Below are 72089 nucleotides of genomic sequence, written 5' to 3' on the forward strand. Positions count from 1 at the left end.
CTCTAAGTAATCTTTCAGGACAATCAAATAAGGGATATAATGCGTGCACGCACTGTTTTGATGACATTAAAGGTATATTCTTGAAAAAATGTTGAAAGGTCATGTACCTTGGCCATCGTCGATTTCTTCCTGCGAATCACCCCCTAAGAAAGAAAGGCAAGCATTTTAAAGGTAAGGCAGACCACCAGACCAAGCCGGGCCACCGAACTAGTGAGGATGTACTCAATATGGTCAAGGATGTGAAAGTAGTATTTGGAAAAGCACATGGCAGTGAACCTATTCCGAACGACGCCGACGGTCATGAACCTATGTGGAAGAAGAAGTCCATATTTTCAGAGCTACCCTATTGGCAAGTCCTAGAGGTCCGTAGCGCGATCGACATGATGCACTTGACAAAGAATCTTTATGTGAACCTACTAGGCTTCATGGGTGTGTATGGAAAGCCTAAGGACACACTTGAAGCACGACAGGACCTATGGTGTTTGAAAGAACGAGACAACCTGCATCCAGAGAAGACAGATGATGGACGCCATTACTTAAGTCCTGCCAGCTACACTCTTAGCAAAGAAGAGAAGGAAAGCATGTTTGAATGCCTAGCAAGCATCAAGGTACCATCTGGATTCTCCTCGAATATAAAGGGTATAATAAATGTGCCAGAGAAGAAATTCCTAAACTTAAAGTCCCATGACTGCCACGTGCTCATGACACAATTGCTTCTTGTTGCATTAAGAGGAATTCTACCTTCAAATGTACGTCTAGCCACCGTGAAGCTATGTGCATTCCTAAATGTAATTTCTCATAAGGCAATTGATCCAATGGATCTAGCTAAACTACAGAATAATGTGGTTCAATGCCTTGTCAGCTTTGAGTTGGTGTTCCCTCCTTCCTTCTTTAATATCATGACACACCTCCTAGTTTACCTGGTCAAGGAGATTAGCATTCTCGGTCCTATGTTCCTACACAACATATTCCCCTTTGAGAGGTTCATGGAAGTCCTAAAGAAATAAGTTCACAACCGTGCTCAACCAGAAGAAAGCATCGCCAAGGGCTATGGAACAGAGGAGATCATTGAGTTTTGTGTTGACTTTATTCCCGACCTTGACCCGATTGGTGTTCTGAATCACGGCACGAGGGGAGACTAAGTGGAAAGGGGACACTAGGGAAGAAACCATATATTGGTATATAGGACAATTATTTTAATAAAGCACACTACATAGTTCTGCAAAACTCCTCTTTGGTGGATCCGTATATCGAGACACATAAAGAGTTGCTCCGATCTAGGTTTCAAGGGAAGTCTGAAGCTTGGATTACGCGTCAGCACATGGAAACTTTCAGCGACTGGTTGTGAAAAGAATGTCAGGGTGATGAGAGTATTGATGAGCAACTTTATTTGTTGGCTAGGCAGCCATCGTGGCATATCCTCACATACAAAGGGTACGAGATAAATGGGAATATATTTTACACAGTAGCCCAAAATAAAAGGAGCACCAACCAAAATAGTGGTGTCCGCATAGATGCCACCGACCCTAATGGAAATAAGCAAACATATTATGGCCGCATAGAGGAGATATGGGAACTAAACTATGCACCTACTTTTAAGGTACCTTTGTTCAAGTGCCAATGGGTAAAGGCGACTAGAGGTGGGGTAGCAGTCAACAACTAGTATGGAATGACAACCGTGGACCTCAACAATATTGGGTACAAAGACAAACCGTTCGTTCTTGCCAAGGATGTGAATCAGGTGTTCTATGTCAAGGACATGGCTACAAAACCGAAGAGAGGGAAAAACAACAACGACCCAATCAATGAGCCAAAGCGCCATATAGTTCTATCAGGGAGAAGAAACATCATCGGAATTGAAGACAAGTCAGACATATTAGAAGATTATGAAAAAGATGACCGAATTCCACCCTTCACAGTGAACAAAGACCCAAGCATCCAGCTAAATGATGAGGACAGTCTATGGTTACGGCGCGATCATAACCAAGGGATATATGTTAAGAAGAAGTTCACTACTGTGCCCGCTTGATATATATAGTGATGTATTAGACCTATTATGTAATAATTGTGACTTCAGATTTTATTGTCATGTTTTCATATTTTCTACGGTTTAAATGAATTTTCTGCTAGACGGTGGACTTCCCGTGGATAATGTGTGATGAAAAACCAAATGATGAACGTTAATAAGATGTGAAAACTAATTTCCTGTCGAAAAACAATAGTTTTAATGATTTTAATTAAGTAGTATATTTTTGCATGGTGTAAATTGTAATTATTATTTACACTATTTCAAATATTTATACAGTAAAACAAAAGAGTTTAGTTTACAAATTTTTGTTGCGTATAATAATGCAAAACCAAGTCCAAGATTTTTTTTTATAATTTTTTGGATAATATTTTATTTATTAGGCAATTAATAACTCTCTGCATATTTATATAAAAGAAATATATAAAAAAAAACTTATGGTAATTAGAGAAAGCCAACTGCAGCTCCCCCTTTACTCCCGGGTGGATCAACCACCCGGGACTAATGGTGGAGCTTTAGTCCCGGGTGTATCCACTAGCCGGGATAGATCCCCCTATACTCCTGGGTGGATCAACCACCTAGGACTAAAGGTGGAGCTGCAGTTTTCACGGCCCGCCCAAATACCCTTTACTCCCGGGTCTTGGGTACATCCGGGACTAAAGCTCAGACCTTTAGTCTCGGTTCTAATAATAGTCTGGGACTAAATATTCTTTAGTCCCAGTTGGTATCACCAACCGGGACTAAAGGTATCCCTTTATAAACCACACCCTAGTTCTCTTCCTCTCTATCTCCGCCACGCCGTCGCCTCATCTTCTCCACTAGATCGATCCAGCAGTGCCGCTGCTCCCAGGCAACCACCCTAGCCTCACCTCGTCAGCGCGCCTCTTCTCCAGTCGGCCAGCGCGCTTCTTCTCCGGTCGGCCAGCATGCCTCGCTCGTCCTCGCTGGAGCACGCGCCGTCCTCGTCCCCGGCCCCCACCTCGCTCGTGCTCACCGGAGCACGCCGAGGCTTCACTGCGCTGCCTCACCGGAGGGCGGCCGAGCCTTCCCCGCGCTGCCTCACCGGAGCTCGCCTGAGCCTTCCCCGCGCGCACTACCTCACCGGAGCGCGGCCGAGCTCCCTTGTAATTTGTTTCTCTTATATGTGCCTGTCAGTAGCATTGTATGATTGAGCGTGTTTGAGTTTCTGTAAAACACGACGTGCGGGACGGCGGAGAACTCGTGCTACCGACTCCACGCGGCTGCGGTGCCCAGCGGTGCGGCTCGTTTCGTCGCTCATCGTTCGGCTCTGCCGGTCATGGTTTTGCGGTTGCGTTGCTCGTTTCCATCGGCTGCGGTGCTGGTCATGGTTCAGCTCTTTGTTCGTAGAATCGGAGCCCAAACAGTTGCATTAGTTCGTGTTGTTTTTTAAAGATCGGTATAAACGCAGACAACTATATGTATGTAACTACACACGTCCGATGAATAAGTACATAGAAACCATGACCGGTTGAACTATAACATGTTTCACCACAAAGATTCTGACCAATTGAACAGGCTAGTACAGCTGAGCGACTCACTGCCCGCGCTGCTCAGCAAAGCCACGCGCCCACGCCGCCGCCGCGGCTGTTTTTGCCGGTTTGGGCCCTGGTTAGTCCCCTTCCATCCGCGAGAATCAAAATTCAAAAGCGAAAACCAGCTGTGGCCCACCGGCAGGAGCCCAAATTCGTAGAGCTTTCCTTAGGCCTTTGGCGCCCCTCGCTCCCTCCCTCCCGCTCGGAGCAGTTTCGTTTCGTTTGGTCAGTTCTGCCCGAGCTCGCTCACATGGGCTCCCTCCATCACTGGGCACTGGCGCTGCCGCCGCCGCTGCAGCGCGTGATTACATATGCATGCACGCGCACATGACGGATTGGTTCGGCACCTGCTTGTCTTTTGGATATCCTAATGTATGTTGAACTATAACTATATGTATGTTTCACCACAAAGATTCTTGACCTAGTATTTTTTAGCCTGAGTGATAGGTTGTTCCTAAAGCCTAATATTTGTCTTGTATAACACCATACAATTCTAATTTATAATATGAAGCAAATATAGAACACATATTTGAGCATGATTTCATAAATTCATAGAATTTATGCATAAATTGATATTGTTTAACAATTAACATAAATAAGTGTCAATAATTCAACATATCAAAGTGGCAACATCCGTATTAGTTGAATTTGCGAACTGTGTTCATCTTGGCGAGCATGTTCTCTGTCGAGTGGTAACGGACGTCAAGGAGGAGCTTTGATTATACGAGGGAGAGCGGCAATGGTCGTGGAAGACCGTGTTCCCTTCCTCGTAGAATCGGAGCTCTTCCTTGGCCTAGTACGGTGCCATCTGGTGGAGAAATGCTCGCCGAGATGATCACGTAAGCAAGGTCAACTAGTACGGATGGTTATTTATTGAAACATGTTTTATTTTTTTATAGATATATCTAGTGGAGTCAAAGCTAGATGGCTGCCCCGAGAGACAACATGGATGAAGAAATGATGAATATTATCAACATCGACACTCAATTTGCCGATGGTGATCAGCAGGATGTAGATGATGGGAGTCAATACCTGGCTCTTGAAGAAAACCAAGAAAATATTGTGCAAGAAAATACTGGCGAGGTATATATATTTATATATATATTTGAATATTGTATATATATATTTGAATGTCTATCATCTATTATGTGTACACATGATATTTATTTATTCTTTTTTTATACGTAGCCCTCTGGATCGACGACCACAACGGCGAAAAGCAAAAATATTCGAGGCCCAAAAAAACTATTGGAGGGGCGCTACATAATATCGGAATTCAATATCGAGACAGACGAACCACTTGGTCCACATGCAAGGAAATTCATGCAACACTGTAGGTACCTTATAAGGGACAGACTTCCAATCAGTGCCCATGAATGGAAGCAAAAGATCAACGAGCCTCATGTTAGTTTTATCTCAGATCTTGATAAGAATTTAATTTGGGATGATATCCTTCAACATTTCACGTTGCAAGCGGATGATTATGATGATATCAACGATAATGAATTGAAGGAGCTAGTTCGAAAGTGGGCTATGAAGAAGATGGCCACACAATTCCATACTTGGAAGAAATCCCTATACACGAAATACATCAAGAAGAACCTAACGCCGAATTTCAATACTAGTGGTCCGCTCCCGAAGTTAAGGCCCTACTGGAATGATTTTGTACAGTACAAGACATCGAAAGAGGGTGAGGAACGGGTGAAAAGGAACCAAGAGAATGCCCGACAGAAGGTATACCACCATGGCATGGGATCAGGTGGCTACGCGACTGCCATTCCCAAGTGGGAAAAAATGGAAGCGGACATTCTTGCCAAGGGTATCACACCATAATCACTCAATTGGCCCAAACGCGTGAAGAATTGGTTTTTTGCTCATAGAGGAAGACTGGATCTAGAGACCGGAAAGTTGGTTCATGACCCAAAACTCGAAAGAGCAACACAAAGATTATCTTATGCTCTACAAGCTAAAGCTATTGGTGCGTTCAGGCCCAATAGAGAGAAGGATGAACTGACATATGCCATCGGGACTGCTGAACACAGTGACCGAACAAGAGGTTTAGGACGGAACATTTCTTGAGAGCATGGTTTCCCTAACGACAGAGATACCTATAGAAGCCGACAGAGAAGGAAGGATGAGGAAACAGCGCGGATCAGCAGGTTGGAGGAATATGTTTGTGAGTCACGGATGGCATTGCTTCAAGCACAAGAATGCGAAAAAAAAACATGCAAGCTAGAATGCAAGACGAAATCATAAAGCAAGTGCAAATAGCAATGAGTGCCCAAATGCAGGCATCAGATGTAGGAATCAACATTAATATTAGCCCCCCTGATCAGTTGAAAAGCAGCTATGCTTCCACGAAGTTGCCAAATTAAGATGACGTAATGCTATGTTTTCCTGTGAATGACATCACTGCACCGTTTATATCATGTGAGCTACATATTCCAAAAGAGAATGCCACAATCATGGTGGCTCTCGGTGTTTTTTCTCCTCCAGATCCTACCAAGACACCAAGAATCTACGGGGCAATAATACCACCTGGATATGTTAGCGTCTCACTGGATAGAGTTAACAAAGGTTTTAGTGATCTGGCTCTTGACATTCCAGGAGGTGATGGGGAAGACTCTAGGAGAAGCAGAGAACACATTCATACTATGGCGCAAGCGCTACATCATATTCCCGGGGTCTCTAGTCTAGCACCGCTTCCTCAATTGCCAGACAATAGGTGCGAACAAAAGTGAACAAAAAAATTTTCACTAATTTTCTATTGACATGCATGATTAAAAATAATAATTTCTTATACCTAATTATTCTTTTTTGTACTCACATAGCAGGGTCTCCACCAACCTAAGTCCAATTATCCAATCTCCAGATCATCATAGTGCTCCGGGAAATCAGGTGGCAACGCTGCCACCGCTGCCACCTCCAAGGAGGTCTCCAACGCCTCCAAGGAGGTCTCCAACACCTCCAAAGAGGTCTCCAACGCCTTTCCCGCCTCCCTTGATGACTAAGAAGATGCCAGCTCCTAAGAGGTCTGCCCCGCAAACAAAGTCATTGGCCCACCAGCTGGCAAAGAAGAAAGCCACATCTAATCCAGTTATTCCCCAAAAACTGTCTTATGAAAAAAGTGAAAAGGAATTAAATGCTGCAGTACAAAAAGATATGGACAGTTTCTTCGAAAAAGTAAAAAAGCAACGAGAAGCGGGGGAGAACCCGGAGAAACCGTACTTCTACCTACCTCCAGATCTTCTAAGAAAGAAGGTGGACCAGAAAAAGCGGGAATCTAAAAAGACCCTACCAAAATCGGACTACGACCGCTCTCTCACCAAGTCATTTGAGGTGGCGCAGAAAAAGACTAGACCAGGAAAAGGTGTTGCACAACTCGGACAACAATCGCAACAATCAGTCCCTCCTCTTGTCATTCGTAATGAATATGGTTCGAACTTAGACTTAGATGTCGATTTTAAGGAGCTAACTCGGTTTTACGAGGAAACTGGTTTGGACCTTGCCTAAGTGCTCACTGAAGGACTATCTGCTCCGAAAGTGGATCCTTGGAAAAATTGAACATGAAAAGAGTCTATACAACCCTGAGGCCTTAGGTGAACTAGGTACGCAAATGTACCTGCTAAACAAGTGGTAACTGGCGGCGTGTGAACGGGAAGAGGCCTTTGTTCCTGTCAGAGTTAGAAACCAACATTACTTCCGTGGCGATGATGTTATATATGTCTAGTTTGTAGAATTACACCAACTATGCCACCTGGACTCTCTCGACAAAAGTCTCATTAGCTGCTATTGTCTGTAAGTGTGATTATTTTCTACTATTAAAGTATATATATAAAGCTATATGTATATATATATAAATTATATATCCTCACACTATATTTTTATATATGCAGATATGAGATGACAGAACTCAGAAAGAGAAATGATAATGATGTTGGTTTCATTGATCCAAATGTCGTATTCAAACACCCTACCCCCTCCCCCGCCTCAATGGAAAGCTGAACTCGAAAAAAATCTCATGAGGTTCTTAGTGAACCAACAAAACAAGAACATACTCTTTCCCTACAACTTCAAGTGAGTGTTAAATAATTAATGTCGATCATATGGATATTTATTCAATTATTTGCTTACTAGCTAAGCTATATATATTGACTCTAGTTAATGTCGATCATATTTGTGTATAAAAACATATGCAGCAATCACTGGATATTGATGGTCATCGATATGGCCAATAGTCGGTTGAGCATCTTAGACTCGTTAAGAAAAGAGCAAACAGAGTACCAAGACATGATAGATATTATCCAAGGGTAATTTGGTCTCTCTAGCAACAATATATACCCCGATCTCTTAACTGCAATAATTATTAAAGGCCAAATTAATTTTTTATTTTATTAGGCACAGTGTTTGGAAAAGTTTCATTGGGGAACACCACATGAAACATTACAAAGCGCCACTAGATGTAATCGCACACAAAGTAAGTACTAGCTATATATATAATTCAATTAACACCATGCATGCTTTCAATTCACCGGATCTTTTTTCTCATAAAAGTGGGTTCTGAGGCAAGAACAGGGGAACAACTACTGCGGATACTATGTTTGTGAGTTCATCATGGCGTACGCAAAAAGAACTCCTGAAGAGATCCTCAAATTACGTTATATAAATATATGTATATATTCACAATTTCTTTTGTTGCTCATATATATATATAAGTAATCACGTGACCAATACACACATATATATATATATTAATACTTTTCCTTTAACTTTTATTAAAGACTCTATGGTTGAAGGAAAAAGTCATACGACGCGACCAACTGAAAGCAATTCAAGAGACCATAATAGGATTTCTTAATGACCAGGTCCTCAACCCCGCCGGCGAGTTCTATAATGACGTCAACGAAACATGAAAGCCAAACCAGATGGAGTGAATTTGTTATCCCAAGGATATAATAGAATATACAATGTAAGCTTTATTTTATATATATATATATATATTATATGTATATAAAACAACGTACAATATATGTATATGCATGTAATATATACGTTAGTTTCATACTTTAGTTTGTACAAAATGTTCGAACATTATAAACGTGTAGAATACGTATATTACTAGCAGCGTAGAATGCGTATTCGAAAACCTATTCGAAAACCAAAACGAATCATCAATTGAAAATAAAAATAAAAAAAGAAAAAAAAAGAAACATTTAGTCCCGGTTAGTAATACCAACCGGGACTAAAGGGCCACCCCGCGTGGCCAGACCGGGAGGCCTCTTTAGTCCCGGTTGGTCTTACCAACCGGGACTAAAGGTAAAGAAGGGACCTTTTAGTCCCGGATTCATGCTCCCGATTAGAAAATCAGGACTAAAGAATTTTTCAACCGAGAGTAAACCCCGTTTCTGTACTATATGTACATAGCTAGAAGAACTTAATTTATTTTGAGACGAACCCGAGTATAGTTTATTGTTTGACCAACTCCTGTCACGTTCTCACCGTGTGGTGTGGTGTGGTGTGGTGTAGTCGTATCGAGTAAATTATACATTTCTAAAATCTGGTGGACAAGCAAAGTTTCCCATTCCCATTCCCAACTCCCAACTTCCCCAGCTGCCAGAGCCTCCCTGTTGGCAACAAAAGTAGGTAGCCGAGGTCCTAAATGCAAATGTATCGCCGGCACTATAAAAGCAGAACCCTATATGCTAACATGCTACTACAGGCAAGCAGTGCCGCACACCCACGCTGGCACTTGAGGTTCAGTCACCATATAGGCAGGCCGTACGTGACAATGGACGACCTGCTCTCCCCGCCCTCGCCGCCATCCTTCTTCTCCCACGCCGGCCTCCACCCAGTCATCGAGTTCGCCTCCTGTGAGGTCCCCGAGCAATGGCTGCTCGACGACGTCGTCGTGGCCAAGAACGAGGGCTACGACGACGTGGACGACCTGTGGCCCGTGGGGAGCTCGCTCTCCCCAGACTCTGAGCTCACCGAGCAGCCGCTTCCTCGCCAGCCACCGCCGCCGCCGCAGCAAGCGGAGCTGAGCGTCGTCAAGGCTCCGGCGCAGCCGCGCCCCGGGAAGCGGCGGGGGCGGAAGCCCGGGCCCCGCCCGGACGGCCCCACCGTCAGCCACGTGGAGGCCGAGCGCCAGCGCCGGGAGAAGCTGAACCGGCGGTTCTGCGACCTCCGCGCCGCCGTCCCCACCGTATCGCGCATGGACAAGGCCTCCCTCCTCGCGGACGCCGCCGCCTACATCGCGGAGCTGCGCGCCCGCATCGCGAGGCTCGAGGCCGAGTCCAGGCGGGCCGCCGCGGCGAGGTGGGAGCCCGCCGCCGTAGCCGCCGCCGCCGCCTGCAGAGTTCATGAGGGACCGGGAGCCGGCGGCGGCGCCGACGAGGCGGTGGAGGTGCGGATGCTGGGGCCGGACGCTGCCGCGGTGCGCGCGACGAGCGCGGCCCCGCACGCGCCCGCACGGCTGATGAGCGCGCTCCGGTCTCTGGAGCTGCACGTGCAGCACGCCTGCGTGACCCGCGTGAACGGCATGACCGTGCAGGACGTCGTGGTTGACGTGGCTACCCCGATGCAGGACGACGACGACGGCCTCCGCGCCGCGCTGCTCCAGATGATGCAGGACAGCGCGGCTACCTAGCTAGCTAGTGCTGGCCACTAGCCAGATCGTAGAGCTAGCTCGCCGGCCGATCTCAACCAGTCGTCATCTCACTCTCCGTACGTAACGTAACATCACTCGCGTCACGTACAAGCAGTGCGAAAATGTCGCGGGTCAGGTCAGGGTAAGTAGATGCTAATGTTGATTTAGAGGCTAAAACGACCACGATGGACGATCGTGACGTACTAATATCCATTGCATTGTGTGCGCTCTGGAATCTCGATGTTGTCTCTGCCTGTCCATGGAATAAAGTGTATGTTAGCTATGTAGCTACTATTGAAGAGGGCTTGGATCCTGTCTGAACATCATCACATCTCATGATTCATTCAAATAACCAAATAGGTTACCCAATAATGATTGGCCATGGTGTGCGTATATATACACGTACTGTTTTGTTTGGATGTAGTCGAATTCGTATCAATCTATATGTGTTGGGATGAATTTAAGTTTAACTTTTACAACTCAACACATATGAATCGATATGAATCCAATAGCATCCAAACAAGTTGAACATGTCAACGACATGTGTAGTAGACTGAATTAATTAATTTTATTGTTGTACGGTTTGTTAAAATTATTATAGCGTGTATACTACTACGGATAGAAAGACGTATCTGTTTTGCTGCCCATGTCAGCTTCATATACACAAACGTGCTGGGAGCTTCTTCATTTCTTCAATCAGAGCGGGATCTAGCCTTGATCCATTCATTGATAAAGTAGTCTTCAGGTGCAGTTTAATTACTTATACCTTTGGAATCGACGGTAGATTTGTTCTTGCTTTATCAATTTGCAGCTGTACAGTAGTAGATCCGGTTTATTATCTGGGCCAAATTAAAAAGAAGCGTGTGTAGCCATTGTATATATCTACTATGCTATACTCTCCTTCATCATTCAAATATACATTTACTACGTCAGAGTGGAACCTGACTTTAGCCAATTGAGCTTAGCAGAATGTTCACCTAACTACCTAGATTCAAGTCCTCGAGTTAACATAGGTGTTCACATTTTGCTAGATTTATTCTAGGATTTAGATACATATTCCTTTTAGTCGTAGACAATGTGCCCATGTAGGTGTGGGTGTCGACGTCTGCGCTGTGTCATTCACAAAAGAAAACAAGTTACCTGACGGTTCTGTAAAGACGACCGTACTCAACAATTGTATTTTCAGGCGCGGTTGTCTATGGCAGAACCGCCCCTAGAAATGGATACGTTTTTAGGGGTGGTCTTTCTTAAGTGAACTGCCTCTGAAAATTGATTTCCAGCAACGGTTATGAAACTACATTGCCTCTCACCAAGGTTAGACGCAGTGTCCTAAGTCATCCGTCTCTGTTCGAAAAGAGAGACGTCTGTAAAAATCATTTATGTACTAGTGTTAGAAGCCGTCATTGCCTTATTTCCTTTTTCAGACCTTCTCTTGCTTTTTGTCGTGCATTTTCTTTTGTAGACAGATAAGTGAATCTACAACCTTAGCTTTTTTTCTCTTCTGTGAGTGCTTAGTACTAACAATAAAAATTTTAAGTTAGGCATTCCCAGCCCACCGACAAAGAAAAGCCTGTGGTTTTGGATCTTGGTCATACTATGAGTTTATGTATCGGGTTAATAGACCCGGGGTCCCTCGCGGACCAGCTTCTCCGCAAAGGCTCAGCCCAAGCAGACAGCGCGCAACTCATGGGCCGGCCTAAGTGTCTAAAACAACAGGCCAGGAGGGCGGTCCAGTGACCGACCGGAAGGTCAGGCCGAGGAGGAACAGCGCCCGCTTGTCGACTCCGGCCCACCTCTCCGACCGGAGCGCTCACTTCGGTCTCCAGCGCCTCCGGACGGTCTCTTCGACCGGAAGGCCTGGCAAAGCACTACCTCCGACTCCGACCCCACATCTCCGACCAGGGTATGCAAAGACCCTGCTCACTACTCTTCTCCGACTGGCGCAACCAGAGCCGACTGGGACCAACCGACCGGGGACGCCCGCCCGGAAGGGACCAGAGAACAAACGGAGAAAGCAAGACAAGGCGCTCAAGTCAAACCATGATACTAGGGACCATACCCTATCACCTACAGGAACAATACTCTGTAACCGCCCTGACACAAATAATATTGTAGGCGCCGACATTTTCCTCTACAGTTGTGGGCGCCATTAACTCCCATACAGTAAGGCCCCCACATGCCTCTGGGCATCGACACTATTGCGGGCGTCAGGATTTACCGTACCAAGTGAACATGGTGAGACTCCTCACAAGCCTCTGGGCATCAACAGTATATGCAGGTGCCGACATCTGCCATACCCGAAACAAGATGATGTAACCTCCCACATACAACCGACATGCAATAGTGTTGTGGGCGCCTACCATCCTCCTGTACCCGCCAGCGTGGGCAACAAGACATAGAAGCATGCGAACTCTCTCCCTCTCACTTGTAAGGCCATCCCCTTCATCTATAAAAGGGGATGCGCTCTCTCCCAAAAGACTAAGTTGATTCAAGTTCATACAAGTTATTCTAGATTCATTAGATCAACCAAGTTCACTAGCTCACAACCACAGAACCGCCAGGTTTGAACCTAAGAACACGCTTGAACACTTAGCTCATAGAGGAGCTCCTGTCACTCTCAGCCTTTCCGACCGGACCTCTCGTGCACCCTATCTTTCTCCTTCTTGTTTGTAACCCCACTACAAACTTCGAGCACCTGAGCTCAGGAATAAAGTCACTGGCCGACTCAAACTGGACGTAGGGCATGTTGCCTGAACCAGTATAAACCCTGTGTCATTGAGTGCAAGGCGACCTCCGATCACAACGTACGACAAAACTACAAATATTTACTTGTTGGTCACTTTCTGCACCGACAGTTGGCGCCGTCCATGAGGAAGACGTTATATGTTCAACACTTTTTGGTCATCGGATGACCCACTTTTCCACCACCCTCGCCGTGGCGGGCTCTGGCAATTCGATTGGCTTCGGCTCACTGGAGTTTCCTACGCTCTCACCTATTGGGATGTGGGTTCCACCCATCTTTGAGCCATCCTAGGCCTTCCTCCTCAGAAGCCTAGACTTCATCGCTGACCGGCTCAGCGTACTACACCTCCGCGAGGAGGCACTTGTCCCGGCACTCGTCAGAGGGGCGCCCTCCATCGACTCCAGGACGCACGACTTCAATGACGCGGCATCTGCACGCCATTCCGAGCAAACTCTCTGCTCAAACCCCACTGTAAGTAATATGCGTATTGTTATTTACTCTTTATCTACTATCTCCCGCTGATCATCCAGAGGGACTATACTGCCCACGCCACGAACACCGTACGTTCGGTTCCCCTATGGCCTCGTGCCCCCTGTGGATGCATATGCTCGGGGGCTCCGAAGGATGCTGGCACCATCCCCCCTCACATCCGAATTCGTGGGAATGGCTAGCCATGCTCCTGCCACTCTCCACGAACTCCCGGATGACGAGGGTGAGAGCAACGGCTCCAGCATCGGTGACGTGGCACCTCACCACCGTCCATCCTAGGAGTGTGCTATGGCGGACGCTCCGAGATAGCCACTGGTGGTTGTGGAATCTGCACAGGCTCACACCCCTTTGGACCCATGTGCGGGGGCCCTCATGTCTGCATAGGCGCACGCCATGGAATTACGACAACGGCGGCAGAACCAGTCGTCGCCTGTGGTGGCACATTCGGTATAGCACATTGCGCCCCATGTGCATGGCCTGGCAGGTGGCGCCCAGGGTCACGCCCGTCAGGTTCAACACGACATCATGAATGAGGGGAATGATCTCCCACAGTTCGCTCGGGCTAGCCAGAACATCGTCGCTGCAGCAATGCTTCTGTGCGCCGTTCCTGAGCCCGTCGACCCCCAGGAGCGGGCAGTCTACCGGAACCTTCGAGTTCTAGTAGAAGCCGCCGCTATTCAACAGGCGGAAAGCTCTGCATCACGACTCTGACATGCGCCCTCTCTCCCCACCAGGGGAACGGGGACGTGCCAGATGGATCGCTCCATCCTCTCGCTGCTATAGCCGCTAGGTATGGCTCGGGGGGCAGCAACCGCGCCACGGTCTGACCTGGCGCCTACTTCCCACCGACTACTGGTACACGAGCGGCCCGGTCCACACCAGGATGCTCGTAGCATTGTCAGCAACCGGCATTGGGCTCGGCACGATGATGATGTCCACCGAGCGGCGGCAAGAGCAGGCGACATGGATCCCAGCTGAACCATCAAGGGGAGCGGTGAAACGTGCCCCAGGCACGATCACCAACCGGACGACTAGAGTCCCAGCCCTACGGGTCCAGGGCCGTGGGCCTTTGACCGGTGTATCCGGAGAGCGCCATTCCCACAGCGCTTCCGACCGTCCACCACCATCACCAAGTACACCAAGGAGACAAACCCTGGTATTTGGCTTGAAGATTTCTGGCTCGCCTGCCGAGTCGGAGGGTTGGATGATGACTATTTCATCATTCAATATCTCCCCATCTATGTGGGGGAACATGTTCAGGCATGGCTTGAATTCCTCCCACACGACAGCATCCACAACTGGGCGGATCTCAAGAGGGTCTTCGTCAGGAATTTCCAAGGGACGTATGTCTGCCCTAGGAACACCTAAGACCTCAAGAGTTGCCAAGAGGAGCCTAGCGAGTTCCTGCGGGACTACATTCGTAGGTTCTCCCAATGATGCAACTCCCTCCCTGATGTCATCGACGCAGACGTCATCAGCGTGTTCCTCTCTAGGACGACCTACGAGTCCCTAATCCACAAGCTTGGATGCCTAAAGCCCCGTACCACCCACGACCTGCTCGACATCGCCACTAACCACGCCTTCGGCAAGGAAGCAGCCGGAGCGGTCTTCAATGGAGGCCGGGACAAAGGCAAGGCCAAGCGCATGGACCAAGATGAGAGCCCCTCCACACAGAGGGGCAAGAAGAACAAAAAGGACTGACGCTGACTGGACAACACCGTGTTGGTTGCTGCAACTAACTGCACGGGCAAGCAGCCCAACAGGCCCCGCTTGACCATTTCAATAAGCTCATAGATAGCCCGTGCACCAACCATGCCTACCCCATCATACACCTCTACAAGGATTGTGAGCTCCTCAAACGTTTCCAATGATAGGCCGGTGGGCCGAAAGAAGGGGACGGCAAAGAGGCGGCAGCCAAGAAAGGAGGCGCGGTGGGCAAGGATAGAGATGGTTTCCCCAACGTCGATGAATGCATCATGATCTTCGGTGGATCCGACGCCATCTAGTCTAAGCGCCAGCACAAGGTACGCTATAGGGAAGCATACGCCGCCGAGACAGTCGTCCCCTCCTTCCTCAGCTGGTCGGAATCTCCTATCATCTTCGATCAGAGGGACCATCCCTCCCACATCGTGAGACCGGGATGCTACCCACTCATTATTGATCCCATCATCCGAAAGAAGTGCCTCACCAAGGTGCTAATGGACGGAGGCAGCGGCCTCAACATCCTCTATGTCGACACCCTCGATGCCATACGCATCCCCCGATCAGAGCTCTGCCTGGCGGGCTCTCCCTTCCATAGAGTGATCCTGGGAGCGCAGGCATACCCGCTCGGGTAGATCAACATGCCCATCATGTTCGGCAGCCAAGCCAACTTCTGCTCGGAGGTTCTCACCTTCGAAGTGGTGGACTTTCTAGGATCCTACCATGCCATCTTGGGGCGGCCATGCTACGCCAAATTCATGGTAATCCCCAACTACACCTACCTCAAGCTAAAGATGTCGAGACTGAACAACATCATCACCATGAGCAGCGCCTTCTCGCACGCCTTCATGTGCGACCGCGAGCACTATGAGCTCACCACTACGATCATCAACTCGTCCGAGCTCCTGTGGCTCAGGGAATCACTGATCCTGGTAGTCCCAGACTGCAACCAACCAACCTCCTCGATGGCCTTTCGACCGCTCAAGGAAACCAAGGCAGTGGGAATCGACCTCACCGACCCAACCAAGATGGTTCAGATCAGGACCCAGCTCCCGACCAAATAGGAATGCGAGCTCATCGACTTCCTTCGTAACAACCGTGATGTCTTCACATGGTAGCCTTCTGACATGCTAGGCATACCACGGGGGGTCGCTGAGCACGCATTGTGCCTCATCCCAGGCTTGAAGCCCACCAAGCAATGCCTGCGTCGCTTCGACAACGAGAGGCACAGGGCCATAGGCAAAGAGATTGCCAAACTCCTTGCAGCCGGATTCATCAGAGAGGTATTCCACTCTGACTGGCTTACCAATCCTGTTCTTGTTAAAAAGAAGATCGGGAAGTGGAGAATGTGCGTTGAGTATATGGGCCTCAACAAAGCGTGTCTGAAGGATCACTTTCCTTTGCCGTGCATAGACCAGATAGTCGACTCCACCTCGGGTTGTAAGATCCTCTCCTTTCTGGATGCCTACTCAAGCTATCACCAGATCACGATGAAAGAGTCTGATCAGCTCATAACCTCATTAATCACCCTGTATGGTTCATACTACTATGTAACCATGCCATTCAGCTTGAAGAACGCTGGCGCCACCTACTAGAGGTGCATGCAGCAATGCTTCACCAACCAAATCGACCCGCTCGATCAGCCTAACCAAACCGAGTGGCCAAGACCAATGATCGCCGTCTATGTTGATGACATAGTGGTCAAAACAGCTCAAGCCTATGACCTAATCGCAAACTTGGCCATGACATTCACGAACCTCTAAAGGTTCAACATCAGGCTGAATCCCGAAAAATGTGTTTTCGAGGTTCCAAACGGAAAGCTGCTAGGATACATTGTGTCTGAGTGCGGCATCGAGGCCAACCCCAAAAAAATCACGGCCATCTCCAACATGGGTCCCATACACAACGTCAAGGGCGTGCAAAGGCTCACCGGCTGTCTAGCTACCCTAAGTTGATTCATCTCCTAGCTTAACGGACGGGGGATGCCACTCTAAAAGCTCCTCAAAAAGATAGACACTATCGTCTGGACTGAGAAAGTCTAGCAGGCCCTAGAGAGCCTCAAAGTGTCCCTGACGTCAGCCCGATCCTTATCGCTCCCAAACAAGGAGAACCCCTTCTCCTCTACATCGTGGCCAGCAACCATGTGGTAAGCGTCGCGCTGGTCATCGAAAGGGAGGAGCCAGGACACCAACTTAAGGTCTAGCGGCCCGTATACTTCATCAACGAAGTACTCGCTGACCCGAAGGTCCGGTACCCCTAGGTGCAGAAACTCCTATATGCCATGCTGATGGTGACCCGAAAGCTCCTGCACTACTTCACCGACCACGAAGTCATGGTCATCACTTCATACCCACCCGGGGACATCATCCGCAACCACGATGCCGCAGGATGGATCTCTAAGTGGGCACTCAAACTCATGGGCCACGACATGAGGTACATCCCCCGTACCGCCATTAAATCTCAGGCTCTCGCGGATTTTGTCATCGAATGGATAGAGGTACAGCTACCGACCCTAGATGTCACCCACGAGTACTGGACAATGTACTTCAACAGGTCTGTAATGGCACCTAGCTCGGGGGCTGGAGTGGTTTTGATCTCCCCGGACAGGAATAGGCTCCACTATGCCATCCGCCTCCACTTTTTAGCCTCAAACAACGCCACGAAGTACAAGGCCCTCATCAATAGACTATGCATCGCCATCGAGCTCGGTGCTACATGACTCTACGTTCACGACGACTTAGAGCTAGTCGTTGATCAGGTCATGAAGGAGTCCTCCTGCAAAAGCCCCCTCATGGTAGCATACTGCCAAGAGGTGCCAAGCTCGAGGACAAATTCTAGGGGATCAAGCTACATCACGTCCCTCGAAGGGACAACAATGCCGCCGATTTTCTTATAAAATTGGCTGCCAGGAGGGATCCATCCCCAAGCAGGGTCTTCATCAATGACGTCCACGAGCTATCTGCCCGCATCTTGGATGGTCCGATTCAGACACACCCCGATGCCCAGCCAGCGCTCGGGGGCTCCGACCCCACACCAAGCCAGCACCCGGGGGCTTCGACCCCAACGCCAAGTTGGCGCTCGGGGGCTCCGATCCCAGAACCTCCATGACGACATCACCTGCAAATGTCGTCGTATTGGCACTCGGTCAAACCGACTGGCGAGTGCCACTACTCACCTACCTCCTTGAGAAGGTTCTCCCACCCGAAAGGACTAAAGCCTGACGAATCACTCGATGCGCTAAGACCTTCGTCGCGCTCGGTGATGAGCTCTACAAATATAGTCCATTAGGAGTGCTCATGAAGTGTGTCCCCACCACCCAGGGGAAGCAGCTCCTCCTCGAGGTCCATGCCAGGATTTGCGAACATCATGCGGCCCCAAGGTCACTGGTCGGAAAAGCCTTTCACCAAGGTTTTTACTGGCCCACCACACTACGAGATGCAGAGGAGGTCGTTCATAGGTGTGAAGGATGCCAGTTCTACGCCCGGCAAACCCATTTGCCGACACAAGAGCTCTGAACCATCCCCATCACCAGGCCATTCGTGGTCTGGGGCCTCGACATGGTGGGGCCCCTCAAAAAGGGCCTAGGTAGCTTTAGTCACCTACTCATAGCAGTCGACAAGTTCACCAAGTGGATAGAGGCCAAGCCCATTACCAACATCCGCTCAGAGGTTGTAGTCAAATTCTTCCTCGACATCATCTACTTGTTTGGCGTTCCTAACTGTATCATCACTGACCACGAGACTAACTTTATCAGAAAAAAGTTCCTAGACTTCAGCGATGGATATGGCATCAGGATTGACTGGGCCTTGGTCGGACATCCACGAACTAACGATCAGGTCAAACGTGCCAATGGCATGGTCCTCCAAGGACTTAAGTCATGCATCTTCGATCGACTCAACAAGTATGCCGGGTGATGGGTTGCAGAGGTCCCAGCGATCCTCTAGAGCCTAAGAACGACCCCAAACCGATCCATAGGGTTTATACCCTTCTTCCTGGCCTACGGAGCTGAGGCAGTGCTGCCCTCCGACCTCAACCATGGCACCCCAAGAGTGAAGGCTTTCGACTACGATCGAGCTATGGAGGCTCAACAAGATGTAGTCAACCTGCTCGAAGAGGCCCGCAAGACGACCGTCATCTGCTCCGCTCGATACCAACAAACCCTCCACAGGTACCACGAAAGGAAGATCAGTGGGAGCATACTCGAAGTCGGCGATCTCGTACTCCGGAGGACCCAATCAACGAAGGAAAAACACAAGCTCTCTCCACCATGAGAAGGGCCCTATATGGTGACTGAAGTAATCCGATCGGGCACCTACTGACTAGAGGACAACAACGGCAACGTTCTCACCAACACTTAGAACATTGAACAGCTACGTCGTTTTTCCCCTAAATTTGGTCTAACTGCTTTTTAGTCAACACTTGCCCCTATAAAGCACCCCAGCCCGAACACTTTCAGCCCAGGTTGCTCAGGGGCTCCATAAGGGTACAATACTGAATACTACCTCTCATTTTTACTCCCTTTTTTACTGACACATGGTAAACAACTTCGTCCCTGAACGAAAGCACATTCTTTTTCCTTCAATTGCCCTACGTAACTTTTGTTCTTACTACTAACCGAACGCACCCCGCCATGACCTATGGTTACGAGCAGCCAAGCCCCATGGGCCATGCCTAGGCTCTTAAAAAAGCTATAGCCTATGAAACTAACGGGCAGGTACGAAAAAGAAAGGACAAAAAACAAAAGATACGCTAGGATAAAAACAAGGAACGGACAGTGATTTCTATCAAAAAACAATACTGATGTATTCATTGATACAAGAAACACACCGAGAGACAGGAAGGGAGCGAAGGGATGCCCCATGTAGGCCATGCTGACTCCATCATGAACAACAAGCATGGGTCCCGGTCGGACATTTCCAACTAGAGCTCTCCAAACCCCGTCACTCGGGTCATCAAGGTAACACTACCAAAGCCCCTCTATTTCTTTATAATCATTTCATATATCCATATGCGCATTCATTCCATACGCCCGTGCCTCCTAGACAATTCGGGCCCTGAATCGCCCGGGGGCTCGAGAACTAAGCATCGCACGTGTAGCAAAATGCATCACAACGCTCTGTGTTGCGTCACAAAGCGACAGTTGCCTCATTCAATATGAGCAACAACAGAGCTAGGGAAGAAAAACACAGATGAGCCCTATGTGGCCCTCGCCCAGTCTGGCAGACAGGGTCATCTCAACCTTCTTGTTCGATCCTAAACCTATTGCTAAGCCCACTGAATCTCCATAGAGGGGAGGCCGTTAGGCCACCCGGGTCGATCTCTAGAATGACCCAGGCATCTGTCGGGTTGCAGGTAAAGGAGCAGTGGAATGTCACAAGAGAGCTATGCCAACCCCATCACGAACGACGGATCCAGATTCCACTCGATCATACCCATTAGTGAACTCACCGAGCGTGTCACTCGAGCCCGAGCGATCGGGACAAGCGACAAAACTCAGCCCCTCCGGTTGTGAGGAAACGAGGACGGGGTAACACACACAACTCAAACCGACCCCTACTAAAGCCCAATGGGGCTTGAGGGCTCAAGACACAAAATGCCTGGGTCTGTGACCCTGAACTCGCTCCATCAGGATCCATGACTCTAACTCGCCCGATCCCATGGCACGCACCGCCGCCAGGATCAGCGAGCTCCGTCTTGCCCAATCCCTAAACTAACTAACTAACTACCTTGGCTACGTGGGCTGCATCGACGCTAGGATCCGTGAGCACCGCCTTGCCGCCTCACCCGATCCCTAAACTAACTAACTAACTAACTGCCTCGGCTGCGCGGGCTGCACCGACGCCAGGATCCACGAGCACCACCTTGCCGCCTCGCCCGATCCCTTAACTAACTAACTAACTACCTTGGCTGCGTGGGCTGCACCGACGCCAAGATCTGCGAGCACCGCCTTGCCGCCTCGCCCGATCCAAAAAAAAACTATCTCGGTTACGTGGGCTGCACCGGGGCCAGGATCCATGACTCTGACTCGATGAATCCCATGGTGCGCACCAATGCCAGGATCCACGAGCTCTAACTCGTCTGATCCCTAAGATTAACTTCCTCGCCTGGTCCCATGGCGTGCACCGACGCCAGGATGCACAAGCTCTGTCTCACCCAATCCCTTGAAACTAACCGCCTCGGCTGTGCAACGACGCCTTGGTCGATGACTCCGTCTCGACTAAAAAACACGCACACACGCCCGCTAAAACAAACATCCCCTAGACGGTTCTGCCCGAACTGCCCGGGGGCTCAGGGGCTACACCCGCGGGTGCGCTCGCACGTACCCGCTGACAAAACGAAAACCTCCCCCGCTGGCAACACGGAAAACGCCCAGACAGTTCTACCAGAACCGCCCGGGGGCTCGGGGGTTATACCCACAGGTGCGCTCACGCGCAACCGCCGTCGAGACAAAAAAAACCCAAACGATTCTACCCGAGTTGCCCAGGGGCTCGGGGGCTCCTGTTGGGTTCATAAACCCAGGGTCCCTCGCGAACTAGCTTCCCCGCAAAGGCTCGGCCCAAGCAGACAGCGCGCAACTCATGGGCCGGCCCAAGTGTCTAAAACAACAGGCCAGGAGGGTGGTCTAGTCACCGACCGAAAGGTCAGACCGAGGAGGAACAACGCCCGCTTACCGACTCCGGCCCGCCTCTCCGACCGGAGCGCTCACTTCGGTCTCCAGCGCCTTCGGACAGTCTCTCCGACTAGAAGGCCTGGCAAAGCACTACCTCCGACTCCGACCCCACGTCTCCAACCGGGGTATGCAAAGACCCTGCTCACTGCTCTTCTCCGACTAGCGCAACCAAAGCCGACTGGGACCAACCGACCGGGGACGCCCGCCCGGAAGGGACCAAGGAATGAACAGAGAAAGCAAGACAAGGCGCTCAGGTCAAACCATGATACCAGGGACCATACCCTGTCACCTACAGGAACAGTACTCTGTAACCGCCCTGACACAATCAGTATTGTAGGCGCCGACATTTTCTTCTACAGTATTATGGGCGTCGTTAACTCCCATATGGTAAGCCCCCCACATGCCTCTGGGCATCGACAGTGTTGCGAGCGCTGGGATTTACCGTACCAAGTGAATATGGTGAGACTCCTCACATGCCTCTAGGCATCAACAGTATATACAGGTTCCGACATCTGCCATACCTGAAACAAGATGATGTAACCTTCGACATACAACTGACATCAAACAGTGTTGTGGGCGCCTACCATCCTCTTGTACCCGCCGGCGTGGGCAACAAGAATTAGAAGCATACGAACTCTCTCCCTCTCACTTATAAGGCCATCCCCTTCATCTATAAAAGGGGATGTGCTCTCTCTCAAGAGACTGAGTTGATTCAAGTTCATACAAGTCATTCTAGATTCATTAGATCAACCAAGTTCACTAGCTCACAACCACAGAACCGCCAGGTTCGGACCTCAAGCACACGCTTGAACACTTAGCTTATAGAGGAGCTCATGTCGCTCTCAGCCCTTCCGACCGGAGCCGACCGGACCTCTCGTGCACCTCATCTTTCTCCTTCTCATTTGTAACCCCAATGCAAACTTCGAGCACCTAGGCTCAGGAATAAAGTCACCGACTGACTCAAACTGAACGTAGGGCACGTTGCCTGAACCAGTATAAACCCTGTGTCATTGAGTGCAAGGCCACCTCCGATCACAACGTACGGCAAAACTACAAATATTTACTTGTTGGTCACTTTCTGCACCGACATTATGACTCATGACCACAATGTAGAAGCTCCTTGGGGATATAAGTTTTTTCTTGAGAGATTTTGAGCTGTCATCTTTAGGTAAATGCCCTCATTTGAAAGACTTCTTTTTTGTAGAAGGTCTCCATTATTCAAGGCCTTCTATTGCAAGGATTTCCAAGAAAGCAAAGTCACAGGAGTTTAGGTTTACTAGTCAGGCCAGCTCTCTGATTTTTTTTAATAAAATATTGGAACGTAAACGCTTATGTGTGCTTGAATTGGATGGATATTTGGTCGTTGATCGAGGAGCGACCTATTCCTAAGTACGATAATTTATTTAGGGAAATTTTGCTACCGGACATGCCAAGTGACCCCTCTTTGCTAGCGGGCATGCAAAATTTGACGATTTGTTGGTGGACACTCTGGTTCCTTACAAATTTGCTGGTGGACACCGGACCGAATAAAATATTCATTTCCGAGCTTTCGAGGAGAGAGAAGCACGGGAAATGTCCTTTCTGCCCCTGGCTGTTTCTTCTACCTTGGTCTCCTTCCTCTGGCCGCGACGCAGGGCCACCTTCAGTGAGAGCCGCCAGTGCCTGTGGCCGCCGGACCACCTCTAGCAGCTCCGCCGTGGCCTCGCGGGCGCACGCGAGCAGCCGCTCCGCCACGGCCTCGCCGGCGCGCGCGACCAGCCGGTCCGTCGCGGCCTCGCGGGCACGCGCGCGAGTAGCAGCTCCGCCGTGTCCTCGCGGGTGCACGAGCAGCAGCTCCGCCGTGGCCTCGCGGGCAGGCACGCGAGCAGCAGCTCCGCCGCGGCCTCGCCGGCACGGGTGAGCAGCCGGTCCGCATGGCCTCATGGGCACGCGTGCGAGCTGCGGCTCCGCCATGGCCTCGCCGGCACGCGCGAGCAGCAGCTCCGTGGCCTCGTGGGGGCGTGCGAACAGCCGCTCCGCCACGGCCTCGCCGGCGCGCGTGAGCAGCCGGTCCGCACGGCCTTGTGGGCACGTGCCCGAGCAGCCGCTCCGCCATGGCCTCGCCGGAGCGCGCGAGCAGCAGCTCTGCCGCGGCCTCGCGGGCGAGCATGCGAGCAGCGCGAGAGCAGCCGCTCCGCCACGGCCTCGCCGGCGCGCGAGAGCAGCAGCTCTGCCGCGGCCTCGTGGGGGCGCGCGAACAGCCGCTCCGCCACGGCCTCGCCGGCGTGCGCGAGCAGCCGGTCCGCACGGCCTCGTGGGCACGCGCCCGAGCTGCGGTTCCGCCATGGCCTCGCCGACGCGCGCGAGCAGCAGCTCCGCCGCGGCGCGGGCATGTGTGCGCCACCGTGGCCGGGAAGCCTCCTCCGGCCGGGAACAGCGGCGGCCGCGGCTCGCTGACGAGGACCGCGTCGCTACTACAGGCAAGCAGATGCCGCACACCCACGTGGCACTTGAGGTTCAGTCACCATATAGGCAGGCCTCGTACGTGACAATGGACGACCTGCTCTCCCCGCCCTCGCCGCCATCCTTCTTCTCCCACGCCGGCCTCCACCCAGTCATCGAGTTCGCCTCCTGTGAGGTCCCGAGCAATGGCTGCTCGACGACGTCGTCGTGGCCAAGAACGAGGGCTACGACGACGTGGACCGGACCTGTGGCCCGTGGGGAGCTCGCTCTCCCCAGACTCTGAGCTCACCGAGCAGCCGCTTCCTCGCCAGCCACCGCCGCCGCCGCAGCAAGCGGAGTGAGCGTCGTCAAGGCTCCGGCGCAGCCGCGCCCCGGGAAGCGGGGGGCGGGAAGCCGGGCCCCGCCCGGACGGCCCCACCGTCAGCCACGTGGAGGCCGAGCGCCAGCGCCGGGAGAAGCTGAACCGGCGGTTCTGCGGACCTCCGCGCCGCCGTCCCCACCGTATCGCGCATGGACAAGGCCTCCCTCCTCGCGGACGCCGCCGCCTACATCGCGGAGCTGCGCGCCCGCATCGCGAGGCTCGAGGCCGAGTCCAGGCGGGCCGCCGCGGCGAGGTGGGAGCCCGCCGCCGTAGCCGCCGCCGCCGCCTGCAGAGTTCATGAGGGACCGGGAGCCGGCGGCGGGGCCGACGAGGCGGTGGAGGTGCGGATGCTGGGGCCGGACGCTGCCGCGGTGCGCGCGACGAGCGCGGCCCCGCACGCGCCCGCACGGCTGATGAGCGCGCTCCGGTCTCTGGAGCTGCACGTGCAGCAGCCTGCGTGACCCGCGTGAACGGCATGACGTGCAGGACGTCGTGGTTGACGTGGCTACCCGATGCAGGACGACGACGACGGCCTCCGCGCCGCGCTGCTCCAGATGATGCAGGACAGCGCGGCTACCTAGCTAGCTAGTGCTGCCACTAGCCAGATCGTAGAGCTAGCTCGCCGGCCGATCTCAACCAGTCGTCATCTCACTCTCCGTACGTAACGTAACATCACTCGCGTCACGTACAAGCAGTGCGAAAATGTCGCGGGTCAGGTCAGGGTAAGTAGATGCTAATGTTGATTTAGAGGCTAAAACGACCACGATGGACGATCGTGACGTACTAATATCCATTGCATTGTGTGCGCTCTGGAATCTCGATGTGTCTCTGCCTGTCCATGAATAAAGTGTATGTTAGCTATGTAGCTACTATTGAAGAGGGCTTGGATCCTGTCTGAACATCATCACATCTCATGATTCATTCAAATAACCAAATAGGTTACCCAATAATGATTGGCCATGGTGTGCGTATATATACACGTACTGTTTTGTTTGGATGTAGTCGAATTCGTATCAATCTATATGTGTTGGGATGAATTTAAGTTAACTTTTTACAACTCAACACATATGAATCGATATGAATCCAATAGCATCCAAACAAGTTGAACATGTCAACGACATGTGTAGTAGACTGAATTAATTAATTTTATTGTTGTACGGTTTGTTAAAATTATTATAGCGTGTATACTACTACGGATAGAAAGACGTATCTGTTTTGCTGCCCATGTCAGCTTCATATACACAAACGTGCTGGGAGCTTCTTTCATTTCTTCAATCAGAGCGGGATCTAGCCTTGATCCATTCATTGATAAAGTAGTCTTCAGGTGCAGTTTAATTACTTATACCTTTGGAATCGACGGTAGATTTGTTCTTGCTTATCAATTTGCAGCTGTACAGTAGTAGATCCGGTTTATTATCTGGGCCAAATTAAAAAGAAGCGTGTGTAGCCATTGTATATATCTACTATGCTATACTCTCCTTCATCATTCAAATATACATTTACTACGTCAGAGTGGAACCTGACTTTAGCCAATTGAGCTTAGCAGAATGTTCACCTAACTACCTAGATTCAAGTCCTCGAGTTAACATAGGTGTTCACATTTTGCTAGATTTATTCTAGGATTTAGATACATATTCCTTTTAGTCGTAGACAATGTGCCCATGTAGGTGTGGGTGTCGACGTCTGCGCTGTGTCATTCACAAAGAAAACAAGTTACCTGACGGTTCTGTAAAGACGGACCGTACTCAACAATTGTATTTTCAGGCGCGGTTGTCTATGGCAGAACCGCCCCTAGAAATGGATACGTTTTTAGGGGTGGTCTTTCTTAAGTGAACTGCCTCTGAAAATTGATTTCCAGCAACGGTTATGAAACTACATTGCCTCTCACCAAGGTTAGACGCAGTGTCCTAAGTCATCCGTCTCTGTTCGAAAAGAGAGACGTCTGTAAAATCATTTATGTACTAGTGTTAGAAGCCGTCATTGCCCTTATTTCCTTTTTCAGACCTTCTCTTGCTTTTTGTCGTGCATTTTTCTTTTGTAGACAGATAAGTGAATCTACAACCTTAGCTTTTTTTCTCTTCTGTGAGTGCTTAGTACTAACAATAAAATTTTAAGTTAGGCATTCCCAGCCCACCGACAAAGAAAAGCCTGTGGTTTTGGATCTTGGTCATACTATGAGTTATGTATCGGGTTAATAGACCCGTGGGTCCCTCGCGGACCAGCTTCTCCGCAAAGGCTCAGCCCAAGCAGGACAGCGCGCAACTCATGGGCCGGCCTAAGTGTCTAAAACAACAGGCCAGGAGGGCGGTCCAGTGACCGACCGGAAGGTCAGGCCGAGGAGGAACAGCGCCCGCTTGTCGACTCCGGCCCACCTCTCCGACCGGAGCGCTCACTTCGGTCTCCAGCGCCTCCGGACGGTCTCTTCGACCGGAAGGCCTGGCAAAGCACTACCTCCGACTCCGACCCCACATCTCCGACCAGGGTATGCAAAGACCCTGCTCACTACTCTTCTCCGACTGGCGCAACCAGAGCCGACTGGGACCAACCGACCGGGGACGCCCGCCCGGAAGGGACCAGAGAACAAACGGAGAAAGCAAGACAAGGCGCTCAAGTCAAACCATGATACTAGGGACCATACCCTATCACCTACAGGAACAATACTCTGTAACCGCCCTGACACAAATAATATTGTAGGCGCCGACATTTTTCCTCTACAGTTGTGGGCGCCATTAACTCCCATACAGTAAGGCCCCCACATGCCTCTGGGCATCGACACTATTGCGGGCGTCAGGATTTACCGTACCAAGTGAACATGGTGAGACTCCTCACAAGCCTCTGGGCATCAACAGTATATGCAGGTGCCGACATCTGCCATACCCGAAACAAGATGATGTAACCTCCCACATACAACCGACATTGCAATAGTGTTGTGGGCGCCTACCATCCTCCTGTACCCGCCAGCGTGGGCAACAAGACATAGAAGCATGCGAACTCTCTCCCTCTCACTTGTAAGGCCATCCCCTTCATCTATAAAAGGGGATGCGCTCTCTCCCAAAAGACTAAGTTGATTCAAGTTCATACAAGTTATTCTAGATTCATTAGATCAACCAAGTTCACTAGCTCACAACCACAGAACCGCCAGGTTTGAACCTAAGAACACGCTTGAACACTTAGCTCATAGAGGAGCTCCCTGTCACTCTCAGCCTTTCCGACCGGACCTCTCGTGCACCCTATCTTTCTCCTTCTTGTTTGTAACCCCACTACAAACTTCGAGCACCTGAGCTCAGGAATAAAGTCACTGGCCGACTCAAACTGGACGTAGGGCATGTTGCCTGAACCAGTATAAACCCTGTGTCATTGAGTGCAAGGCGACCTCGATCACAACGTACGACAAAACTACAAATATTTACTTGTTGGTCACTTTCTGCACCGACAGTTGGCGCCGTCCATGAGGAAGACGTTATATGTTCAACACTTTTTGGTCATCGGATGACCCACTTTTCCACCACCCTCGCCGTGGCGGGCTCTGGCAATTCGATTGGCTTCGGCTCACTGGAGTTTCCTACGCTCTCACCTATTGGGATGTGGGTTCCACCCATCTTTGAGCCATCCTAGGCCTTCCTCCTCAGAAGCCTAGACTTCATCGCTGACCGGCTCAGCGTACCTACACCTCCGCGAGGAGGCACTTGTCCCGGCACTCGTCAGAGGGGCGACCCTCCATCGACTCCAGGACGCACGACTTCAATGACGCGGCATCTGCACGCCATTCCGAGCAAACTCTCTGCTCAAACCCCACTGTAAGTAATATGCGTATTGTTATTTACTCTTTATCTACTATCTCCCGCTGATCATCCAGAGGGACTATACTGCCCACGCCACGAACACCGTACGTTCGGTTCCCCTATGGCCTCGTGCCCCCTGTGGATGCATATGCTCGGGGGCTCCGAAGGATGCTGGCACCATCCCCCCTCACATCCGAATTCGTGGGGAATGGCTTAGCCATGCTCCTGCCACTCTCCACGAACTCCCGGATGACGAGGGTGAGAGCAACGGCTCCAGCATCGGTGACGTGGCACCCTCACCACCGTCCATCCTAGGAGTGTGCTATGGCGGACGCTCCGAGATAGCCACTGGTGGTTGTGGAATCTGCACAGGCTCACACCCCTTTGGACCCATGTGCGGGGGCCCTCATGTCTGCATAGGCGCACGCCATGGAATTACGACAACGGCGGCAGAACCAGTCGTCGCCTGTGGTGGCACATTCGGTATATAGCACATTGCGCCCCATGTGCATGGCCTGGCAGGTGGCGCCAGGGTCACGCCCGTCAGGTTCAACACGACATCATGAATGAGGGGAATGATCTCCCACAGTTCGCTCGGGCTAGCCAGAACATCGTCGCTGCAGCAATGCTTCTGTGCGCCGTTCCTGAGCCCGTCGACCCCCAGGAGCGGGCAGTCTACCGGAACCTTCGAGTTCTAGTAGAAGCCGCCGCTATTCAACAGGCGGAAAGCTCTGCATCACGACTCTGACATGCGCCCTCTCTCCCCACCAGGGGAACGGGGACGTGCCAGATGGATCGCTCCATCCTCTCGCTGCTATAGCCGCTAGGTATGGCTCGGGGGGCAGCAACCGCGCCACGGTCTGACCTGGCGCCTACTTCCCACCGACTACTGGTACACGAGCGGCCCGGTCCACACCAGGATGCTCGTAGCATTGTCAGCAACCGGCATTGGGCTCGGCACGATGATGATGTCCACCGAGCGGCGGCAAGAGCAGGCGACATGGATCCCAGCTGAACCATCAAGGGGAGCGGTGAAACGTGCCCCAGGCACGATCACCAACCGGACGACTAGAGTCCCAGCCCTACGGGTCCAGGGCCGTGGGCCTTTGACCGGTGTATCCGGAGAGCGCCATTCCCACAGCGCTTCCGACCGTCCACCACCATCACCAAGTACACCAAGGAGACAAACCCTGGTATTTGGCTTGAAGATTTCTGGCTCGCCTGCCGAGTCGGAGGGTTGGATGATGACTATTTCATCATTCAATATCTCCCCATCTATGTGGGGGAACATGTTCAGGCATGGCTTGAATTCCTCCCACACGACAGCATCCACAACTGGGCGGATCTCAAGAGGGTCTTCGTCAGGAATTTCCAAGGGACGTATGTCTGCCCTAGGAACACCTAAGACCTCAAGAGTTGCCAAGAGGAGCCTAGCGAGTTCCTGCGGGACTACATTCGTAGGTTCTCCCAATGATGCAACTCCCTCCCTGATGTCATCGACGCAGACGTCATCAGCGTGTTCCTCTCTAGGACGACCTACGAGTCCCTAATCCACAAGCTTGGATGCCTAAAGCCCCGTACCACCCACGACCTGCTCGACATCGCCACTAACCACGCCTTCGGCAAGGAAGCAGCCGGAGCGGTCTTCAATGGAGGCCGGGACAAAGGCAAGGCCAAGCGCATGGACCAAGATGAGAGCCCCTCCACACAGAGGGGCAAGAAGAACAAAAAGGACTGACGCTGACTGGACAACACCGTGTTGTTTGCTGCAACTAACTGCACGGGCAAGCAGCCAACAGGCCCCGCTTGACCATTTCAATAAGCTCATAGATAGCCCGTGCACCAACCATGCCTACCCCATCATACACCTCTACAAGGATTGTGAGCTCCTCAAACGTTTCCAATGATAGGCCGGTGGGCCGAAAGAAGGGGACGGCAAAGAGGCGGCAGCCAAGAAAGGAGGCGCGGTGGGCAAGGATAGAGATGGTTTCCCCAACGTCGATGAATGCATCATGATCTTCGGTGGATCCGACGCCATCTAGTCTAAGCGCCAGCACAAGGTACGCTATAGGGAAGCATACGCCGCCGAGACAGTCGTCCCCTCCTTCCTCAGCTGGTCGGAATCTCCTATCATCTTCGATCAGAGGGACCATCCCTCCCACATCGTGAGACCGGGATGCTACCCACTCATTATTGATCCCATCATCCGAAAGAAGTGCCTCACCAAGGTGCTAATGGACGGAGGCAGCGGCCTCAACATCCTCTATGTCGACACCCTCGATGCCATACGCATCCCCCGATCAGAGCTCTGCCTGGCGGGCTCTCCCTTCCATAGAGTGATCCTGGGAGCGCAGGCATACCCGCTCGGGTAGATCAACATGCCCATCATGTTCGGCAGCCAAGCCAACTTCTGCTCGGAGGTTCTCACCTTCGAAGTGGTGGACTTTCTAGGATCCTACCATGCCATCTTGGGGCGGCCATGCTACGCCAAATTCATGGTAATCCCCAACTACACCTACCTCAAGCTAAAGATGTCGAGACTGAACAACATCATCACCATGAGCAGCGCCTTCTCGCACGCCTTCATGTGCGACCGCGAGCACTATGAGCTCACCACTACGATCATCAACTCGTCCGAGCTCCTGTGGCTCAGGGAATCACTGATCCTGGTAGTCCCAGACTGCAACCAACCAACCTCCTCGATGGCCTTTCGACCGCTCAAGGAAACCAAGGCAGTGGGAATCGACCTCACCGACCCAACCAAGATGGTTCAGATCAGGACCCAGCTCCCGACCAAATAGGAATGCGAGCTCATCGACTTCCTTCGTAACAACCGTGATGTCTTCACATGGTAGCCTTCTGACATGCTAGGCATACCACGGGGGGTCGCTGAGCACGCATTGTGCCTCATCCCAGGCTTGAAGCCCACCAAGCAATGCCTGCGTCGCTTCGACAACGAGAGGCACAGGGCCATAGGCAAAGAGATTGCCAAACTCCTTGCAGCCGGATTCATCAGAGAGGTATTCCACTCTGACTGGCTTACCAATCCTGTTCTTGTTAAAAAGAAGATCGGGAAGTGGAGAATGTGCGTTGAGTATATGGGCCTCAACAAAGCGTGTCTGAAGGATCACTTTCCTTTGCCGTGCATAGACCAGATAGTCGACTCCACCTCGGGTTGTAAGATCCTCTCCTTTCTGGATGCCTACTCAAGCTATCACCAGATCACGATGAAAGAGTCTGATCAGCTCATAACCTCATTAATCACCCTGTATGGTTCATACTACTATGTAACCATGCCATTCAGCTTGAAGAACGCTGGCGCCACCTACTAGAGGTGCATGCAGCAATGCTTCACCAACCAAATCGACCCGCTCGATCAGCCTAACCAAACCGAGTGGCCAAGACCAATGATCGCCGTCTATGTTGATGACATAGTGGTCAAAACAGCTCAAGCCTATGACCTAATCGCAAACTTGGCCATGACATTCACGAACCTCTAAAGGTTCAACATCAGGCTGAATCCCGAAAAATGTGTTTTCGAGGTTCCAAACGGAAAGCTGCTAGGATACATTGTGTCTGAGTGCGGCATCGAGGCCAACCCCAAAAAAATCACGGCCATCTCCAACATGGGTCCCATACACAACGTCAAGGGCGTGCAAAGGCTCACCGGCTGTCTAGCTACCCTAAGTTGATTCATCTCCTAGCTTAACGGACGGGGGATGCCACTCTAAAAGCTCCTCAAAAAGATAGACACTATCGTCTGGACTGAGAAAGTCTAGCAGGCCCTAGAGAGCCTCAAAGTGTCCCTGACGTCAGCCCGATCCTTATCGCTCCCAAACAAGGAGAACCCCTTCTCCTCTACATCGTGGCCAGCAACCATGTGGTAAGCGTCGCGCTGGTCATCGAAAGGGAGGAGCCAGGACACCAACTTAAGGTCTAGCGGCCCGTATACTTCATCAACGAAGTACTCGCTGACCCGAAGGTCCGGTACCCCTAGGTGCAGAAACTCCTATATGCCATGCTGATGGTGACCCGAAAGCTCCTGCACTACTTCACCGACCACGAAGTCATGGTCATCACTTCATACCCACCCGGGGACATCATCCGCAACCACGATGCCGCAGGATGGATCTCTAAGTGGGCACTCAAACTCATGGGCCACGACATGAGGTACATCCCCCGTACCGCCATTAAATCTCAGGCTCTCGCGGATTTTGTCATCGAATGGATAGAGGTACAGCTACCGACCCTAGATGTCACCCACGAGTACTGGACAATGTACTTCAACAGGTCTGTAATGGCACCTAGCTCGGGGGCTGGAGTGGTTTTGATCTCCCCGGACAGGAATAGGCTCCACTATGCCATCCGCCTCCACTTTTTAGCCTCAAACAACGCCACGAAGTACAAGGCCCTCATCAATAGACTATGCATCGCCATCGAGCTCGGTGCTACATGACTCTACGTTCACGACGACTTAGAGCTAGTCGTTGATCAGGTCATGAAGGAGTCCTCCTGCAAAAGCCCCCTCATGGTAGCATACTGCCAAGAGGTGCCAAGCTCGAGGACAAATTCTAGGGGATCAAGCTACATCACGTCCCTCGAAGGGACAACAATGCCGCCGATTTTCTTATAAAATTGGCTGCCAGGAGGGATCCATCCCCAAGCAGGGTCTTCATCAATGACGTCCACGAGCTATCTGCCCGCATCTTGGATGGTCCGATTCAGACACACCCCGATGCCCAGCCAGCGCTCGGGGGCTCCGACCCCACACCAAGCCAGCACCCGGGGGCTTCGACCCCAACGCCAAGTTGGCGCTCGGGGGCTCCGATCCCAGAACCTCCATGACGACATCACCTGCAAATGTCGTCGTATTGGCACTCGGTCAAACCGACTGGCGAGTGCCACTACTCACCTACCTCCTTGAGAAGGTTCTCCCACCCGAAAGGACTAAAGCCTGACGAATCACTCGATGCGCTAAGACCTTCGTCGCGCTCGGTGATGAGCTCTACAAATATAGTCCATTAGGAGTGCTCATGAAGTGTGTCCCCACCACCCAGGGGAAGCAGCTCCTCCTCGAGGTCCATGCCAGGATTTGCGAACATCATGCGGCCCCAAGGTCACTGGTCGGAAAAGCCTTTCACCAAGGTTTTTACTGGCCCACCACACTACGAGATGCAGAGGAGGTCGTTCATAGGTGTGAAGGATGCCAGTTCTACGCCCGGCAAACCCATTTGCCGACACAAGAGCTCTGAACCATCCCCATCACCAGGCCATTCGTGGTCTGGGGCCTCGACATGGTGGGGCCCCTCAAAAAGGGCCTAGGTAGCTTTAGTCACCTACTCATAGCAGTCGACAAGTTCACCAAGTGGATAGAGGCCAAGCCCATTACCAACATCCGCTCAGAGGTTGTAGTCAAATTCTTCCTCGACATCATCTACTTGTTTGGCGTTCCTAACTGTATCATCACTGACCACGAGACTAACTTTATCAGAAAAAAGTTCCTAGACTTCAGCGATGGATATGGCATCAGGATTGACTGGGCCTTGGTCGGACATCCACGAACTAACGATCAGGTCAAACGTGCCAATGGCATGGTCCTCCAAGGACTTAAGTCATGCATCTTCGATCGACTCAACAAGTATGCCGGGTGATGGGTTGCAGAGGTCCCAGCGATCCTCTAGAGCCTAAGAACGACCCCAAACCGATCCATAGGGTTTATACCCTTCTTCCTGGCCTACGGAGCTGAGGCAGTGCTGCCCTCCGACCTCAACCATGGCACCCCAAGAGTGAAGGCTTTCGACTACGATCGAGCTATGGAGGCTCAACAAGATGTAGTCAACCTGCTCGAAGAGGCCCGCAAGACGACCGTCATCTGCTCCGCTCGATACCAACAAACCCTCCACAGGTACCACGAAAGGAAGATCAGTGGGAGCATACTCGAAGTCGGCGATCTCGTACTCCGGAGGACCCAATCAACGAAGGAAAAACACAAGCTCTCTCCACCATGAGAAGGGCCCTATATGGTGACTGAAGTAATCCGATCGGGCACCTACTGACTAGAGGACAACAACGGCAACGTTCTCACCAACACTTAGAACATTGAACAGCTACGTCGTTTTTCCCCTAAATTTGGTCTAACTGCTTTTTAGTCAACACTTGCCCCTATAAAGCACCCCAGCCCGAACACTTTCAGCCCAGGTTGCTCAGGGGCTCCATAAGGGTACAATACTGAATACTACCTCTCATTTTTACTCCCTTTTTTACTGACACATGGTAAACAACTTCGTCCCTGAACGAAAGCACATTCTTTTTCCTTCAATTGCCCTACGTAACTTTTGTTCTTACTACTAACCGAACGCACCCCGCCATGACCTATGGTTACGAGCAGCCAAGCCCCATGGGCCATGCCTAGGCTCTTAAAAAAGCTATAGCCTATGAAACTAACGGGCAGGTACGAAAAAGAAAGGACAAAAAACAAAAGATACGCTAGGATAAAAACAAGGAACGGACAGTGATTTCTATCAAAAAACAATACTGATGTATTCATTGATACAAGAAACACACCGAGAGACAGGAAGGGAGCGAAGGGATGCCCCATGTAGGCCATGCTGACTCCATCATGAACAACAAGCATGGGTCCCGGTCGGACATTTCCAACTAGAGCTCTCCAAACCCCGTCACTCGGGTCATCAAGGTAACACTACCAAAGCCCCTCTATTTCTTTATAATCATTTCATATATCCATATGCGCATTCATTCCATACGCCCGTGCCTCCTAGACAATTCGGGCCCTGAATCGCCCGGGGGCTCGAGAACTAAGCATCGCACGTGTAGCAAAATGCATCACAACGCTCTGTGTTGCGTCACAAAGCGACAGTTGCCTCATTCAATATGAGCAACAACAGAGCTAGGGAAGAAAAACACAGATGAGCCCTATGTGGCCCTCGCCCAGTCTGGCAGACAGGGTCATCTCAACCTTCTTGTTCGATCCTAAACCTATTGCTAAGCCCACTGAATCTCCATAGAGGGGAGGCCGTTAGGCCACCCGGGTCGATCTCTAGAATGACCCAGGCATCTGTCGGGTTGCAGGTAAAGGAGCAGTGGAATGTCACAAGAGAGCTATGCCAACCCCATCACGAACGACGGATCCAGATTCCACTCGATCATACCCATTAGTGAACTCACCGAGCGTGTCACTCGAGCCCGAGCGATCGGGACAAGCGACAAAACTCAGCCCCTCCGGTTGTGAGGAAACGAGGACGGGGTAACACACACAACTCAAACCGACCCCTACTAAAGCCCAATGGGGCTTGAGGGCTCAAGACACAAAATGCCTGGGTCTGTGACCCTGAACTCGCTCCATCAGGATCCATGACTCTAACTCGCCCGATCCCATGGCACGCACCGCCGCCAGGATCAGCGAGCTCCGTCTTGCCCAATCCCTAAACTAACTAACTAACTACCTTGGCTACGTGGGCTGCATCGACGCTAGGATCCGTGAGCACCGCCTTGCCGCCTCACCCGATCCCTAAACTAACTAACTAACTAACTGCCTCGGCTGCGCGGGCTGCACCGACGCCAGGATCCACGAGCACCACCTTGCCGCCTCGCCCGATCCCTTAACTAACTAACTAACTACCTTGGCTGCGTGGGCTGCACCGACGCCAAGATCTGCGAGCACCGCCTTGCCGCCTCGCCCGATCCAAAAAAAAACTATCTCGGTTACGTGGGCTGCACCGGGGCCAGGATCCATGACTCTGACTCGATGAATCCCATGGTGCGCACCAATGCCAGGATCCACGAGCTCTAACTCGTCTGATCCCTAAGATTAACTTCCTCGCCTGGTCCCATGGCGTGCACCGACGCCAGGATGCACAAGCTCTGTCTCACCCAATCCCTTGAAACTAACCGCCTCGGCTGTGCAACGACGCCTTGGTCGATGACTCCGTCTCGACTAAAAAACACGCACACACGCCCGCTAAAACAAACATCCCCTAGACGGTTCTGCCCGAACTGCCCGGGGGCTCAGGGGCTACACCCGCGGGTGCGCTCGCACGTACCCGCTGACAAAACGAAAACCTCCCCCGCTGGCAACACGGAAAACGCCCAGACAGTTCTACCAGAACCGCCCGGGGGCTCGGGGGTTATACCCACAGGTGCGCTCACGCGCAACCGCCGTCGAGACAAAAAAAACCCAAACGATTCTACCCGAGTTGCCCAGGGGCTCGGGGGCTCCTGTTGGGTTCATAAACCCAGGGTCCCTCGCGAACTAGCTTCCCCGCAAAGGCTCGGCCCAAGCAGACAGCGCGCAACTCATGGGCCGGCCCAAGTGTCTAAAACAACAGGCCAGGAGGGTGGTCTAGTCACCGACCGAAAGGTCAGACCGAGGAGGAACAACGCCCGCTTACCGACTCCGGCCCGCCTCTCCGACCGGAGCGCTCACTTCGGTCTCCAGCGCCTTCGGACAGTCTCTCCGACTAGAAGGCCTGGCAAAGCACTACCTCCGACTCCGACCCCACGTCTCCAACCGGGGTATGCAAAGACCCTGCTCACTGCTCTTCTCCGACTAGCGCAACCAAAGCCGACTGGGACCAACCGACCGGGGACGCCCGCCCGGAAGGGACCAAGGAATGAACAGAGAAAGCAAGACAAGGCGCTCAGGTCAAACCATGATACCAGGGACCATACCCTGTCACCTACAGGAACAGTACTCTGTAACCGCCCTGACACAATCAGTATTGTAGGCGCCGACATTTTCTTCTACAGTATTATGGGCGTCGTTAACTCCCATATGGTAAGCCCCCCACATGCCTCTGGGCATCGACAGTGTTGCGAGCGCTGGGATTTACCGTACCAAGTGAATATGGTGAGACTCCTCACATGCCTCTAGGCATCAACAGTATATACAGGTTCCGACATCTGCCATACCTGAAACAAGATGATGTAACCTTCGACATACAACTGACATCAAACAGTGTTGTGGGCGCCTACCATCCTCTTGTACCCGCCGGCGTGGGCAACAAGAATTAGAAGCATACGAACTCTCTCCCTCTCACTTATAAGGCCATCCCCTTCATCTATAAAAGGGGATGTGCTCTCTCTCAAGAGACTGAGTTGATTCAAGTTCATACAAGTCATTCTAGATTCATTAGATCAACCAAGTTCACTAGCTCACAACCACAGAACCGCCAGGTTCGGACCTCAAGCACACGCTTGAACACTTAGCTTATAGAGGAGCTCATGTCGCTCTCAGCCCTTCCGACCGGAGCCGACCGGACCTCTCGTGCACCTCATCTTTCTCCTTCTCATTTGTAACCCCAATGCAAACTTCGAGCACCTAGGCTCAGGAATAAAGTCACCGACTGACTCAAACTGAACGTAGGGCACGTTGCCTGAACCAGTATAAACCCTGTGTCATTGAGTGCAAGGCCACCTCCGATCACAACGTACGGCAAAACTACAAATATTTACTTGTTGGTCACTTTCTGCACCGACATTATGACTCATGACCACAATGTAGAAGCTCCTTGGGGATATAAGTTTTTTCTTGAGAGATTTTGAGCTGTCATCTTTAGGTAAATGCCCTCATTTGAAAGACTTCTTTTTTGTAGAAGGTCTCCATTATTCAAGGCCTTCTATTGCAAGGATTTCCAAGAAAGCAAAGTCACAGGAGTTTAGGTTTACTAGTCAGGCCAGCTCTCTGATTTTTTTTAATAAAATATTGGAACGTAAACGCTTATGTGTGCTTGAATTGGATGGATATTTGGTCGTTGATCGAGGAGCGACCTATTCCTAAGTACGATAATTTATTTAGGGAAATTTTGCTACCGGACATGCCAAGTGACCCCTCTTTGCTAGCGGGCATGCAAAATTTGACGATTTGTTGGTGGACACTCTGGTTCCTTACAAATTTGCTGGTGGACACCGGACCGAATAAAATATTCATTTCCGAGCTTTCGAGGAGAGAGAAGCACGGGAAATGTCCTTTCTGCCCCTGGCTGTTTCTTCTACCTTGGTCTCCTTCCTCTGGCCGCGACGCAGGGCCACCTTCAGTGAGAGCCGCCAGTGCCTGTGGCCGCCGGACCACCTCTAGCAGCTCCGCCGTGGCCTCGCGGGCGCACGCGAGCAGCCGCTCCGCCACGGCCTCGCCGGCGCGCGCGACCAGCCGGTCCGTCGCGGCCTCGCGGGCACGCGCGCGAGTAGCAGCTCCGCCGTGTCCTCGCGGGTGCACGAGCAGCAGCTCCGCCGTGGCCTCGCGGGCAGGCACGCGAGCAGCAGCTCCGCCGCGGCCTCGCCGGCACGGGTGAGCAGCCGGTCCGCATGGCCTCATGGGCACGCGTGCGAGCTGCGGCTCCGCCATGGCCTCGCCGGCACGCGCGAGCAGCAGCTCCGTGGCCTCGTGGGGGCGTGCGAACAGCCGCTCCGCCACGGCCTCGCCGGCGCGCGTGAGCAGCCGGTCCGCACGGCCTTGTGGGCACGTGCCCGAGCAGCCGCTCCGCCATGGCCTCGCCGGAGCGCGCGAGCAGCAGCTCTGCCGCGGCCTCGCGGGCGAGCATGCGAGCAGCGCGAGAGCAGCCGCTCCGCCACGGCCTCGCCGGCGCGCGAGAGCAGCAGCTCTGCCGCGGCCTCGTGGGGGCGCGCGAACAGCCGCTCCGCCACGGCCTCGCCGGCGTGCGCGAGCAGCCGGTCCGCACGGCCTCGTGGGCACGCGCCCGAGCTGCGGTTCCGCCATGGCCTCGCCGACGCGCGCGAGCAGCAGCTCCGCCGCGGCGCGGGCATGTGTGCGCCACCGTGGCCGGGAAGCCTCCTCCGGCCGGGAACAGCGGCGGCCGCGGCTCGCTGACGAGGACCGCGTCGCGGCCAGAGGAAGGAGACCAAGGTAGAAGAAACAGCCAGGGGCAGAAAGGACATTTCCCGTGCTTCTCTCTCCTCGAAAGCCCGGAAATGAATATTTTATTCGGTCCGGTGTCCACCAGCAAATTTGTAAGGAACCAGAGTGTCCACCAGCAAATCGTCAAATTTTGCATGCCCGCTAGCAAAGAGTGGTCACTTGGCATGTCCGGTAGCAAAATTTCCCATTTATTTAATAGTAGTCTATTTACTAAGTTAGAATCTTTCACAAAGAGTTTGTCGGTGTTTGATAACCAGTAACTCGTTACGGGGTTACCCGAGACGATGTTCGAAGGGCTTCGGCGTACACAGAACTCGATAGTAAACGCAAAGAGACAAACGATTTATACTGGTTCATGTCATCTTGTCGAGTAATAGCTTTTACATCCAGCTGGCGGGTAGCATTTTGCGTTGAATTGATTCTATGATTATTAGAGTTATAAGGGAGTGCGCCATACCTCTTTTATATATGAGAGAGAGTAAGAGCACGTATCTAGTCCTAGTCGGTTACAAGAGAAGTGTCTTAGTCCTATTACAGAATCTGGCTTTTATAGTAAGCCGACTAAGTTGATCTGAAATAGCTTGAAGTCCACGTCATCTTGTCTCGCGTCCTTCAACATATTGTAGGTCATCCCAGGGCCCATGCGGGTAGAACTCCCGTACGAAACCCCTGGTAACTGGTCGGTCAGAGTTGTAACAATATCAAAGGATTAATTTTCTTTCAAATAAAATCAAAGGATTAATAAATATGACTACAATGAAGAGAGCAGATATTAGGATTCATTATTTTTCCAAAAAGATCCGCTACCGGCTTGTATTTATATTTATAAGAAGAATGAGCAAGTAGTACGTTGCGTGCAACGGGCACACATAGATTTTACAAGATCTCCAGGTGGAAGCCTGGGTTCTTGCCACACCAAACTTGACAGTAGTACTGTCTGTCCTAATAAGTGGAGGCAGAGGAGTTACATGTTCGGAATTTTCCCAGTAGGAGTTAAATTGCGTCAACTGAAAAGTTATGGTGGGAAGAGATAAGGTAAAAGAAATTTGGTCTCTTAATTTGTTTTATTTTTTTTGACATTTAATCATGAGTCACCTTACGCCGGTGGTAAACGGAAGCTTCAAGTAAAACTACAAAGTTAGAAAAACAGCTGTAAATTACAGGACTCTACAGCAGAAACAAAAACACCAAAATCCACTTGTGCATGAGAAACGCGCAGAGTTAAGACCTAGTACTAGTAGTACGTAAAATTAAAGAAACTGTGTTGATTTAGTCACTATCAGGAAACTAAATTTTCCGGAGAGTTCAAAACCACTAACGAATGTTTTCTTATCGGCCAACCATCAAGCAAACGTCACACGTTTTTCTTTGTTGGAGTTTGCACGTCATTTTCTTTGGTTTAGGGGGTATCGCCATAAAGCTTTGCTATTTTTCTTTCGCAATTTGCATTTGCCTCTTACGCAAACTCTCCACCGCTGACCATCCTACATGGTTCCAGATTGTGATAGTGAATCATCATTCACTGGTCAAGAGTTTTGGTCATAATTTCTAGTATAATTAATTTGACATTTTCTAATTAATGCACAACTATAGAATATCTCTTCTATTATTTTCTGTGTTATAAACGGTAGAACCGAGTCGCGTGGATTTATGTCCGTTTATTTTAGAGAGGTCATGGAGTCTAGCTAGTAGGGCTTATTTGCCGCGGATGAAGTTCCTGACTGCCAACAGGCGGGAAGAGAATGTTTTTTTAAAGGATGACAGTAGTTTTATCGTGGTTTTTATTAGACGAAAAAGGGGAAAACAAAAGTGCGCCAATTGACAAAACATGTCACACTCATCGATGTGGCTTATGCAGGTTCCCCTTTATTGTTGGGAAAAAAAACATGGTTGCCCAAATCTCATTTATAAGTAATCAATAAAACTCTCCCTAGTCTCTTTCTTAAGAAAAAAATATCTCATTCATGTTGGATCCTATAGCTGTGTAGCTCATAAACTCAGATCCGTGCTAGTGTAGTGAATAGAACCAGCACTACGAAGGCGACACAAGAGATATGGTAGGGATAGTCATGGAGAGGCATCCATCAAGCTGTGGTTGGTCACCGGAGATTGTAGGGATACTCGATGTATCCATGGTACGCCGGTGGATAACCCCTTTTTTAAAATAAAAAAAACAGGAGGGGTTTGCGCCCTTACTGGACAACTTTATTAAAATTTAAAACAAATTTACATGTTTGGACTTTATAGTTGTTGCCTCGTATTATGAGCGAGTATCGCTGACTTATCCTTGATGCACGGTTCCAAATTTACATGTTTGGATGAGTGTTTTATAGTAGTGATGTTTTTTAGTATCGCCTGTGGATAACACCAGCCTGTTCGTTGCTTAGGCCAATCGACTGGAGTCGTTGTTGGTAGCGTGGTTGAAAGTGTTGTTGCTGACTTACTGTTGTAATTGTTGTAATATTTTTCATTAGTTGTTTTGCCTTGTTTGAGTTTGTTTCTACTTTTTAATATAACCTGTAGCTTTTCTGTTTGATTTTTTAAGCGTGTTCTTTGTTTATTCGCATTGTTGGGGAACCTTTTTTTTTAGTGGAATTGTTGTGGAACGTACTGCGAAAGAGTTGGTGCAAATTGTAATGAATCATCACCCAATGGGCTTCATACTCATACCAGATTGGGCTTACATGATCTTGAACATGATTCAGGTCCAATGGGCCATTGCGGTCCCGACGATGCATATGGCGCTGAGGAGGTGCCGCTTGCTACGCAGCATGACCATTAGCCTGTTTGTTTCATCGTAAACCATCGTAGATTATTTACTGTTGCTTGGTTTGGTGTGAGAGAAAAATATTATTCTAGCTTATAATCCACGATCGTATACGAGTAAGCGAACAGGCTGCATAACCGTAGAGATTGGATGATTCAGTGACACCACAAATGTTAGGTTACTTTTAATTTTATACTCCCTTCATTCTAATTTTTAAGTCATATTATCTTTTCTAGCTATGTATCTAAAAGGTTAGAGCGATTTATAGTTTGGAATGGAGGAAGTAACTTGTATGCACTTTTCAATCTTTTCATCCATATTTATCTTGCTAGACTAGATAATGGCGTTCGTCATGAAAATATGAGTGATCTAAGAATTTTAATTTTGTTCCAAACTACGAGAGATTAAGAGTAAGGGCATGTTTGGTTCGCCTACTAGCTACTAAATTTAGTAGCTTTTAGTCACTTTAGTAACTTTTTAACCAAACGCTATGACTAAAAGCTACTAAAAGGGCTTTAGTCCTCTCTAGTAACTCTGGAGTTACTAAAAGTGACTAAACCATTTAGTGGCTACTAAAGTTTAGTAGCTCGAACCAAACACCCCCTAAGTTAAAATTCTTTTCATTAATTAATTCAAAAAAAATCTTGGATTCCTTACTTTTAGGATGGAGGTAGTACTATTCTCACAAACAAAATATTATTCATCTCTTTATAAAAAAGAAGAAAAATAATGTCATTAGATTAATTTATGTACAAGCCTGATATGACATATCTTATCTGATTGAGGGGATCGGAGTAATATTTCAATTGGTTTTTCAGTCAACCAATCACACTTTCATGCTCAAGATGGATAAGCTCATATTTTCTCTTCAAACCCATGGAACAAATCTTATTGTGCTCCTCAGTCCTGGTGGTCGCTCATATCTCCCTTCCCTATCGTCGGTAGCTTTACCGATGTTAGATCTGTCATCTCTGCCCTCTGTACTCCTAATTATACTCTCATCCATCTACAAAAGAATACAATTATTGCTTTTTCGAGAAGCCAAACAGTTTCAACTTTAACTAAATTTGTATAAAAAATTACTAACATTCACGATATAAAATAAGTACCATTAGATTCGTCATGGAATCTATTTTCACAAAAAAATGGAGACATAATGCTAATACTATTTATTGTGAAAGTTGGTCAAACAGTGAGCTACCTTGACCTGGCACGATTCTCATAATTGTATTTTTTTTTTTTGTAGATGGAGGGAGTACTAATGTTAGATCTGTCATCGCTGCCCTTTGTACTCCTAATTATACTAATGTTAGATCTGTCATAGCTGCCCTCTGTACTCCTAATTAACTAGTGACTAGCCTAAGGTTGTGTTTAGTTCAATTTTTAAAAAGTGTGTCTACTGTTTAAAAGTAGAACGTCAATCAAATAGATGGAACCACAAGGTTTTTTTAGGAGCAACTGCTTTTGTGTAGTATAATTTTGACAACACCTTAGATTGCTTTCGACTTTTGTTTTTTTCCAAATGAATGGAAATGAAGATTTTTTATGATTGTTCAAGGGAGATAGAGAGGTGGATGTTTCATAGTAGTTTTAACCAGATAGTTTACATTTTTTTCCACAACACACTGTATACAATAATTTTTCTACAACTCAAAGCTGAATCAAACAAATCCTAATTTTGTGGCCCTGCACTAATTCCGTCCACCCTCGCATATTGTCCCAGGCACCGGGGACACCAGCACCATCACTACCCACACTGGGATGAAAGTGGCAACATAAAATCCTATTTTCTGAGGTTTATTTCGGTAAAACTGATATGATTTCTGACCTTTTTCAATCATTTACCGTCTCTTATTGTTGTACTTGAGAGAGCTATCTTGTATTCTTGTCGTACTCTTTGTATGCAGTTCTTCCTTTATTCATAGTCTCACATGCAGTGCGTTCTTTCTTTGGGCCTACAGCATGGCCTGTAACTTAAACTTCTGTTTTTCCTAGCTTAATTAATTGAATTAAAACTTGAAAAGCATATATAGGCCTTTGCCAAATTATTCAAAAAGAATCATTACCGTATATAAAATTTAAATTTTCTAATTCTTTTAGGCGGTATATCTTGCAACTGTAACTAAATAGTTAAGTTGACAAATTAAATATCAAAAACTTCTGACCAACTATAATCTTTTTGTATAATTGATATCGTTGTCGACAATGCTTCAAAGCACCAAAACCGCAACCCCCTCAACCCTAATCACCCCACCAGTGTTATTGAAGCCTGAAAAAAAGGTGCGTTAAAACTTAGAAAATGGTACATAGGAGAGCCATGTTTTTTTGACAGGAGGTAAACCCGCTTTTATAGAAAGCGAAATAAGCATCCTAAGGAGATCCATGTTTTGAATCGTGATAGTGAGCATGCATCCAGTTTACGGCGACATCTAGGATTCATGGACTTTATGATGGAGAATATATAAGCTCCACGGTCATCTTTTACTATAGCTAAGAGAAAGTGCAGAGGTGCCTCATGCCATGCTCCTGTCCTGTGCAGTGCTTCAGATTTATCCTTGGCATATACCTCGATCCCATAAGTCACAATGTCTCCTCTGTTCGCTTGAGGCTTATTCAAAACTATTTTTAACCATAGAATAGGTGTTTTTCTCAGATAACATTTCAGCATAAGCATTAGCCTAAGCTAAATTTTAGCATCAGAGAACAGGGTGACATTATTAGAAGAATTAATCTACGATCAAGTCTGGAGGTTATACGCTTGTGCACCGTAGAAACCACAATACTTTACTTCGTAGTTTGAACGAGGCTAGTCGCTGCCCTGCAGCCTCTGGAGCAGCGCCATGCGTAGACCTTCGTCGTCCTGCAGCGCGGTGGCCCCGGGAGGCACGTCGACGACAACATCCTGCGTGGTCACGCCGTGCACGCGGCTCACGCACGCGTGCTGTACCTGCAGCTCCAGCGACCGGAGCGCACCCATCAGCAGCGCGGGCGCGTGGCGCGCGCCGCTCGTCACGCGCACCACGGCCGTGTCCCGGCCCACCTCCCGCACGCACAGCTCACCGTCGACGACGGCCGCGGCTTGGTCGCCGTCGCCGTCGGCGCTGATCCGCTCCCACCTCGCCACGGCGGCGTGCCTCGCCTCGGCCTCGAGCTGCGCCACGCGGGCGCGGAGTTCGGCAATGTACCGCGCGGCGTCCGCGAGGAGGGAGGCCTTGTCCATGCGCGAAACGGTGGGCACGGCGGCGCGGAGGTCACAGAACCGGCGGTTCAGCTTCTCGCGGCGCTGCCGCTCGGACTCCACGTGGCCGGCGGCTGCGCCGGTGCCCGGGCGCGGCCCTGGCTTCCGGCCCCGCCGCTTCGCCGGGCGTTGCGGAGCCGGCGCTGAGAGGCTCGGGAGCAGCTTGGCGAGCTCAGAGTCAGGGGAGAGCGCGCCGTCCGTCGGCATCTCCCACAGGCAGGCGCCAATATCATCGTTCTCGTTCTTGCCCACAAGGACATCATCGGCGAGCAGCCACTGCTCCGGGACTTCGCAGGAAGGTAGTTCGAGAATGGCGCATGACGGCTCGGAAAAGGAGAACGAGGCGGCTCGAGGGGAGGACGGGGAAATAAGCTTATCCATGGCAGCATACAACGTCGTCGCTTCTCGCTACGCTAGCTCCTCACACAGACAGCCGCAACACAGCTGAAGTGGCAAACTGGCGACCATGACTTCCTGAGGATGAGGTTTTATTTATATTGGCGCTCAAGTTCAGCTTTCACAGTTCACAAAGATGCCAATGTCAAGCATCTAAGCATTGTTCGGATCAACAACTAACAGCTATAGTTAGCTGACTAATAGTTCGTCGCTAATACTATATATATACCTATTAGTAGTGTAAGGAAAATGGACCATAGACCTATTTACTTTAGATTTTGGTGTTTGATGACCAACACAACCAAATTGGATTAATGAATTTGCAAGTGATTATTTTATAGTTCAATAGAATGCAAGATGTGACTTGACAAAAGTGACGTGGTGATCTGATGATCGACACCTCAAAGAAGACCTTAGGAGCACAAGAGAAGATCTAAGATATCAAACAAAGTTCCAAGCACGAAGATAAGGAACCTAGCCGCACGTAAGATCACGAAGAAACGAGCTCACAAAGGTGACCGGACGCTAGAGAAAAGCGACCGGACGCTCTGATCAGGAGGCTCGGCAACAGCAGCAGCGACCGGACGCTGGACCGGACGCTGGCGGCAAACCGACCGGACGTAGGACAGCAGCATCCGATCGAGTACATAGAGGTTCCAGAGCGGCGAATTTGCGACCGGACGCGTCCGGTGGCATGTGACCGGACGCTGGCAGCGCCCGATCAGTGGATCGCGGCTCCAACGGTCGGGACGACCGGACGCGTCCGGTCAGGAGTGGTCAGCGTCCGGTCAGGACGTGGTCAGCGTCCGGTCAGTAGCAGAAAAGCGGGATATCGTCCCCAACGGCTACTTTCTCAGTGGGGCTTATAAATACAACACCAACCGACCAAATGAGGTGTGGGGCTAAGAAAACATACTAAGGGTGTTGATACATCATTTTAGTGATCTCCACTTGCATAGTGCTTAGTGTTGTATTAGGTGATTAGCGTAGGTGCTTTGCGAAGTGCTTAGGTTGATTAGACCATCGCTTATGCGCTTGCTCTAGGTTTAGGCCTAGTGTTTAGTGAGGTTTGCATACCTCTTACCACTCGGTGCTTGTGCACACCATTGTTGTACATCGGAGGGAGCTTGTAGTCTTGCGAGATCACACCAACCGCGTTTGTGGTGTGGCCGCCACCATGTACCTAGAGGGAACAAGGCCCGCAGCGTTTCGGCCGGGAGCTTGATAGTGAAGACGGCGGGGAGCATCTAGGGAGATGCTTACCGGAAGGCACGTCGAAGACCCACTTGCATGTGGGGAAGGCCTGAGGCTATCCACGGAGTTACCTGACCGGGAGCTTGACCCTTGCGAGGGATTCCTTGTGAGGGGCTCCAACGAGGACTAGGGGAAAGCTTGAGCGCTTCTCGATACCTCGGTAAAAATACCAGAGTCATCGATGGGAGTTTGCATATCTCTACCTTGCTCTTTAGCTTTCGCATTTACATTGATTGTATTACTCCTTTTGCGGTAGAGATAGCAACACATTAGCAAAATCGTAGTTGCACATTTAGATAGTTTATCTTTTGCATAGGTTTTGCTAAGGTTAGAAAAAGAGGCCATAGTTTAGAGTTAGATTTTTAAGTTGTCTAATTCACCCCCCACTCCTCTTAGGCGTCATGGTCCCCTTCAATTGGTATCAGAGCAGGTTGGCTCAATTTGGACCTTTGGCTTAACCGCCGTTGAGCCGACGCTATTTAGAGTGGTTGGGATAGATATCTCTAGTCCTCCGCACTTTGATGGCACTTACTTCCTCTATTATAAAGCTAGAATGGCTTGCTACCTTAAGGCTGGTTGATTTAGGTGTTTGGAGAGTCACTCGTGACGGGATGAAAACCCATTAAGAATCCAAAAAAACTCACAAAGAGTGATGAAAAAGAAATGCACTTCAATGCTAGAGCTAAAAATTGCTTGTTTGAATCTTTTAGTATGGATGTGTTTAACCAAGTGTTCACTTTAAATACGGCACATGAAATTTGGTTAAAACTTCAAGAGCTCCATGACGGCACATCTAATGTTCATGAGCAAAAACATTGTCTAGCTAAACAAAATTATGATTCATTTACAATGAATTATGATGAGCTTGTTCGTGATATGTATTCTCAGTTTGAATCTAATTATCAATGAGCTTCATTCAATATGACTAACAAAGCTAGATGATGCGGACATCGTAAGGAAGATCATCTCCGTGCTACCACAAAAGAAATATGCAAGCATCATCACCATCCTTCACAATATGGAGAACTTGAGCACCATGACGTCGGCCATAGTCATTGGTAAGATAGTGGCATTTGAAATGTCATGCAATATGGGTCAAGAAGAAGTCTCTTTATCAAACAAAGGCAAAGCTCTCGCATGTGGCGAGAAAAAGAAGATGAAGGGCAAGCAAGTTGAGACAAGCTCTAGCTCCTCAAGTGAAGATGAAGAAGAAGATGAGAATAATGATGATGATGATGACTCAAGTCATGATGATCAATCTTCTCCTCCACCTCCGACCTTGATGAAGAATCAATCAAACTAATCAACAAGGTGGAAAAGATGATCCAAAAGCTCAATATCAAGGGTGTGACCATCCAAATCCAAGATCTTATTTTCACAAATCAAAGAAATGAGCAAAGAAAGAGAGGATGCTATGGATGCGGCGAGTTGAGGCACTTTAGTGGAAGCTTGTCCAAATAAGCCCACACCCAAGAAAAAGAAGAAGGCATGCAAGAAACAAGCCCTCACATCAATAAGGACATGGGATGATTCTTCAAGTGAAGAAGAACACTATCACAAGAGGCGAGGGAGCAAGCACTCATCATCAAGCTCTTCTCATGTGTGCCTTATGGCACGAGGTAATAAAAGCTCATCCTCTAGTGAGAGTGATAGTGATGATGATATGCCCTCTTATGAAGAAATTATGCAACAAAATCTTAATTATGCTAAAGTTTGCACTATTCAACAAAAGAAGCTCGGGAAAATAAAAGAAAAGCTAGATAGTTCACAAGAAGCATACAAAACTTTGCTTGAACAATATGAGAATTTTGCTAATCTTAATATTCAACTATCTACTAAAATTGAGCAACTTGAGGCTAGTGCAACAACAAATGCATGCACAATCAATGATGATCAACTTATAAAGAAAAATAAAAAATTAAAAGAAAAGTTAGCTAGCTCACAAGATGCATATAAAAGTTTGCTTGCTAAAATAAAAACCATGTGCAAATATTGTGATGAGCTAACTAATAAAGTTGCTAATCTTGAAGCCGTTAGTACAACTCCCACTAAGGCATCTAAAAGGAAAAGTTCTAACATGTCTAAAAATGATGCCTCTACTTTTTATAATAATTTATGTTTAGACTCATCTTTGTGCAACCTAAGTTTGTGTTGAGAAAGTTGTTGTAGATACATGCACACAAGAGGTTGCAAAGGAGCAATGAGCAACTCAAGCAAGAAGTAGCTCGCCTCACCAAGGACTTGACTCAAGTGAAAGGCAAGGCGAAGCAAGCCCAACTTCATCAAGATAACACCGTCAAGAGAGTGAAGAAGCTTGATGAAGGACAAACCGTGGTTTGCTACGTGTGCCACAAGGAAGGTCATAAGTCCTATGAGTGCAAGGTGAAGAATGGGGGAGGAGCAAAGAAGAAAGAGAAGAAGCAAACAAGCAAGCTCTCCAACACCTACACCAACAAGGTGGACAAGAAGACCTCCACACCTTATCTCTTGAAGACGAAGAAAAATGACAAGGTGGTGGCCATCAAGGTGAACAAGCAAGCCAATAATGGGGCCAAACGCTTTTGGATACCAAAGGAAATCATTTCCAATATGAAGAGCACCAAGAAGGTTTGGATCCCGAAAGGGAAGTGAGAAGTCCTATGGACTTCGGGAATTTAGAGACTTGGCAAAGTGTGGATGCATTTCATTGGGTGCATCATGATGGACAAAGACATTGCTAAGTGGGTTAGTTAATACTATGGACCCAAATTCCCCTTCTCATGTTATGTAACTAGATTCAATTTATTTCAATTGGTATTAGATTTAATTTTTTCTACAATTGGTATCTTTAGCATCTAGTTACTCTTCATGCCTAGGTATGCATTTGCTTTCTTATATATTTTGTCATGCATACACTAGGTATTTCATATGGTAGGCTTGCTCGGTTTCTTTCTTATTCCTTGGAGCAATCCTACATGGTTTAAAATTGTTTAGGAGCATGGCACATAGCTTGTCTTACAATTGTTCATCTAATATGTGCCAAAGTCCAAATTATAAATAATCTCTCCCCGATATCACCTTCGAAAATGACTCATATTCATATGATGTCATCTTTCATGTGGTATTTATTTTTCTAAAATCAATGTGCACGTTTTCTACAACTATTCCACACTTGTGTGCACAAATTTAGGGGAAGGTTACTCTATAAGTTGGATACTTTGAGACTAACATCTTTTCAAGCTTATCATGTGTGTAGTAGTCTCATTGCAAGGAAAATGTAGTCCTAGGAGATAAGCATCATACTTCAAATATCCACCACCTATTGCAAGTGGTAGAAATCAAATTGGTTTTCACATGTGGTATTTCTAAACCGATATCATCATGTTGATTTCATTTTGATATTTATATGCTTTCTCCATGCATTATATAGATTAAATTCCCTTGAGCAATAATTTACCAATTATGCATATGCTTTGCCTTCTATCATATGTATGCATATATTTAGGGGGAGCTTAGTCTATATAATGTGAGAGTCAAATTTTTTGATCTTTTTCACTCTACACACAAAGGATCATAAAGTTTGACTCTTCCTTGTGCTACTAATGTCTTTCTTTTCTATGTTTGATTCCAAAGGGAGAGAATTTAGAGAACCAAAAGCAAGCATTAATTTGTAATAATGGTCCAAGAAAGGGAGGATAGTGGATTATAGATTAGCCTATGTAATAGGAAGAATTTGTAGAAAGTAAGGCTTAAATCCATAATACCACATAGGGACATTTGCAAGGGCAAGATAAGTTTTTATGTAGTCTTACAAGTAGTATCTTTTAGCATCATATAACCTTGCCCCTTGCATTGCATTATAGCAAGTAGATAGGTTTTAAATTCATTTTTTTTATTTGCTTGTTTTGGTCATGTTGTCATCAATCACCAAAAAGGGGAGATTGTAAGGAAAATGGACCCTAGGCCCATTTACTTCAGATTTTGGTGTTTGATGACCAACACAACCAAATTGGACTAATAAATTTGTAAGTGATTGTTTTGTAGTTCAATAGGATGCAAGATGTGACTTGGACAAAGGTGACGTGGTGATCTGATGATCAACACCTCAAAGAAGACCTTAGGAGCACAAGAGAAGACCTAAAATATCAAGCAAAGTTAAGCACGAAGATAGGAACCAAGCCACACGCAAGATCACGAAGAAACGAGCTCACAAAGGTGACCGGACGCTGGACCGAATGCAGACCGGACGCTAGACCGGATGCTGGTGGCAAACTGACCGGACGCAGGACAGCAGCGTCCGATCGAGTACAGAGAGGTTCCAGAGCGGCGAATTTGTGACCGGACGCGTCCGATGGCATTGACCGGACGCTGGCAGCGTCCAATCAGTGGATCGCGGCACCAACCGTCGGGACGACCGAACACGTCCGGTCAGGACGTGATCAGCGTCCGGTCAGTAGCAGAAAAGTGGGATTTGGTCCTCAACGGCTACTTTCTCAGTGGGGCTTATAAATACAACCCCCAACCGGCCAAATGAGGTATGGAGCTAAGGAAACATACCAAGGGTGTTGATACACCATTTTAGTGATCTCCACTTGCATAGTGCTTAGTGTTGTATTAGGTGATTAGCGTAGGTGCTTTGCGAAGTGCTTAGGTTGATTAGACCACCGCTTATGTGCTTGCTCTACACTACTACACAAACTTTACTGTAGGCGGGCGTTTTTGGTTTCCCGCGGCGGGCAAAGCCGCCCGCCGCGGCCTAGAGGCCACGGTAAATCGTGGCTTAACCGCGGCGGGCGGCTTTGCCCGCCTCGGTTAATGTTTTTTAAAAACAAAACAAAACCCAGGAGCCCGCCAACGAGCCCATTCTCAGCCCACCGGCGAGCCCGTTTCCAACCCAATAGTCCGAAACCCTACCGAAACCCTAGTGCCGCCAGGATCCGATGCGAGCTCGCCTTGAGCTCCACCACGCCGGATCCACCGTCGACAGGCCCACCAGCCGTGGGAGAGGGGCGCCAGATGTGGATTCATGCCGTGGAGCCACTGGTGGCCGGATCGATGCCGTGGAGCCGCTGGTGGCCGGATCGACGCCGTGGAGCCACCGGGTCCGGATCCACCCTCGTCGGGGCTAGATACGCCCTCGCCGGGGCAGATCTGCCGCCGTGGCCATCGCTGGAGGTGGATCGAGACAATGCCATGCCGTTGTAGCCTAGTGGAGGACGGGCCGCCGCGACAACCTCCGCCCGCGTGAGCCGCCTCAATGCGCCGTCCTCCCTCCACGCGAGCCACGCCACGGCGCCGCCCTCCACCCGCGTGAGCAGCGCCACCGTGCCGCCCTCCCTCCGCGCGAGCCGCGCCACGGCACTACCCTTTGCCCGCGCGAGTAGCGCCACTGCGCCGCCCTCCGTCCGCGCGAGCCACGCCACCACGGTCGAGAAGAGCGCCGCCGCCGCCGAGAGAGATAGAGGATGGGGAGATAGAGGATGCAGCGCGTGGGAAGGGAGTGTGGCCGCGTCTGAGAAGAGTGAGAGGGAGGGTGAGGGGGTGAGAGGAGTGAAAGGGAACAAGTGCTGGCTTATATATGAAGACAACTATCGGGCCGGCGCTGGGCCATTTGGGCCTTGCCTTTTTCCGTGGCGGGCCTTTTAGTGTGCCCGCCACGATAAACCGATTTACCGTGGCGGACGCGTTAAGATGTCCGCTGCGGTAAATGGGGATTTACCGCAGCGGGCAAATAAGGTTGCCCGCTGCCGTAAATCATTTACCGCAGCGGGCGTCTCAGTGGCCGGCCAGCCACCGAATTACTGTGGCGGGCAAAAACAGTGCCCGCCACGGAGGCCAATTATGCAACGCTGCGCAAGTTCATTTCTGTAGTAGTGCTAGGTTTAGGTCTAGTGTTTAGTGAGGTTTACATACCTTTTACCACTTGGTGCTTGCGCGCACCATTGTTGTACATCGGAGGGGCTTGTAGTCTTGCGAGATCACACCAACCGCGTTTGTGGTGTGGCCGCCACCGTGTACCGGAGGGAACAAGGCCCACGGCGTTTCGGCCGGAAGCTTGATAGTGAAGACGGTGGGGAGCATCCAGGAGAGGCTTGCCGGAAGGCACGTCAGAGACCCACTTGTGTGTGGGGAAGGCCTGAGGCTATCCACGGAGTTACCCGACCGGGAGCTTGGCCCTTGCGAGGGATTCCTTGCGAGAGGCTCCAACGAGGACTAGGGGAAGCTTGAACGCTTCTCGATACCTCGGTAAAAATACCGGAGTCATCGACGGGAGTTTGCATATCTCTACCTTGCTTTTAGTTTTCGCATTTTACATTAATTGTATTACTCCTTTTACGATCGAGATAGTAACACATTAGCAAAACCGTAGTTGCACATTTAGATAGTTTATCTTGTGCATAGGTTTTGCTAAGGTTAGAAAAAGAGGCCATAGTTTAGAGTTAGATTTTTAAGTTGCCTAATTCCCCCCCCCCCTCTTAGGTATCACGGTCCCCTTCAAGGTATGATGCTACTATTTGGACCCGTCAACTAAAAGGTGGATGCATTTATTGTTTTGTTTATAAAATACCTTTTTCTTTTCTATTTGTTATTGTAGGGCATAACATGTATTTTTGCAATCTATTTAGACACTACTAGATGTGTTGGGACTTGGGATAGCTAGCGAAATAGTTGTTAGCCGCTTGCCAGATAATAGTTAGCACACCTATTAGCTAGATCCATTTGATCCACTCTAGCTAATTATTAGCATCAAACTAGCTAAGCTATTAGCTAGATGGATCCAAACGGAGGAGCCTAAGGATTCTGTGATGGTTCCAGATGGCATGAATAATGCTAAGTTGCAGTGACCGAAAGAAGGAAAAACATATGCACATATGTAGTGGTTGGTTGCTTACCTAATTTTTCGGCTAAGATTTATTAGTATGTAACGTCCTAGATCAGTCTTTATGGATTTGTTTGGTTGCTTGGCTAAGTTTAGTCCAAGTGCATTGGATCGTGTTTAGTTTCCATGGCCAGTTTGATGGCTACACTATTAAGTGTTTAGAACACATGTTTTCACACCCTAATAAATTTTGACAGGTTAGGTTTTAGACTAGAAGGATCTTGCTGGAATCAGCTAACATATACCTCTAGACGGACATCCAAACACCATGAGGGTGTGGTCTGGGCCTTGTGACCGGCCACGTCGCCGGCTTGGGGTTAACTGGGCAACCAATAAATGTCATAGCATGAAACGTCCTCTGCCACCTAAAAAGGAAAAGATGAATCTCGGTGGATGGATACAGCATATCAACCGAAATAAATTGCATTGACAACCGGATAGGAAGACACTATACGTTGTGTAGCTTCGATGGAGTACTTTATGTACTTGACGAGGCATCCTCTACAAGCTGTGCACATCAAGTGCTGAATCACGCAAATGTGGACGGTCGGAACGAAGGACGTTGGGTACCATACCAAATATGGTTGGTTGGTTTAACAGTTAACACTAGTATAATACGATACTTTATCTATCCCTACGAAAAGGTCACTCTACCGTTCAAATTATGTCCCAAAAAAATGTCATTCTAACCCCTTGTTTATGTGCAATGTGCATGCTGCACGTCCCTTGACAAAGGCAACTATACATGTTAAATAGGGGCAACCAAGGTCATTTTACCGACTTTTTCTATTTAGCTTTTTAAATTATATTTTAAAACAGTTGTATTCAATTTTTATTTTTTATTTCTAACTATTTTGGCCATGCCAGATCACATGGTGTGATAAACTAACTCCATCGTATCCACATTTGCTAATCTTCAGTCGCCTGAAATATCAGGCGATTAATTCATACAATGACTAATGCACTAATGCTTTTTTGCTGCTAAGCTGACGTAAGCAACGATATGAGCATAACCCATGCCCAGCAACGTCGCCTGATAGATTGCAAAAAGACACTGTAAAATAGCAATCCCCCATCGCATCACATCTATTACCATAGCAAGGTATGTCACGCTAGACCGATCCACTAACACATATTTCACGTGAAAAGTTTGCCACGACACTACATAGGAAAGTTTGTCGTGGCAAAGTTAGTGCGGTAACTCTATTTTAGCACACCACCTAGACCGTTATGGTAAGGCTACATTTCTACCTTAGAAAAACTCACTCTGTTACCATGCATGCTATGTATATGACCAACGCCAACCCTAAGGTGGCCCCCTTCTAACTCCAAAGGCCATGTCCGCTAAGGCCTTCCCACAGTGTACTCCTAGAGTGATGCCCAAACCCCCCCCCCCCCCCCCCCCCCCCCCCCCCCCTTTTTTTTTTTTTGCTTTAGGCGTCCCTTCCTACATTGCAGCTACCGATGCCAAATTCTCAAAAAGATTCTGGTGCAGTGCAAGATGAAGCTCCGGTGCCTAGATTTAAAGAAGAATATTTTCTTGTATTCGGTGAGAGAAGAGAAGGTTTTGATGTCACATGAGAGAGAGAGTAGACAGCATGTATATGGGTCCCATGCATGCACATAGCTCCGGTTTCAAAATTTGTTAGACACTTCAAGTAGGAAGAATGATGCCCACGTTATCACTGTGGCATCCATATTTTTCAAACTCTCCTTGCACATTGTGGAGAACCTAAGTATGAGATCTGGATTGGCTTTTAACTAGGCCCTACACCAAAAATAAAAAAAAGTTATCGATGTTGGCCCCGTTCATTTCGCTGAAAATACTGCTGAAGTAGTGCTGCAGAACAGGGCAGTTATCTTCTTTACCGTTACTTCACTACGTAGTCTACACTGTTGTCGTACCATTCCCATCACCACCTCCATCTCAATCCACCGTTTGTGCAGCCATTGCTCACCGATTCTGCATGCCATGTTCGTTTGAACTTATCAGTCTGGCTTATTAGTTATGGTACATTGTTTTTCTCTCACAACAAATCAGCGAACCATATTTTTCAGCCTGGCTTTTCAGCGAAACGATTTTCGTCCAAAACCAATCAGCCTATGCCACCATCGTTTACCGCATTTGGGTCATCTTCTTCCCCATTGCCACAACTACCATGGGAGGGGACAAAGAATGGAGTTGTATCCGGTTGGGCGCTAGTCAGAAGAAGCTGCGTGGTTCTCGTCGCAGACTCGCAGTTATCTCGATCGGCTGCAAGTGCCAATCACGCCCTTCCTGTTCCTTCTCCCTCCTTGGCCTTACGGGGCATGCCGGTGGCAACCACCTGCTTGTGATGCATTCTACTAACAGCTACTCCATGTTTTTTTTACTGTTGTTTATTCGTAAGTTTGGGTATCAGACTTGAGACCCTGGCCACAAGCTAATTTGCACCTAAGGTCAATCTTGCAGTGTTTGAGGTCAACCTCAAAAACGCCACATCTATAAGGATCATGGGTCCTTGTTCATATTTTTATTTTGGTGATTTGAGAAGATAATACAAGCTTAAGACTAACATGTGTGCGAAAGATATGTTAGATAGATTCTAATTGGTCAAAGGGATGCAAGGTTAAAGTTTAATCAAGATTCTGAGTTAGAAACGGAAAAGAAACAGCATTCTGAGTTAGAAACGGAAAAGAAGCAGCTTGGACGGCTGAAGCCTGTGTTCTTCCTTCCCTCCTGTCTACTCTACTCCAGCCCATCACCTATGGCCTGCAGACAAGGCACTGCTGCGGTGGCCAACAGCGCCAGGGCGTGGGGGCCTGGGCGGCCCGGGCGACGGCGGGCACGGTGTGCGCGCGGCTGTGCAGGACGGCGCAGCGCAGGTGGCGCGAAACGCGAGGTCGGAGCGACGGCGGTGGTCTTCGCCGAGCTCAAGAACACGGCGGGGCATGCTCATCCGCGACATCAATCTCCGGCCGTACATCACCTAGACACGTTCCGTGCGGCCCTATGGCATCGTGGGGTCACGGCGAATTCGGCGGCGTGTCACGGTGAACTCAAGAACGATGGTGGCGGTGAAGCGATCGGGCTGCGGGGAATCTCCTCACACTCTTGCGGATGCGCCCACGGCTTGTATGACAACAGACGGGCGGCAGTGGATCGAGAGAGAACTCGAGGCGGAGGCAGGCAGGATTCAAGGGCGGCGGCGCGGACGAAAACAGAGGGCACGGGGGTTCGATCTGGCGGCGCACAGTAATGACTTCGGTTCTAGTCCCTTCTCGGCGTCCGTGCGAAGGTAGGGGCAGTTCTGCGCCGGATTGAGTCGAAGTCGGTGGCGCGGTCGAGTTCTAAGTCCGGCTCTGCTGCTGATGGCAGTTGCGGATGGGATGGAGAAGAACAGGGCCAGGGGATGACCGTGGGCCCACTCGGTCAGGGAAACAATGAAGAAGAGTTTTTTTTTTAGCACTAACAATGAAGAAGAGGTGCTGGCGGCCAGCCTTACTGGGCCACGGCCCAGCCTGCAAGGGAGGAACGGTGCGTGTAGCTGGTGCGGGAGTCCTTAGCGGGCCAGCTGACGGAGCTGGAGCGGGACGCTGCGGGCCGGCAAGCACCCAAGGGCTGGGCCTTTCAGGCCGTAAACAAAAGGCAGGTCAAAACGCAGAGAAAGAAGAAAAGGAAAATGAAAAAGTTTTTTTCTTTTTAGAACCTAGGTTTAACAACTTCTCCATATTATTTTTAAACTATTTAGGTTCAAAAAAAATTTGTACATAAATTTAGAAATTTTAATTTTAAACCCACTTGAAATATTTAACGTTTCTCAAACATATTATCAAATCCTTATTAAACTTTATTTTTAAATGATCAGTCTAAAACTATTTTTAACCCATTTTTTAATTTCAAAATAATATTTTTAACCATTTTTCACAAATTTGAAAGATTTTTTTATTATTTTTGGAATGTATTTAAACTATTTTGAAAATTTAAATATTTTTTAAATATATTTAAAACAAATTAAAAAAGCATTTTTAAGACTTTTTTAAACTCAAATTTGAACTTAATTTTAGAAGAAAATTTTGCAATATAATTTTGTAGTTTTATTTTTTAAAGTAGATCAAAACCTTTTTGTCAATATTTTGTAACAAGGGTATTCACATGTCGACTAGTAAATTTATAGTCACACATGTAGCCTCGAAATGGCTAGCACTTAGAGACTCTGGATTTATACTGGTTTAGACAACGTGCCCTACGTCATGTTCGGTGATGTTGGATCGTGTTTCTTAGCATGAGGGCTCAATTTTTGCAGTAGAGGTTAGAAAATAAGGAGTGAAAGAGAGGGAGAACGAGTCTAAAATCAAGAGTCAGTAAGCTGAGACACCGGCGTCTCTTGGTTTCGTCCGGAAGAAGAGACCCATGATGCCCCTTATATTGTTGGGGGCAGGGTTACAAAGAGAGGGTGAAAATCTTCCATGCGGTGCGAGTCTTGGAGAGTGATCTGTGTTGTTCCAATACAACACGTTCCTTTGTGGGAGCCCATGCTCCATGTTGTGTAGAACAATAGCTGGTCGTGGGAGTCCTCCTCAACCATGCTGATGTGAGGAGGAGGATGGACTTACAAACGTATCAAAGCCATTTTTTATTTGGCATAAGATGAAAACCATGGTCAACGAGTTTGTATCTCACTGCTCCATTTGTCAACAAGCCAAGGTTTAAAGAATTCTTTATCCTAGATTTCTACAACACTTCATGTGCTAGATCACTCTTGGCAGGTCATTAGCATGGACTTTATTGAGGGCCTCCCTACTTCTTCCATGTTCAATTGCATTATGGTGATAGTGGACAAATTCTCAAAGTACTCTCATTTCCTTGCATTAAAACACCCTTTTGCTGTCTTAATTAAGAGGACTAAGATGTTCATTCATCATATCTACAAGCTTCATGGCCTTCCAACCATAATTGTTTCAGATAGGGATCGAGTTTTTACTGGTTCTCTATGGCAAAATCTCTTCAAGTTAGCTAGCATGGACTTACTCATGAGCACAACCTACCACCCTGAAATGGATGACCAAAGCGAACGTGTTAATTAGTGTCTTGAGAGTTACCTGCGTTGCTTTGTACATGCCTATCCTTCCAAATGGTGAGAGTGGCTCTCCCTGGCAGAATACCGGTGCAATACCTGCTACCATATAGCTTTGGCTACAACACCATTTTAGGTTCTTTTACGGGCCATGAACCCAATTGGCATTGATGGTATTGAGACCTGTGCACACCTAGACTTAAAGACTTGGCTGGCCAAACGCAAAATGATGATTTAGTTGCTTCAACAACATCTTCATCGAGCCTAACAACGTATGAAAATACAAGTAGACAAGAAGAGAACTGACCGTACCTTTTTTGTGGGCGACAAAGTTTATCTTAAGCTTCAACTTTATGGCTCCGTTCGCTGGTCTGAAACTTGGCTGAAACTGGCTGAAAAACACTATTCTGGCTGAATTGTTGTGAGAGAAAAACACTGTTCCCGCTGAAAAAACAAGCCGAACAAATCAAATATGGGGTAAGCCGAACATGACCTATGTTCAAACTTCTGGCTCGCTGTGCTAATCACAAGCTTGCCTTTCGTTACTTTGGACCTTATACTATCCTAGAGAAACTTAGGATTGTCGCTTATCGTCTGCAGCTACCTATATCAAGCTCGGTTCATCCAGTTTTCCACGAATCATTGTTGAAGAAAGCACTCGGTCCTTGTGCTCATGTCAGTGATCAACTTCCACCGGCCGACATCTACTTGCAGGTACCTGAACTTATTCCTAGACCGTCGTTTGCACAAGCTTGAATCTATTGTTATTCCTCAAATGCTAATCAAGTGGTCTTCTTGGCTGGCTTCAATGGCTACATGGGAGGATGAACATGCATTGAAGTTGCAATTCTCGGACGCACCAGCTTGGGGGTCAAGCTGTTTCTCAAGGCGAGAGGGATGTCAGTATCCCTCGTACTGACGGTGAGCACCAAAGCCGGAGATTTTTATTTATTAGAAGAATATAGAAGCCGGAGATGATGAACCGGAAGAAGGCGAGTCAATCCAGCCAACAAGGAGGTCCAAGAGAGCTCGAGGGCCCAACTCACGTTATGAAGGCCCGCCCTAGAGAAAGTGAGTATGAAGGCCCAACACGTTAGGGAGAGGAGCAGTGGGAAGGAAGTAGAAGCCAATAGGCTTGTCGGCGGCGAGCTATGCTCGTTCCCACGAGGTCCGGTGAACTCTTGTAATCGAGATGTCGCAATCGGTATCGTGACACACACCGGAACGATAGGCGGGCGGCTTGACTGATACCAGCCGTACAGCTGGTCCGAGCGCGCGGCATGCATCTGATCTGATTCTTCCAGCGCCAGGCACCCAACCCAACCCCGGCGATCAGCGATCCGCGTCATTGATCGCTGCCCATCGGCCGGCCAGACGGACAACCGATCAGTGTCGCCGTGCTTGCAGGTGCGCGCGCACTTGACCTGACAGCTCCGTGGCAACCAACCTACGCTTCCAATTCTACTTGCACCAGCCGAAGCAGCGACTACTGAAGAGTACTGACTGACGACCGTCCTCAACCATGACGATGCCATCCACGGCTGACGGCCCTCCCCTGTCCCCTCTCTCATCCACCTCTGGCTTGTCAACACCAGCAACAACTTCTTCTAAGGAAGGTTGAGCGCCACGGGAGACTTCGTCCGTCTAGAAGGCAGGTGTGTTGAAGGTTTTGCCTGTGCTCACGAGTGTTTTGTGTGCCCGGTTTCAAGGGAATGGACAGTGGGGCTGTGGTTGTGTGAGGGTGAGGCTTGGTCGGAAACGTACCGCGGATCAATTTCAACGACGATACCTGGACTGGACACCCGCACGAGCTGGTCGTTTCCAACGATTTTTCATGTCCAAACTTCAGAGTTAGCTAGCTGCTTGCAGCCAGGTACCACCGTCCACAAGACTCGAGACCAGAGCTCCGTGGCCCTCATGTGTTCAACAAGGAACCCCTCCTGTGTTTCAGATTTGCAGCTTCCTTCTTACTTTTTACAGCTTCACTCGGTCAGGACTCATAGCACCCAGAAGGCCAGAGCAACCATCACAATTCACACAGTAGCCCTGTCGCGTGGTGGAGGAACATGCTCCGCACTGCACTGACATGTGAAGATCTTGCCTGCATCACATACCTCTGACGCTCGCTTTTCGTGTACTTTGCACACGTGAGAATTCCCGGTGCTTCTCGTGAAACCAAAGCCCAGCGCGCTGTTGCTTATTCCTAAGTCCTGCTCCTAACTGCCATCAGATTCGCCACCCAAAACGCACCAACCGGAACAATCACCCCTCACCAACATCTCAATTTTTCTCTTTTCCAATCTTATCTTAACAAGAAAAAAAAGTACCTCTTATTATCTAGTAGGGATCTAAAAAAAAAGATCATCTTTTTAAACGTTGGCGCTTGTTTTATACTACTATCTTCGCTCCAACCAAAGAGGGGTAATATATCAAACAAATATAAACGAGCTAACAACCGCTGCTAGCTGCAGCTCTCTACCTATAAATATAACGCAGAATCCAAAACCTAATCCTTGGATAAAAATCTAGCTAAACCGAAGAATAAAGGAGCCATAAGGTGTCTCTGCCTGTCAAGACTCAAGACTCCAGAAGACAGAACCGCAAACGGAGACAAAGGAGACTCTTTGTGGCGTGACCGTGAGTCCGTGACCATGAAGCCACGTCCACCGGCGGGGGCGTCGTCTGCTTCCGCCGCGCCGGGCAGGCTCCGGCCGCACCTCGCGCGGCTCGCCTCCTTCCTGATCGTCTTCGCCGTGGGCTACTCGCTCGGCCTCATGTCGTCGTCCACCCGGCCGTCACCGAGACCGTCCCAGACGACGATCATACGGCCGCACGCCGTGCACCTCACCGACGGCCGCTCCAACGCCTCCCAGGCGGCATCGAACGGAACCGGCGCGGCGGCCGTGTCGAGCTCGAGCTACCCGCGGTCGCCCCCGCACGATCTGTTCCGGTTTAAGGAGGAGTGCGGGGAGCCGGTGCCGAGTGACGCCGTGGTGCGGACCCTGCTCGACAAGCTCTTCGACGGAGAGAGCCCCTACGCGGGGTTCCCTCCAAACCACACGGCGGCTCTGCTGCACCCGGCCGCGGCGCGCCCGCGTGGGTGGGGCTCGACGGGCGCCGTGTTCGCGGAGCTCATCGAGGCGGTGCGCCCGGAGGTGATCGTGGAGCTGGGCGCGTTCCTGGGCGCGTCGGCGCTGCATATGGCGGCCGTGTCCAAGAACCTCTCCCTCTCCCCGGCCATCCTATGCATCGACGACTTCCGCGGGTGGCCGGCGTTCCGGGACCGGTTCCGCCGCGACGTGCCCGCGCAGCGGCACGGGGACGCGCTGCTGCTGCCGCAGTTCATGTCCAACGTCGTGGCAGCGGCCGAGGCCGATGACGACGCCGTCAGCAGGCCGCGCCTGCTGCCACTGCCCTTCTCCACGGCGTCCGCGTTGCGCGCGCTGTGCGAGTGGGGCGTGTACGCGGACCTCATCGAGGTGGACGCCGGGCACGACTTCCACTCGGCGTGGGCGGACATCAACCTGGCGTGGGCCGTGCTCCGCCCCGGCGGCGTCATGTTCGGTCACGACTACTTCACGTCCGCCGACGACCGCGGCGTGCGCCGCGCCGTCACGCTGTTCGCCAGGGTCAAGGGGCTCGCCGTCCGGCCGCACGGCCAGCACTGGGTGCTCTCCCCGAAGCCCCCTCGAGGGCGCCGCGGCGATGACGCCCGGCGACGGTGAGTGCCTGTCGCTGTCGCCGCCGGGCCCGGGCGGGGCCATGCACTCGACTCGGCCGAACCTGTCCTGACGTGTCCCGTTGCACCAGCGTCTGTAGCCGTGTTCGTACTTGCAGGTGCAGGCGTGCAGCACCCACCACGGCACCACCTCGATCAAAAGCCGACGAAAAAGGTTGCGCCGCCCTCGCCACTGTTAAGAAGCACTCGTCTCAACCCACCATTGCTTTTGCTGTAACATTCTTCTCTAACTACACGGGGATCATATATATATATAACTATATATAAGAACGCATGAATTTGTTCTCGTCTGTGAGACGATATATTCAAATACGAGACATTTATGTGTAGATATGGACGGACACGGCGATTCCAAGTGTTTTCTGGAGTTATGTAAAGCTGGTTAGATGGAATGTTGTTGTTGTTGAATGTTGATGGTTTGTTTCTTCTTGCTTTTTTTTATTAAGAATTAGACAGTACAACATAAGACGGAGTACATATACAGCAGCTTTCATGGATGGGAAAAGGTGTAACGTTCTTTTCATCTTTTTCTGTGGGATAGGGAAGTGCAGCGCATATGTATGGGCTAGACCTAGACTTCACCAAGAAGAACCGATGCAGCCGGACAGTGATTCGTTGATGATGGTGAGGTGAGGTGAGGTGACGCTCCATAGTGGAGGGTGACGCGGTATGCGTGCGGGCCGGAGGAAGAAGATGCATGGTGATGGTGTCAGCTCAACTCTAAACGGAGTACTACAGAGCAAGGGTTAGTGGATGACTGGATGGATCGATGGGCCGTGGGAATGGTAGCTAGAATCATGCATGCATGCCAAAAGATCTTCTGTGTTATCATAACACCACGCATCATTGTAGTGTAGATCGAGTAATTTACAAGGCGATCAAGACGATCGAGCCACTGGATGTTGTATGGATTAAGTTACTGGATTCGAGGACGGCAACTTGGTTAGTTCAGTACTTCAGTGGAGAGCCATGAGCACAAGGATTTCTGATGTAATTGAAGTAATAACTGGGTAGCAGCTAGCTGTATGACTTGCATCACACCCGTGTAGCATCCATCACATATGAGAGCGATAGCTTAAACCGTACCGCATCGATGGTGATTGAAGACAAAGGAAGAAAGCGAAACGTACAGGCCATACCAAATTGAAATCGAATACCGATGCCACCGATCCTAGATCCCTCATCATTATTAGATCAGATTGTATAGGATCAGAAATGACGGTGAGGAAATGAACTTACCTAGATCAGATTGTTAGAACCATTTTTCCTTGTAACTCCCGTGTTCGAGTCTCTAGACTCAGCACTGGTGATCTACTATCATTCTCGTCTAGCTATATTCTTTCAGTGATAAATGACGTGTGATGACTATATTGATATGATAAAAAACTACCGCCCTTATCTCTTAAAGTCTCCATGTTTACATAGAGGGTGACATGCATGCGTGTTGCGTGTATTTAAACCTCTGATTTGGTAGTGAGTTTTCGAGGGGATAATAAAAAGAAAAGAAAGTGACGAGTCAACTATGGTACGGTCTTCCAATGCTTGATTTGTGCAATGATCCAGGAACTGCATCAGGTGAGGGGTGACTGCAAATTAAGCCTTGCAAAATATCCAGGGCTAGGGCGCGGCCGTGGGCGTGCGTACTCTCAGCTTTTGGAAGGACGTACCAAGACCTCATCCGCGTCAGGAACATTGTTTAGTCTTTAATTTTGGCCAGCCCGTCAGCATCTGATACCAACTGTTTCAAATTGTGACATAAATATTCGTTTTAGAAAAAAACTGTGGTATAAATCTTGATGGTGAGGTTTAACATTTTTTAAGATAAAAAGATTTTATAAGGACCAAACATTCCATCAGAGATCGAGAAAACTTCTTTTTTGTACGAGACAAACAAGAAATTTACGAACTCAGTTGGTTAATTTCTTTACAGTAGAACCACTGTCTCAGTGTTCTCGACTTGACATGGAGACTCGTATTTTTTTTAGTGGAACGGCTTACCATCCGGTCATTGGTTAGATTTTTTTTATAGTGAAACTGTCGGGGAGTATTGCCTGGACCACTGGAAGACATGTACAAGAGCGCAGGAACAACAAGGGGAAGGCATCGAACATATCTCCATCTCCCTCTTGAGTTACTGTACTTCTTCCTCCCCGAGCCTCTATCCGTAGGTCTCGAACTCTCGTCCTTCCCATGTTCTAGTTCTCCACTCCTCCGTCTAGATTGCTTTGCTTGCTCCAGACCTCCCTTCCCCTGAGGTCGTGTACTCCGATTTGTATCTGAATCGAGCTAGGACTCCGTTCGCTGGTCTGAAATTTGGTTGAAACTGACTGGAAACACTGTTCTGGCTGAAATGTTGAGAGAGAGAAACACTGTTCCGGCTAAAAAAAGAAGCCGAACAAGCCAAATTTCATACCAGCCAAACGAGGTTATTCTGTGAACCAGTTGAGAGGTATGCTAACAGAAACTTAAACATTTTCTATGGGATATGGAATTTTGAGAATTATGTATAAGAATTGCTATTTATTTTGTCAAATTGCATTTAAACCACTGTGTTTCTAGTAGCCGCGAAGCTTGTTTTAAGAAGATAAAACAAGCTGCGCCAGTGCGCCACAGATTCTGCTCACAGGTTAGGAACAAAATAGTCCAGTCTCCAGTCTCCTGTGATTAGCCCTTTAGCAGGTCATATTACTTCGTTTCAAAAAAGCAGGTCATGTACGTGTTACTGCCGTGCTCGGTGCTCCACTGAGAACGGCAGTCGAGTACTTGAGTTGCACGAGCTGCCGAGCAAGACGAGAGGACTGGATATGCTGCAGGAGCGACGAGACGTAACCGGCTTGCCGGCTTGCGCCGGTGAAGTCCCCGGTTTCACTTTGCGGCACCCGGACGCCTCGCGTCGGCGCGAAAAGCATCGAGGCCGCTTTACCGGGATCGCTGCCATGCGATCCGGTCAAACCATGGCTCCTTCGTTAATCTTTGCTATTTCCACCGCATAAAAGAATTGTAATTCACGATTTTTTTTTGAGAATGTAATTCTCGATTTCCATGAACCTATAAAAAATACTCCTACATATCAAATAAGTATTATATTAAATTAATGATTAACATGTTTTCATGATATACCTATTTGGAATAAAAATGATAATAATACTTTTTATAAGCTTAGTCAAACTAAAAATTCAACTCATTGCATCACATGCAGTGATTTTTCTCGGCCAAAACGTAGGTTCAGCAATTATTCGCCTGCTTAAGTATAAAATGCGCACAGCCAATCAAAGGGTCCAGAGGTTCAGTTCAAGAAAACGCAAAAAGTTACAGGTCACACCACCTGAACATTATGGCCTTATGGGGCATGATAGAACAACTTCTCTGGAAAGACAAACGATAGATATCAGCATCTGGATCCACCACTATAATCGTCGAGTGGAACTACTCGTGCTCTGATTTGAGTTCCTGCATTCTATAAAAAGCATGCGAAATGCAGGCGGACTACATCATGACAGGAAACAACTTTTTCAAAAGACATGTTTGAGCCTGTTTGGAATGCGAGATTTTTTTTTCTATTCCTGCGTTTTTCCTATGAAATTGAATTGATTCCTGTAAAATTCTACGTTAGGGCTGTTTAGAGGCCAATACTGAGATGATCCTCTCATCAATTGAAACTATCCATGTGCTCCGAGTTCCTCCTATATACTTCCTTGCTTCCATGGTAAGTCGTTCTAGCTTTCTTCTAGGTACATAACTTTTGCTATGCATATTTATAGTAAAGTTATGTATCTACAAAAGCTAAAACGACTTAGGCCCTGTTGGTTACCCCTCCTAAAAGTTTTAGGAGCTAAAATCTTGATAGAATTTGCCTAAAGAACCAAACACCTCCTCTAAAAGCTCCTAAAAACTTTAGGATAGGCTAAAAACTTTAGGAGCTCCACCCCGTCCTAAAAGCTAGTCCATCATGGACCCCCACTACCCCTCCTTTATTGCCCTGCCCCCCTCTCTCTCTCCCACCCTCCCTCCCACCCGAGCCTCCATAGCCGCGGGGAGCGGAGCCAGGGCGCCATCGCCGGAGGCGCGGGGCTGGGCCGCCGCCGCGTGCGAGTGGGTCGCCAGGAGCTGCCTGGGCGCGGTCGCTCAAGCTCGTGGACGAAGGGAAGCCGGGCCACGGTCGCCGGAGCTCGTGAGCACGGCCTTCCCCGGATGTGGGCGCCGTCGGGAGCTGCCTTGGCCACTGGGGCACGGGGCGAGCGCGTGGCCGCCGGGCGCAGCTGCGTACGCCACCGAGCACAAGCTGCCACGCGATCGGGGCCTGCAAGCTGCGGACGAGCGCGGGCGCGGCTGCCAGGGCCACGCGTGGGCGCTGGTCATGAGCGGCGTGGCTGCCAGGGCTATGCGCAGCCACCAGCGTCGCAGCGTGGCTACCGATGTCGTGCGAGCAGGAGACGCCGCCTTCGGGGGCACGGGACCGGGACTCCATCGCCGCGTCGGGACTGGACTCGAGGCTGGGCCTGGGGGCGTGGCTGCCGGGATAGGGACGCGGCCGCCCGGGGGCTTGGGCGTTGGTCGTCGGTGAAAGCTCTAGTTTGGTTTTGGTGAATTGATGAAACCCTAAGTGCTAACCTAGTTTATCAAGTAATTATGAGATAGGTAGCACACTCCAAGTGATGAAGCAAATGAAGATCATAGCATGATGATGATGATATCATGATGATGATCAAGTGCTTGGAAGAAAGAGAAAAACAAAAAGCTCAAGGCAAAGGTATAAACCATAGGAGCTATTTTATTTTAGTGATCAAGACACTTAGAGAGTGTGATCACATTTAGGTTTAATAGCCATACTATTAAGACGGGTAAAACTCATATCGGAATGCGGTTATCAAAGTGCCACTAGATGCTCTAACTCATTGCATATGCATTTAGGATCTAGTGGAGTGCTAACATCCTTGAAAATATTTGTGAAAATATGCTAACACACGTGCACAAGGTGATACACTTGGTGGTTGGCACATTTGAGCAAGGGTGAAGAAGATAGAGTCGAAGAGGAGTTAGTCACGCTGGTTATAGAGTGACCGGACGCGTCCGGTATGTGATCGGACATGTCCGGTATTTTGGCGACAGACTCAGCGATCGGACGCGTTCGGTGTGAATCTGAAAAGGAAGTATACGACAGGACAATCGATCAGACGCTGGCAGTGTTCGGTCTGGTATCACCGGACACGTTCGGTCGGCCCTGGAGGCTTACTGGACTCGACCGGACGCATCGGCTGAGTGTCTGGTCATTTGTGTTTCAGCATTCGGTGTGAGCGTCCGGTCGTCAGCAGAAGGGGCAGCAACGGCTAAGTTGGTTTGTACTGGACACATGGCAGTCTGGGGCTACCGGACACATTCGGTATGCCGACCGGACGCGTCTGGTATTCACGACCAGAGCATCCGGTGCTGCGTTCGGTCAGTTGGCTTGCAGCGTCCGGTCAGCCCGCATTATGCCCAGTGAAGGAGTATAACGGCTCTATTTCATGGGGGCTTCTATTTAAGCCCCATGGCCGGTTGAAGCTCACACCTTTTGACCATTTTCATTGATATAGCAACCTTGTGAGCTTAGCCAAAGCCCTCCCACTTATCTCCATCATTGATTCATCATCATAGTAAGATTGGGAGTGATCCAAGTGCATTGCTTGAGTGATTGCATCTAGAGGCACTTGGTATTCGTGTTTCGCTATGGATTTCGCTTGTTACTCTTAGTGGTTGCCGCCACCTAGATGGCTTAGAGCAGCGAGGATCGTTGAGTGGAGGAGGTGATTGTCTCCGGCTCCGATCGTGGTGATTGTGAGGGGTTCTTGACCTTTCCTCGACGGAGAGTCAAAAGGTACTCTAGTGGATTGCTCGTGGCTTATGTGATCCTCATCTTGTGTTGGTTGTGCGGCACCCTATTGAGGGTTTAGCGTGTGAAGCCAATTAGCGCGTGAACCTCCAAGTGAGTGAATCGCCACAACGAGGACTAACTTGCCGGCAAGCAAGTGAACCTCGGTAAAAATCATTGTGTTCATCATTAATTCCGAGGTGATTGGTCTTCATTGTTATTCATCCTTATGATTGATTGGTTCTTTCATCTATACGGCAGTATAACCCTCTTGATCACTCTCTTACTTTACCGCAAACTAGTTAACAAGCTCTTTAGTGTAGCTAGTTGTGAGAGCTTGCTTGCTTGGTTGGTGTGGCTCTTTAGTTAGCCTTTGAAAGCACACTAATATAGGGTAGTGTCATAGCTCTTATGTGATTCGACACTACCTAAACTAGAATTGTGGTAGGTGGCTTGCATTTTGAGTAAGCTAGCGCAACACTTGCTTCGCCTCATAATTGTCTAACTATTTTGGTTAAGTGTTGTTGTAGAAATTTTATTAGGCTATTCACCCCCCCTCTAGCCATTAGGATCTTTCAAGTGGTATCAGAGCCGAGGTCACCATTATTTGAGGCTTAACAACCTTAGGTGTTAAAATGACTCAAATCAACAACACCAAGAAGCCACCCCAATTTGATGGCTCAAATTATTCTTATTGAAAGTCAAAGATGACCACATATATCAAGTCAATCAATAGGAAGGTTTGGAAGGTGGTAGAAACAAAAATTGAGATTGAAGATCTAGAGAATCCCACCGTGGCCGAAGAAGTGCTTCTTCAAAATAATGACATTGCTCTAAGTGCCATTCATGATGCAATTGATGTGAGAACATTTGAGCAAATCAAGAATATTGAGATGGCTCATGAAGCTTGAAAGAAATTAGAAGAATCATTTGAGGGCACTCAAGCCATGAAGGGTGCAAAGGCATATATTTTCAAAGAGAAGTTTGCAAGCTTCAAGATGAAGGAAGATGAGAGTGTGCCGGACATGTTCCATCGGATGAAAGTGATTGTCAATGATCTCAAAGCACTTGGTGAGAAGATAGAGGACAAGGACTTCTCCAATAAGTTCTTGAGATGTTTTGCCCACAAGATTTGGCATGTTGGTCACCTTACTAGTGAGGACCGGTTTGAACACAATGACACCAAACCAAATCTTGGGAGATATCATGACCGATGATGCTTATAGAGATGATGATGAGAAGGAAGAAAAGAAGAAGAAGAAAGATGACAAGAAGGATGACAACAAGAAGAGCATAGCATTCAAAGCTACATCATCAAAGGGCAAAACTAAGCAAGAGACATCAAGTGAAGAAGATGAATCTTGGGATGATGATGATGATGAGAAGATGGCTCTCTTTGTCAAAAGATTTGGCAAGTTTATGGTGAAGAAGGGCTGCCGTGCAAGAAGAAAGAAATCTTCATTCAAGAACAAAGATGAGTCAAGAAGGTGCTTTAAGTGTGGAAGTAAAGATCATCTTGTTGCTCAATGCCTATACAATAGCGACAATGATGATGACAACAAGAAGAACAAGAAGAAGGACAAGAAGGAAAAGAAAGAGAAGAAGAACAAGATGGCATTCAAGAGGAAGAAGGGTGGTTCATATGTAGTCACTTGGGATAGTGATGCTTCCTCAAGTGATGATGATGATGATAGTGATGATAACAAGACCACCAAGAAGAAGGTTCTTGTAAGCATTGCTATCAATAAGAAGCCTTCTCTCTTCGAATCTTCATCATGCTTCATGGCTAAGGCCACTAAGGTACAATCTTGTGATGATGAAAGTGATGAAGAACATATTGATGATAATGAACATGAAAATGAAAATGATAGTGATAGTAATGATGATGAACCTACTAAGGACGAATTATTTGACATGCTAGAAGATGTTAAAGAACACTTTGACATTAAGAGAAGGGAATGCAAGAGCTTGAATAAGGAGGTAAAAGTCCTTAAGCAAGCCCTTGATGAGCTCAAAGCAACTCATGAGAAGCTAGAGGAAGCCCATAAGAAGCTTGGCAAAGCTCACAAAAAACTTGAAAAAGCTCATTCTTCTTCGCTTAAAGAGCAAAATAAAAAGAAGCATGTTGAAACTTGCAATATAGGTTTAACTTGTGATATAATTGATGAATTACTATCTATGTCTATCATTGTTGCTCCCACTAACCCTTCTTGTAGTACTTCCACTTCTACCTCATCTAGTAGTGATGGTCTCACTTGTGATGCCTCACTAGTGGTTGAGAATGAGAACCTCAAGAAGGAGGTCACTAAGCTCACTCACACCTTAGCTAAGACTTATGGTGGTGAGGACCGCTTGTTTATGTGCTTGGTAGCCAAAGAGCTTCTCTCTATAAAGAGGGATTGGGCTATACCCCCAAGAAAGGCAAGGCGGTCTTTGCTCCTCACAAGACTAGTTTTATAAAGAACAATGGTCAGTTTTGTACTAGTTACAAGCAAGTGGGTCACAAAGAGCAAGAATGCAAAAACAAGAGCAAAAATGCTAATGTATCCTCCATTAAGCTTGATTCATGCTATATGCTTACTAAGGGTACAAATTATGTGAAGGTTAAGTTCATTGGTAAACCATGGATAGGCTCAAAGAAAAAAGCCATTTGGGTTCCAAAGAGCTTAGTAACTAACCTTCAAGGACCCAAGCAAGTTTAGGTATCTAAAAAGAATTGATCTTCTTTTGTAGATCAATTACAAAGCCGGAGGAAGGCATTGGGTTCTTGATAGTGGGTGCACTCAACACATGACCGGTGATGCAAGAATGTTCAACTCAATCAACACCAATGGCAATGATGGTTATGATAGTATCACATTTGGTGATAATGGCAAAGGCAAGGTTAAAGGGCTTGGTAAGATTATAATATCTAATGACATGAGCATATCCAATGTGTTGCTAGTAGAGAGCTTGAACTTCAATTTGCTATCCGTGGCTCAATTGTGTGATCTTAGATTCAAATTCATATTTGGGGTAGATGATGTAGAAATCATAAGTGTAGATGGCTCTAATTTGATCTTCAAAGGTTTTAGATATGAGAATCTATACTTGGTTGATTTCAATGCTAGTGAAGCTAGATTATTTACATGCTTGATCACTAAGTCTAGCATGGGTTGGTTATGGCATAGAAGGCTTGGTCATGTTGGAATGAAATAATTGAATAGATTGGTTAAGCATGACTTAGTTAAAGGCTTGAAAGATGTTGTGTTTGAAAAGGATAAGCTTTGTAGCTCTTGTCAAGCCGGCAAACAAATTGGAAACACCCATCCTAAGAAAAGCATGATGAGCACTAGTAAAGCATTTGAGCTATTGCACATGGATTTGTTTGGGCCAACACAATACACTAGTATCGGTGGAAACAAATATGAATTTGTGATAGTAGATGACTACACTAGATACACATGGGTATTCTTTCTAGTGGATAAAAGTGATGTGTTTGCAACATTCAAATCATTTGTCAAAGGCATTCACAATGAGTTTGAAACAACCATCAAGAGAGTTAGAAGTAACAATGATAGTGAGTTCAAGAACACTAGAATTGATGAGTTATATGATAAATTTGGATTTAGACATCAATTCTCGGCC

The 72089-nt window shown here is 48.9% G+C and overlaps 3 protein-coding genes and 1 pseudogene across 3 annotated transcripts; 3 read left to right on the plus strand and 1 right to left on the minus strand.

The window, feature by feature from the left end:
- Positions 1-9315: 9315 nt before the first annotated feature.
- Positions 9316-10533, plus strand: LOC136552139 (transcription factor MYC2-like). The gene has a single exon (XM_066543681.1). The coding sequence runs from the start codon at positions 9368-9370 to the stop codon at positions 10223-10225; it is 858 nt and encodes a 285-aa protein (XP_066399778.1). The 5' UTR covers positions 9316-9367; the 3' UTR covers positions 10226-10533.
- Positions 10534-24358: 13825 nt separating this feature from the next.
- On the plus strand, positions 24359-25212 carry LOC136552140 (transcription factor MYC2-like; annotated as a pseudogene).
- A 19620-nt stretch (positions 25213-44832) lies between these two features.
- Positions 44833-45734, minus strand: LOC136552141 (transcription factor bHLH14-like). The gene has a single exon (XM_066543682.1). The coding sequence runs from the start codon at positions 45688-45690 to the stop codon at positions 44878-44880; it is 813 nt and encodes a 270-aa protein (XP_066399779.1). The 5' UTR covers positions 45691-45734; the 3' UTR covers positions 44833-44877.
- A 15605-nt stretch (positions 45735-61339) lies between these two features.
- LOC136552142 (uncharacterized) lies at positions 61340-63553 on the plus strand. The gene has a single exon (XM_066543683.1). The coding sequence runs from the start codon at positions 61527-61529 to the stop codon at positions 62598-62600; it is 1074 nt and encodes a 357-aa protein (XP_066399780.1). The 5' UTR covers positions 61340-61526; the 3' UTR covers positions 62601-63553.
- The last annotated feature ends 8536 nt before the right edge of the window (positions 63554-72089 follow it).

This window comes from Miscanthus floridulus, chromosome 4, assembly GCF_019320115.1.
Source record: "Miscanthus floridulus cultivar M001 chromosome 4, ASM1932011v1, whole genome shotgun sequence".
NCBI lineage: Eukaryota > Viridiplantae > Streptophyta > Magnoliopsida > Poales > Poaceae > Miscanthus > Miscanthus floridulus.

Coding starts and splice junctions, on each gene's coding strand:
- LOC136552139 (XM_066543681.1), top strand. CDS start 9,368: ATGGACGACCTGCTCTCCCCGCCCTCGCCGCCATCCTTCTTCTCCCAC.
- LOC136552141 (XM_066543682.1), bottom strand. CDS start 45,690: ATGGATAAGCTTATTTCCCCGTCCTCCCCTCGAGCCGCCTCGTTCTCC.
- LOC136552142 (XM_066543683.1), top strand. CDS start 61,527: ATGAAGCCACGTCCACCGGCGGGGGCGTCGTCTGCTTCCGCCGCGCCG.